The sequence below is a fragment of the Gymnodraco acuticeps genome, unplaced genomic scaffold (assembly GCF_902827175.1).
Source record: "Gymnodraco acuticeps unplaced genomic scaffold, fGymAcu1.1, whole genome shotgun sequence".
NCBI classification, from domain to species: Eukaryota; Metazoa; Chordata; class Actinopteri; order Perciformes; family Bathydraconidae; genus Gymnodraco; species Gymnodraco acuticeps.
Window position 1 is genome coordinate 253,451 of NW_022990856.1, and position 72,089 is coordinate 325,539.

The 72,089-nt window shown below is 41.8% G+C and overlaps 3 protein-coding genes across 3 annotated transcripts in view; all 3 read left to right on the plus strand.

Annotated features, from left to right (window-relative positions):
• si:ch211-11n16.2 (zinc finger FYVE domain-containing protein 1) overlaps positions 1–10,027 on the plus strand; it is a 10,893-nt gene extending 866 nt beyond the window's left edge. The window contains exons 2-12 of the mRNA XM_034233235.1: positions 700–981; positions 2,803–3,025; positions 3,699–3,916; positions 4,065–4,171; positions 5,086–5,194; positions 5,400–5,497; positions 5,571–5,688; positions 6,097–6,267; positions 6,482–6,674; positions 7,118–7,216; positions 8,486–10,027. Coding sequence (XP_034089126.1) covers positions 700–981; positions 2,803–3,025; positions 3,699–3,916; positions 4,065–4,171; positions 5,086–5,194; positions 5,400–5,497; positions 5,571–5,688; positions 6,097–6,267; positions 6,482–6,674; positions 7,118–7,216; positions 8,486–8,718 — 1,851 coding nt within the window. The 3' untranslated portion in view covers positions 8,719–10,027. The remainder of the gene's footprint in view (positions 1–699; positions 982–2,802; positions 3,026–3,698; positions 3,917–4,064; positions 4,172–5,085; positions 5,195–5,399; positions 5,498–5,570; positions 5,689–6,096; positions 6,268–6,481; positions 6,675–7,117; positions 7,217–8,485) is intronic.
• Positions 10,028–13,893: 3,866 nt separating this feature from the next.
• On the plus strand, positions 13,894–15,626 carry rnf7 (ring finger protein 7). The gene is given in 5 exon segments (XM_034233182.1): positions 13,894–14,091; positions 14,234–14,281; positions 15,086–15,147; positions 15,149–15,181; positions 15,183–15,626. Coding segments are annotated over 5 exon segments (333 nt in total). The 5' UTR covers positions 13,894–13,925; the 3' UTR covers positions 15,207–15,626.
• A 2,259-nt stretch (positions 15,627–17,885) lies between these two features.
• Positions 17,886–23,049, plus strand: grk7b (G protein-coupled receptor kinase 7b). The gene is made up of 4 exons (XM_034233222.1): positions 17,886–18,485; positions 18,655–19,092; positions 20,136–20,407; positions 22,066–23,049. The coding sequence occupies exons 1-4, from the start codon at positions 17,886–17,888 to the stop codon at positions 22,394–22,396; spliced, it is 1,641 nt and encodes a 546-aa protein (XP_034089113.1). The 3' UTR covers positions 22,397–23,049.
• Positions 23,050–72,089: the final 49,040 nt, after the last annotated feature.

Below are 72,089 nucleotides of genomic sequence, written 5' to 3' on the forward strand. Positions count from 1 at the left end.
GACTGGTACAATCACAAAAAGACAAAACAATTGAAGGCTTGTCAACAAAGTTCTCAGACAACATCAAGATTTGAGAATGAAGTACTTACAAATGCATGTCACCCAGCTAGAAATGATCTAATATAATGATCTCTGTGCTTGGTTAGTCAGCAAAGGTTGATAACAACTCAAATATCACCATAGAAAGTGTCTGACATTTCACTGAGGATTTCCCTTTCCACATGGATTAATAAAGGTGTATCTTATATTATCTACCACTCACAAAGCAGTGTCACACTTGTGGTTGTCGTCTTGCAATCTTGCTCGACATATTCCCAATGTTAGTACTCTAAGTGTGTTCTCACTAACTACAGACAGTGAAAATAATAGCCAATAAAGCAGAAAGTTGTAGAAATCTTCAGAAATAATCACATCACATTTGTTAGCCATACATCTTTTTGTAGAAAGAGCTGGAGAGACGATGCTCTCTTGCGCGCACCAATGTTGGTGACATTAGTGGAGAACACTGAAGTTATTGTTCTTGACGTGTCTTAGACTTCTTGTCATCCACCACGACTGAATTGTACAAATTGAATAACCATTTTCCATCTATTCAATGAAGTCAGCAGGGGAGCCTATGATATCATGTTAAGACCGCCCTGCAATCCATCCTCTGTTCTTAAATGACTTTTGTCGTTGTGCTCCCCCCCCTCCCTGCAGGTCCGTGATGAGACTGAGTTTGTGGACAGGCTGGGCTGTGGGGATGTGGCAGGAGTCAAGGTCCTCTCCATTTTTGGAAACACCGGCGATGGCAAGTCCCACACCCTTAACCACATCCTCTTCAGCGGGGAGAGTGTGTTCTACACCTCCAAGTCCCCCAGCTCCTGTACGGTGGGAGTGTGGGCTGCGTATGACCACACCCTCGGCCTGGTCGCCCTGGATACTGAAGGCCTGTTGGGGGCCGCGGCCAATCAGAACCAGAGAATGCGCCTGCTGCTAAAGGTGCGTTTAGTGATCACTGGTTGGTTTGTTGAAAATACTTAATAACTGAATGTATTTATAGCAACAACTAAAAAAAAAGTGTTGATCTCTGTATTATTCAATTAGAGCTAGGCAATATGCCTTACAGATAATGATTTGATATTTGAACATGCATATCGATATTTTATATGAAATTACGAAATTGTTTCATTATTTTAGTTTAATGCGTATGAAAATCACAAGCGTGAATATTCTAGTATTCAAATCTAAGCACTATTAGGTGCTGTTCTGTCATTTTAAAGTCAAATTAGTCTTTGCAGATGTATTCTTCATTTACAATTCTAACCGGCAGTGGCTCAGTCAGTAGGGGCTTCGACTGTGAGCCATAGGGTCGCCGGTTCAAGTCCCCGACCAGACCTAAAATATGGAGTGTGGACTTCTACTTGGAGAGGTCCCAGTTCACCTCCTGCCCTGCCGTGGTGCCCTTGAGCAAGGCACAGGACACCACTCCCATTGCTCCCCGGGCGCTGTACAATAGCTGCCCACTGCTCCTAGTACTAGACTCCTGGTACTAGGATGGGTTAAAAGTAGTGTTGTCACGATACCAACATTTTGGTTTCGATACCGATACCAAGTCAAGAATTGCGATTCCGATTCTTTTTTGATACTTTTCTTAAAAAAAGGGAAACAGTCTTAAATGTAATTATTGTGCTTTATTTCACACCATAACACCAACTTTTAAACAATGAGAACAATAAATAAAATAAATGACAAGAATTCGTATTAAATAAAATGAATACATTTCTTAAAGTACCGATACTAATGAAACGGAGGCCTCGTGGTGTCCGTAGGCTTGCCCTCACTGTCAGAGATATAGCTCAAATACATCAAAATTTCGCTTCTGGCATCTTTTTTGTCAACAAGCCGAGGCGCAGCGGCAGCTGCACTCCCACTTGCAGCCATGCTTCTCGTTTTCTCACATGCTCTGGCAGCTAGTGCGTGCACGAGAGAGGGGAGGGACTTAGAGCGTGCTTGAGAGGGGCGGGACTGCAGAGCAGGCACGGCTGCAGTGCAGGGAGTGGAAGCAGAGCGCTGAACACACACGGCTCTTATTAAAACGGCGCTTTCTCACCGGAGTACTTTCCCCCGTCATTCTTAAAGTACCGATACTAATGAAACGGAGGAATCGTAATGTTTTTAACGGCAGGGTATCGCGGTACCTTTCAAGTATCGGTACACCGTGCAACACTAGTTAAAAGCAGAGAACACATTTCACTGTGTGTGCTGTGTGCTCTGCATGTGCGACCATTAAAGCGGGTTTCATTCCTCCCAATTCTATCTATCTATTCTATCTAACCAATTATTCACACAATTGAAATGTATATGTCACTTTACATCAGTACATTGAGTATATTAAATGTATTGCTCACTCCTACACCCAATGTATGTAAGTTTTATTTATGCATTTGTTGGATATAAGGTGGAGAAAATGTGTGTTTAGCCATTTTTGTTGATATGGAGCTAATCATTTGCGAGCTCCTTTTATGTATTGACAGATCCCAAATTGCATTATAGCTTCTCCAGGTGCCCAGTTTGTTCTGGCCCAGCTCAGTGTTGCTACAGGGCGGTGCTGGTAGTATCACACAGATGGGAGAGTGCTTCTTGTTGTTGTGATAGCTGTATTCAAGAGAAGGATATGGAAACACATCAAGTGTGTGTCACTGTCAATGTAGTTGGCTGTTAAAAGAGGAGAATGTGAGGTTTATTTCCAATCTTTTTATTTTAATTATTTTCCTGGCACTATAAACAATATTTTAAACATCTACTACCTTTCTTTTCCAGGTGCTGGCAGTGTCTGATATAGTGGTCTATCGTACACGGGCAGAGCGCCTCCACAACGACATGTTCCAGTTCCTGAGCAACGCGTCGGGGGCCTACCTGAAGCACTTCACCCCGGAGCTCCGGGCCCTCTCCAGCCGCTGCGGTCTGGACGTGCCTCTGTCGTCTCTTGGGCCCGCTGTAATCGTCTTCCAGGAGACTACGCACACCCAGCTGCTCGCTCATGGTAGGGGAGGGAAATGTACTTGATGCAAATGCTGTATGTGATCAGATAACAACCCTTTTGCTCTTTAACAGGATATCTTTGGGGGGTTTTAAGCTCGTTGGTGTTCTGTTTACCTGCTGAGAACCCCGGCTGAGCAGTTTAAGTTCTTTGGAGGCACCATGTTATTATTTAAAAAACAACCTGCTGTTTAAGTAAAAAAAATCTAAAGTAAAAAATGAAGAGAGTAGTCAGAAATGATGGTATAACAATCAGTGAATACAATTTAAAATCTTGTGAATTACAGCAACCATGAGAGATCCTTGAGTATTGAGTCATAAATGAGCACCAAAACATTACACTGATGTTTGTAGTGAGGTCTGCGAGATTAGCCGGAGACAAAGACAGAGATGTCACACACGCATACACACACATACACATACACACACACACACACACACACACAAGACTAAACACATCTCCCTGGTAAAGAAAATAATTGGGTACAATTTAGTCGGGAATGCATCTGTTGTTAATTTGTTATCGTGCGGTTACGTTTTCCATGTAGCATCTTAACGTTATCCCCCCATTGTGTCACTGTGGGGGGGCTGCAGCCTCATCAGGGGATTGCAATTAACTTCTTAGCAATTATATAAGAAAGACTCTCAGTATTAATGCCTCATTGTTTCTGCTGCAGATGCTAAGTTGTCCGGCCATGCCGACACGCTGCTCCAGAAGCGTTTTCACGAACTGGGCCTGGGTACGGAGGCCTTCAGCTCCGTGCAGTATGTTGGCACCCAGACCATCACACCCCCTACTGACTACAGCCGGCTGCTGGAGGCCGTCAAGCAGCAAGTGAAGAACACTCACACACGCTCCCCCCGCCAGCCTGGGATAATGTTTCACGCTCTGGAGGTAAGTGGTGGACCATTACCTTTGTTGTATAGACATTTAACAGAGGGATGAAGATATGTTGTCTCATAGTCGTGACTCTTATCTTATTTTGCTTCCATCATTCCTCTCTCCTGTCCCTCTTCACCCTTTTTTTGTTGCTTTTCCTTAGGCCCTGAGTGAGCGTTTCTGTGGAGAACTGTCAGACGACAAGATGATCCCGTACTCCTTCTTCCCAGACGAGTACTTCACCTGCTCTGCTGTCTGCCTCAGCTGCAAGTGAGTCATCGAGTCATCAACAAACATTTCAAGAGATTAAACTGCGCCGGAACATTTGACTCAAACAAAATCTGGGAAGTATTTTGACTCAAAGCCTGGTTTAAATGAAGTCTTTGAGCTAATCTTCTAAACCTGAGCAAATGTAAAGTTGGCATCACTTTTCTTCCCTTGTTCAGTGTATAGTTATTTTGCAAATTCTGTGACCTTTTATCAAGCATTATTATAGATATTTAAGAATGAAAGGGATGGCTGTATCAGCTTGCTTACCCTCTGTTATTGATGAAGTCTGGCCCTTATGTTTGGTTTCAGACATCTGAGCATCGATCCTTTGCATCATTCCACCACATACACTTTTCAGTTCAACAGAATTGTTCCAATGTTTCGAATTGTACCAGTAAAACAAAGTCGATTTTAATCTGTACATTTAACTTCTTTCTGCAAAAACGATATCAGACAAATTGTATAATTCCGAGTATTTTCACGTAGTTATCAGTTCCAAATCTTTTTAAATGAATTATAAAACACACATCTTCCTCAGTATTTTCACACAGCCGGTTTACGGCTCTTATTACCAGATGGAAAAATAAACAGACACACAAACAGAAGTGTGTCAGGTGCTGCTGGCTTATTCACAGAATTGGAATGTTTTCCCTAAAAGCAGAAATCTGTTGTTGTTCTTGTGCATGCTAACTGACTTCCCAGTGGTACACATTACATGTAATGTCTTTCCCATCTTTTTTGGAAGAGAGAGAAAAAGTAATTGAGAGTACTACTCTTTGTGTTTCCTTCTTTATGGAAAGTTGAGTGTGAGATATGAGGTTTCAGTTCTGGACTATTGGACTTCCTCAAACCTGTTTGCACTGTTGATGTCTTTCATGTTGTTCTGAAACTATTGGTTTTCTGTTCCTCTCTAGCATTCGCTGTAAAAATGGAATGAACCATCTGAGAGACAGGGTCCCCCACTTGGCAGATGGACTGTGCCAGTATGTTCACCAGTACAACAACAAAGTCCTTATCTGCAAGGTAAGACTGACCAGGCACCAACTGGGACCTAGTTCTCTATGTGGTGTCAGCTATTTGGATTTTGTACTGGATGTTGCATGCTGCGCCAAATTCCAGGCCCCTTTTCAAATCATTTTTGATCCTATCTTACAAAAAACAACACACAATATAACTGTTTATATGTCTTCTATATTAATTTCAGTTTTTGATTGTCTTATGTCTCCAGAAGTGTTATGAGGGAGGCAGAGAGGTGATTGTTTTGCCCAAGACATCAGCTTCCTCTGATAACCCATGGTTTGGATTGGCCAAGTATGCGTGGTCAGGGTACGTAAATACACACAGCATTTTTATTGCCTCTTTTGCAATTATCTCATTGTATCTCCCTGCCTCCCATTAGCTATGTGTTGGAGTGTGCTAGCTGTGGTGTAATCTACCGCAGCAGACAGTACTGGGTGGGGAACCAGGACCCTGAGAGCGGCGTGGTGCGGTCGGAGGTCAAGCACGTCTGGGAGGGGGTGAGCACTCCAGCTTTCTTCTTTTGCTCCACTTTGACTCCGTTTCAATACAAATGAACTGCAGATTATTGATTAGGCATTTGATAGATGGGATCATTAATACTCACCATTCACCAAGGCCAGACCACAACATTAAGAAACGTAATCACATGATATTTGATTGTCTTGGTCGATCAATACACTTTATTTAAACGACATATAACATTTGCTATTATAACAACATTATAATGGCAACACCTTGCATGAAGTTTGCTGTTTTTGCTCAAAGAAAGATCCTGTAGGTGATACATTTGAAGCCCTTATCATTGTTTCAGTAGGGATGAATATATGTTGGTACCGTCATCATTCACCGACCTTTTCCGATCAATCTTCTTTTCTCCACCTTCATTTATCCCTCTCTTCTTTCAGTCGGACACTTTTCTGACGACCCACCAGAACGCTGCCCAGAGGGTCCTGGACGGGATGAACTACGTGATCCAGTCAGTGTCAGAGTACAGCACCGGGCCCACCAAAGCTGTGGCAGCCTGGGTCACTGACCAGGTGGCCCCCCCATACTGGAGACCCAACACAGAGATCACTGTGAGTGTGAACAGCTAGAGATGAGACACACACTGAATAACAATTCATATAACAAGGGATAAAGTTGTACGAAAAAAGTCCAGTTGTTATGAAATCTTTCCTTTATTATATTTCCTTTATTTCCTTTATTAACAGAAAGAAGAAATTGTTGAAGATATTTTTTATTATATCCCTGCAAATGTCTGTCCTCATTGAATCTTCCTCTGCCCCTCAGGCGTGTCATGGCTGCAGGAAGGTGTTTGAGGAGGCGGAGAGGAAGCACCACTGCCGATCGTGTGGCGAGGGTTTCTGCCATCCCTGCTCCAGCCAGAGGATGCCGGTGCCGGAGAGGGGCTGGGGCAGTGGGCCGGTCCGGGTCTGTAAGAAGTGCTACCAGCAGGGAGGGCCGGCTGACACCAACAGCCAGGGTAAGACAATGATCATGACTCAGCATTTAGTTTACCAGCATCTTTGTTCTGCTCATGGAGGTTAACTTCACCTTTATTTGTAAGTTGTGTTTAATTGATTTGCTGACAGCATATAGCAGATGAAGTCACACAATCACAATGTGTTTTATTATTAAATTATATTATTAAAGGGATTCAAAACAAAAATTCAAGCAATTCCAATAAAAATAAGCTTTTCACAAAGATTATTTCTTAAAAATGTATATATTTGTTGTTATACGTTGACTCTTGAAATGGATATTTGTTCATGATTTTCCATAAAAAGTACATTACATTCACCTTATATAATAAAATGTACTTTTTAGAATGTAATATTAAAGATATGCTTTGTATATGTGCTAGCTGCTTTCATAAATATTGTTATTGCTAGTTTTGTGTACTGTTCATACATGTCTTTCCTTCAGTGTGTAAGGTGGAGCCTCGTGGTCTGATCGCTCGCAGGGTGACGGAGGTGGCGCAGTCTACACTGGACATGGTCACCACAGCTGTGGACTACCCGATCTGTGAGTGCAGCTGCATTTCACAACTAAATTAAAAACAATCAACAATACATTGAAATTAAATCATGTTAGATAGATGAATATGGAAGTAAATTGCAATATATTTAAGGACTGGCAACTTAAGTATCCCAATTCTGGAAAGAAAGAGCTGTATGTATAACTACTGGGCCCTGGTCCTTGCAATGAATATTTTTGCATAAATACAAATATGATGGCCTAGAACAGTGGTTCTCAACTGGTGGGTCCCGACGCAAAAGTGGGTCGCGGAACCTTTTCGAGTGGGTCGCAGATGTGTGAGTGAGGATAAAAAAATAAAATAAATGTCTTTCAATTTATTTATTTTTAGGAAAAAAGTCAAACTGTTATTTTGAAGGCCCGATTTTCTAAAGCTGTGCATGCAGTCGGCATTGAACTGGAAGTACCGGAGACCATAAACGGTTTGGAAAACTTCTGTCACGTAGTGATCATCTTCTCAATAAAAGATCTTTGCTGATGTTTTTTCGAGTCTTCTGGCCAATCAGAATCAAGATTGTTGCCGGAAGTCCCCACGGAGAATAACTTTGTGGTAGAACTATTCTTTATACATCCATGGGTACAACTTCAGATAAAAATGAACACATAATGAAATATGACCCCGGTTTGATGATTGACAGGTCACAGAACAATGGGAGCTATCTACCCTTACCCACAATTTAAAGTAATTCACACAGACTCTCTCCTCTTTACTCTTCTCTCTGTGAGGAGCAGCAAGCTGTCAGAACAAAGTGAAAAACAAACAATGGCATAAAATATTATTAATATAGTAATAGTATTTATTTTCTTCTCAGAGTGTACCAGAATGCGTAGTTTATATGTTAGTATTTCAAAAAATTGCAGAGAATCCCCCCCAGGGATATAAGGGATATATGCACTGTACTTCACTTTAATTAATACTGTATGCTGAAAAGCGTATATATTACAGCACGATTTCTTGTTGAATAGATTTGAGTGGTTCAAAATGTTGGGTCGCGATTTATTGACAAAGGAAAAAAGTGGGTCCCGAGGCCTGATCAGTTGAGAACCACTGGTCTAGAAGCTATCCATACATCATAAGTTATTTGATAGCAGGTGGACATTCACTACATAAACATTATTCAAGCTCCATGAGTAATGTATCAGCCCTAGTGTATATAACAGTAGGCAGTTTTCACGAGTTGTCTGTTAAAATATGGATATTTATGCCATTATCAAAATCTTAAATTAAATATTTATTGTTCCATCCACTCCCCTTAGGTTTTATGAAAGATGTGGCTCGGCCGGACTACTGGGTGCCAGATGCGGACATCACCCAGTGCCACCAGTGCTCCAAACCCTTTACTCCGACAATATCAAAGCACCACTGCAGGGCCTGTGGGCAGGGTGTGTGCGGCCCGTGCTCCACACACATCAAGCCCGTGCCCTCCCGAGGCTGGGACCACCCGGTCAGAGTGTGTGAAGGCTGCCACGCCCGCAAGGACAGTCTGTGAGCTTTTCGAACCTGGAGACCTTCCTCAGATGATCCACGAAGAACACTGTGAATCGTGGCACTGCTGCTCCCAGAGAACAAGGAGGATTGAGTATGAAGCACTAAACGGCAGAACAGCAATAAGCCTTGTTTTAATGCGTGAAGAGAGACAAAGCTTAAAATGGTCCCCTTGTGTTTTATCAGTGCTGGCCCGGGATCAGCTTCCCATCTAATATGCCTTCCTCTATCTACTGATTCTGCAGCAGTCCAGAGGCACAACATAGATCAACTTCTCTATAGCCCTACTGCAGCAGTCTAGCTATCATTAAACCAACTGGACAAATGGAAAGCTGGACGTGTGATTCTTGGAAATGTAGGATATAAGGACATACAACTCTTCTCCATTCTGCAGAGCTAGAACTCTTTGCTGTGTAGTCTTCCTTCATTTATTTGTTTTTTGCACAGCCCTGCAGCACACAACCCATTCTCAATTTGACCAATTTGTAAACAAGTAAATAAGATGCTCTGGGATTTTAAGAGACCTTTTTTTTTATTTAGAGGGATTCTTAACCTGTCTACAGCCTCATCTCAATATATTGTATCACCCCTGCAAAGCCCTCAGAAAGGTAGAGAAAGTGTGGGGGGTTTTATCCTCCTGCTGATCCTTCTCTTCTCATCTCTTTCTCTCTTTGGGGTATAAAAGAGAACAAGACTGTTGGAAAAAGAGAGCCCTGTGTATGCCGGTAACGCTCTGGACAGAAAGAGAGAAAGCATAGAGAGAACACAAGCTACAGCAGTGTGTGCCTTCATGGGAAGCTTGATTCCCATTTCTATAGCCCCTAATGTCTGTTTTAGGGGTTTCCTTCATATGTGCTAGGTGTAATGAGATTATGTGTGCCTAATTGCAGGGCAATGTAATCCAGAGCCTCGCTCATCTGACTCAATTGTATTTACGATATGGTGAAATTGATAGGAAAATAAACTTTGTAGCACATTAAAGACATTCCAATGTATGGACATACCTGTTTACTGATAGATTGGCTTTTCTGAGGTCTTTATAAAAATGACCGCACTCTTTTGAGCTAATAACGCTTCAGAAAGTAATATTTAATGAATGCACCTGCACTAGACTGAACAATTATTGTTAATGGAATTATACACTTTCTGTCAAAGGGACTGAGGGACTCTGTTTTAACATTCTGAATGAATGCTATTTCTCATTGTCCAGAAATAATCAATCAATTTGAAAAATGTTTTTTCAGTGAAATTGACAATCTTGATTTTCTTTCTTCTTAAATCAGGCTTGTTCAAATAAAAAGAACAAAGGAAAACTTTGACTCTATAAATGTATTCCCTCCATGACTGGCTTTCTCTCTAATCACTCCATATTAGTGATGCTTTATTTCTTTGAATGGGTATTACACGTTTTTGCAAAAGCGAATGGATGTCAAAACATAGACAATGTAGCAATAACAAAAACCCTTATGTTGTAAAAAAAATCATAGTGGTGTAAAACTAAATGTCACATATTCAGGACATGCTAAACACACAGTGGGCCTAGAATGTGTAGATGTGTATGCTAATAAAGGAAATGGCATAGTATGTGATAACAACATATCAAAGTAAAGTAAGTCATAAAAGTATTTAATAAAGAAGGTAATATCAAAGGTTATTTGGTATGTCATATAGAATCTGTAGTATATTTACTTGGAGTAATTTTTACCCTATAGTCTATGGTGCTGTCTAAGCTTTTTTCTTTCAAATTCATAATTCTCAAGCAATGTTAGAGTAAGTGATGTACTGTCTCAAAAACCATCCTTATACCTTAACCTATGTTGCTAACTCTACCTAATGAACAGTGAAGCTGCTATGCACAGTATAGCAAGTAATAGCCGGTTCATACAGATGTCCACATATCTTATTTTTCTCTCCAACAACCTCCAGTTCAATGTTATCTGAAGTTCATGGTGTTAGGGAAATAATTGTCCTAGACTCCTAGATATGACGTGCATGACCAACTCTGACGTCTGTTATCTCCTTTAAGGAGATAGGCTGCTTCAGCCATAATGTTGTTGTTCCCATTCTATGATCGGGCAACTCGGTCACAGATGGTTTATTGTTGTGGGTACACTGGGACACTTCCTTCTCGGTGTTTGTGGACTCCAAGGTGTGAAATCTTCGAGGCCATAAGTGTCAGACTCAAGTAACTCAGTGTTCCCAACTGTTTAGGCTATCTTCTCAAATATGTTGATTACTCTCTGCGAAACCAGTTAAATGGGCTAACGAGAGAGAGGCGCTCCAGATTTGACGTGGCAACTCTACCGTGAAGTCAGAACCTCTGGCTCTTGGACTTGTGATGTGAATTCTCCGGCCGACGCTCCAAATAAACCATCAGTGTTTGACATCAAAGCTCCTGCTCTTCCCGTGTCTCTTTCCTGAGTCGGTGACTCCCACTGCATTGCTACACAGAAGTTTCCCTTACACATGGTGCCTAATGTCCAGTGCTCTAATGAATCGCTGACTAATGCCCATGAAGTAGCCCTCATTTCCAGCACAAACCTATTATGTAAGCCTAATATGACTTGAGCCTGACATAGTGTGGACAGAACAGACAGTGGAGGGCCAGTAGAATCTGCATAAAGATGCTTCTTATCCAGAATATAGCATACTTCAGAGTAAATCACTTTTGAATGAAGGACATAGCGGTAAAGGTAACAATGAAAATATAACTTCCTTTTATTGGTAGTTGGCTTTGAGGTAGCTCATATGCTTCTTTACTCCAGCACATATCCACTCAGTGCTCATTGTTTCACTGTAGAACAGCCACACTTTAAAATGTAGCATGCTGTAAAACGGATTGAGCGTGAAACTGTTGTTGTACTAGAGAGCGTGCATATTGAAAGTTAACAAAGTGGTATGGTGCTGGTGAAGACAAGCAGAGTTTTTGACTGAGTGACTCTTGTGCTGCTAAGGTAAAAATGTTGCTCCACATGTCAGCACTGTGAGAGGTTTCCTACCTCGCTGTAGGAAAAATTCATCATGAAGCGTTAGTTTGAACAACACACTTTTAAACAGTGATGACAAAACCACCAGTTTTCTCTACAGGCATCTGTACAAAGACTGGGATGTGAGGGAGTGGAAGTAGAAACAAGAACATGGTGTTACTGCTTGTTGCATGCTCCCTTTCTGTCACAGTCCTGGGGGAGGTTTTGTCTTTTTATGGTTATGACAGCTCTTTTTATCTAGAATAAATGGATGCTGCAAGACACTTACCGTTTTTAATCACTGATTAAAAAAGGATTGATTATATTTGCTTAAATAGTCATATATTGTTATATTAACATATGCTTAAAGTAAACTGGAGTGATGCTTTTGTTAAAAGCTTGTCAATTGTCAGATATTTTAATAACAACATTTAAGCGTGTGTTTATTGTTTAAAACTACTTTTCTATAGCTATACTGATTTATGTTTTTATTTTTACAAATCTTGAAGCCTTTTATGTTCAATAAATACTTTGGAGTATTATGATGCATGAGCCATTCACATATAATACATTACATTACATTACATTGCATTTAGCTGACGCTTTTATCCAAAGCGACTTACAATAATAAGTACATTCGACCAGGAAGACACAACCTTGAAGAAAACAGAATCATATAAGTACATCAGGTTTCATAGAGCCAAACATTTCAAGTGCTACTCAACTGGCTTTAGGTAAGCCAGTCCTTTATTAGTATAAAAGTGCTTCGTTAATAGTTCTAACGCTCGAAGTGGAGTCGAAAGAGATGAGTTTTCAATATACACATTATGTACATGCATGCATTGCAGTATATTGTATATTAGTAAATTGTATATTGTATATTAGTAAATTATGTGCATTTATTACAATGAAATACAAAACAATTCAGGATATAGGCTACGGCTAGTTGTAGTAGCATGAAAAGGTTGGGTCGATGCTGCAGTGCCCTGTTTATACACAGGGTGGCGCTAGACAAGCAAAAACATTGTAGCCGAGCCATAGTAAATTATTCATGAGACCATCTACTGTTACTGTCCTAGTCCCAGCAGAGGATTTGACTATCAAGTTTATTTGGAAGTCGGAAATATGCACCCTTTGCCATTAAGTTATTCATGTTACAAGAAGCTCAAACCGCTCTTCATCAGCAGAGCTGATTTGACCAATATGGTAAGTATTCAACTATAGTTGTAAATAATCCAGAGTGGTTTACACAGAAGTTGCATGCAAAGCCAGAAGAGGTTATTGGAGGTTATCACCACTGTATACTTGGAGAAGCTTTATTACTGTATAAACAGTTGTCTTAATGTGGTTTAGTCAAAGCCCTACTGCATTATAAAAGAGATGTCATTGACACTCGGTCATCCTTATAACACCAAAAGAAGCTTCTGACGAGAAACTTTAATAACCTTTACATCTCCATCTCCTTTAGTTTTTTAAGTTAAAGTAAACAACATTCCCTCATTCTCTGTCATTTTTACTAACTGAAATGAGAAGAAACTAAGTGTGTGTGTGGGAAACACATTTGATCACTATTTATAAACTGAGTTCATATGGGCATTTGTCAACTAACAATGCTTTTGTTCACCTTTTTTGTATGAACTGCATTAAAAAACAATAATTGGTTACTGTAATTTAATGAGACAAAATGTTAATTAGTCAATGCTATTTTAAACATTAATACATGCTATTTACACTGCACAGAGTGATACTTTTTTGATTAAATTAATTGCTATTTATTATAAGAGCCATTAAATCCAGTAAAGCTGTGTTTAAATTTGCATAAGGCTAATGTTTATTACAGTAAATGATTCTTTGTTGTATGAGAGACTATAGTAAAAAGTTTACTACAGTAGGCTTTCATACTTCCAAACATATTAAATCATCAACTATTAAACAATGTAACATAGGCTATGTAAAGCAAATTCACTGTAATATTGAAGTTACGATAGGCTACTGTAAATAGGTAGGCTGAAAATAATAATAATGTCTAACAGTGTGGATAAAACAAAAAAGGCTACACATTCAAAATATCCCCAATACCTGCAGTGTGTTGACTAAGAAGCTGTCAATAAATCCATGTAATTCACACACTGGAAGAACAGCGCCATCTTTTGTTTCTATGGAGACAAGACCAGCTAGCATTAGCATTGCTTATAACTGTTACGGTCCATTTTGTTTAGCTAGCCTGGCTAACTGTGCAGCAGAGATGGATGACGGTGACGAGCCGCCGATTGTCCTCTCTCACAACACTTCTTTAAGCTCTAAGTCGGGAGGGGACAAAATGTTTTCCCTAAAGAAGTGGAATGCTGTGGCGATGTGGAGCTGGGACGTTGAGTGTGATACGTGTGCCATTTGCCGGGTACAAGTGATGGGTGAGTACGAGGAACCGACGCTGTTGCTCGGCTAGCCTAGCCTCGAACACCGGGCTGGTGGAGCTAACGTGGCTAATATCAGCATTAGTGCCTGAAGTAACAGGACCAGCGTCTCTGTAAACATGTTTTTCTTTGTTTGCAGACGCTTGTCTCCGATGCCAGGCGGAAAACAAACAAGAGGACTGTGTTGGTAAGACTATATTGGCTTTACAATATGTTACAGCTGTGTTTTAATCACCAAACAAACCCATAGATGGCAGGTCGATCCAACAAGCTAGCATTAGCTAATTGGTCGGAGCTGTCAAAAATAACATACTAAAGCAGCTGGTCATAGAGAGGGGTTGTGTTGGTCGTTTCATGTCATTTCAATGATTGACGTTACACTGAATTTGCATATTTATCATTGTTTTGTTTGGGTGACGCACATTATATAGTTAATAATAGTAGGCAATGGCATATTGCCAACAGATATTTAACTCAAGATCTATATGTATGATACACACACATTACAAAAGCATTTGCTGACAAGTTAATATAATTGTAATTTAGAATTATAATAATTGAATATGTTAATAAGAAGAGGACACAAAGATCTAAACATTTGAAAATAAACAGTACAAGTTAAATTAAGGTATAAACTAAAGATGTAAACAAAAGTAAAATTAGCGTTATTGCAAATGAATAAACTATATCTACACATGAATGCAGTTAATGTGCTTTCTTATTGACTAGTGTAAATCTATATTAATACACCATTTATATACCATTAATTAGTGTCATGTTCCTTTGTTTGATTGTACTGAAGAATCACCTAGATACCAAAGATTGTGCCTTTTTATGAAGAGATTGAGATAAAACACAAATGTAAGCACCTGCACTTTGAAAGGAAGTTAGTTTTCACCATTCACTAAATAAAAAAGTTGTACTTTTATATTCTGTGTGACAAACTCATTCATTGTCTTTCCCAATTTCTTCTATGTTCTTCATCTCTCAGTTGTATGGGGAGAGTGCAACCACTCCTTCCATAACTGTTGCATGTCCCTTTGGGTGAAGCAGAAACAATCGCTGTCCCCTCTGCCAGCAGGACTGGGGTGGTTCAGAGAATCGGCAAATAACTCCAGGCGGTCTGGATCTTCAGGAGACACCTGTGTGCACCTAAAAGTGGTTTGAGACTTGACAATGATCACTGCAGCGTCCTGTGCAGAGAGCCACTGACCCTGGCGACTGTCCCTCCTACCTATCAATGCATGTTCCAGTTGTCCCAGTGTCAGGAGGACGATGGACAAAATAAAATGGTGCAGACTCTTTGGTCACTGATTGGTGGATGTGGCTGGAGGAATCATGAAGAGGTGGATGAACCTTGTTTCAGTGTTTGGTCACATGTTAGCTTTATGTTATTGTCTGTGGTGGTGTCGAGCACATCCTGAACATGTGACTTTAAAAAAATAAAAGAACTGTGTATAGCTGTAAACATGTATTTGTTCATCCAGTAATTCAGGATTGCTAAATAATTCCTATAAACAAGTGGAAACATGGTAAATAGTAGTTTACATTTATTATTATTGATAATTTAACACTGCTTGTCTTTAGAAATCATTTTAGATGTTTTGCCTCTTATTGAAAACATATTTATATTCTTGAATGAAATATTAGACTCAGCTGATGTGCTGGAGCTATAGACCCATCAGACCTAGATTTAAATGTGCCGATGCTATAAAACAATCGGCCTTTAAAAGTATGAATATCTTAAACATTATCTTTGGAGTTCACAATGATTTAGCATTCCCCAAACAGTAATGTCTAGTTAAAGAATGGATTATACAATCCTTAAGTAACCCTTTATTGCTATAAGTACCTTGGTAGTCTGAGTGAACTACCTGGAAGGCGGCCATGCTAACTAACACTTGTTAAACATGTATAAGGAGGTTGGCCTTGTTACAGTCAGGCTCAACTCCCGTGGACAAAGTCAAGTACTTTTCTGCTTAGATGGTGATGAATCAGCAATACAAATGATAATAGTAACACTTTGAGTGGAGTCAGTTACCACATTTCTTCGATCAAGCACAATTTACCTCAAGTGATAGCATTTATATAAGTACGTATTTGAATGGCCAACTTGTAACATATTTTGTCATGCTTTTAAAAAAAAACGTTGTCCTTGAGTAATATATATGAATACCTCTTCCATCACTACAAACACAAAGCAGTTGTCCAGCAGGATGTTACACATTTATTTTTCTAATATTTTTTTTAGCAAAAACACATGATAAACAAACATGATAAAATGTTTTATTTTCTGCAGTCACACTCATACGGAACATATCAGTGTTACCCTTTGCAGTTGCAGCGTCATGGAACATTGTTAGTCAGGAAGACTGAACAGGATAATTCACTTAAACATGAGCCTAATGAGGGGAAGGTCATTGCCTCAAACAACCATCATTCGAGGAAGTGAAAAATAAGCACTCCCTTCGCTTTCATCTTCTGTCAAAATGCCACATAAAGGACCCTTATTGTGATTTGACAAAAAGTATTATGGCTGCAACTAATGATTATTTTCATTATATATTCTGCCATTTATTATATAATGTCTCAGTCTATTAAACTTAGGAAAACCATTTATTAAAGCCCAAGGGGGTGTACCTAAAAACCTCTGCTAATATATATGATTACCTATAATGTTAGACAAGGAGACATATTTATTATCTTTCTGACAATTGACCAATCAATTATTCACTAAATGCTGTAATTAGTATTGACACATTGCTTTAATAGAACAGAAATACAGTACTCAGCCATAGTCGCTTGATTATGCAATAAACACTACATAACTACTTTCCTAAAGTGCATAATATAAAATAATACTAAATCTGTGAGGTGTGGATTTAATTATTGATCAGAAGAATGCATGCAGAGGTATTTGACCATATAATGCATTATTTGACACAACCTTAGAAAACCTTGAAAAATGTCAGCTTTTCAATTGTAATGTCTAACCATTTGTGCAGGTGTTCATGTTATTTTTGTCCAAATCCTCTGTAGACGGTAGTGTTAGAAACAGAAAGAATAGTGTCATTTGTAATTATCTTAAACATAAAATGACTACAATAAATCTTGATGAGTGCATATAATTCAATTGCGTTGCCAGTGATGTGGCTGAATGCGGAGGGAAAATAAAAAGGTGTACCTTTCATGCTGCTGATGCTGAAAAGATTTGTTATTTTGAGCATCAGAGCTGTACAACTTTCACTCCCATGAGAGCTACATTAAAAGTCTGTGAGGAAAATTAATATCTTAGGCTGCTTACTTAACTAATTAGGACTAATTCAGTATCTGTAATCCCCCACCCTTTCTCCTATAATAAGCAAAGAAGTGAGCATACTTCACATATTATACTCATCTCAGTGGCTTCTTTATCTCATAACAAGCTAAAATCACTCATTATTTGTTACGGTCAGGATCTGCCACATCATCGTGTCATGCTGGCAGCCCAATTACTGCACACACAGTTACTTTGTATCTCCTAAAAATAGACAGGCCTAAAGCCTCTTAAGTTTAGACCAGATAAGTTGCTTTCTCTTAGTGGCGTCTACAAATACGCATGCAAAGACACTCAGCTGATGGCAAATCCCCAATAATAGTACTACTTTTAATGCTACAAGAGGATAGGCACAAGCGGTAGAGGACGTTCAGCATGCAGGTGCTTCAGGTGCTTAGTTGTGCCTGGAACCTGCAGATGATTGAGCTGCATGTGTAGTTGATCATGTAGGCTATGTGACAGCATACAATCCAAAATGGATACCCTGCCTGGACTGGACAACTTGGTGGCCAACACGGCCTACCTGAAGGCTCAGAATATCAATCGCAATAAGCTCAGAGATCAGTGGATATCTCTTTCGCTGCCCAAACCAAGGATGTCCTCCGATCTCCAGGCTTCAGTGGGGAGGAATTACGAGTCACTGTGTGAGCAACAGCCCATTGGGAAGAAGTTGTTTCAGCAGTTTCTCCTGGCCTCTAACTCTCAGTACATGGTCGCCACTGAGTTCCTGCTGGAGCTTAGTGACTGGAGCTTTGCTGAAAAAGAAGCCAGAGAGAAGGCCAAACAGGGAATCCTTGCTAAGTTTTTTCAGCCCGGGTCCAGGAGTTTTGTCTCATACTTTACAGGAGAGGCAGCTGGAATATGCATGGTATTATCAATCCAAAGATTTGATGAGGAGATGTTGGACGAGTTACGAGAAGCCACAAGAGACTTGCTGAGGGACAAACCGTTCGTGGAGTATCTAGATAGCCCTTATTTTTACAAGTTCTTGCAGTGGAAGGAGTACGAGAAGCAGAAAATCAATGACAGATACTTTTATGAGTTTAGGACTTTGGGAAAAGGTGGTTTTGGTGAGGTAAGTTCAACAAATCCCAGCATCTTATTGTTGAACATGTATGCAGAATGGCCATTGTTAAGTAAAAGTTGCATTGTCTTACTTTTTAAAATCCCAGTAAAATTATTAGAAACAAATGTAAGGATGCCACAGCAACAGTTATAACATTGAATGTTCCTCTGTCTTGCAGGTGTGTGCAGTGCAGGTCAAACACACAGGCCAGATGTACGCCTGCAAGAAACTGGATAAGAGGTGCTTGAAGAAGAAAGGTTGCGAGAGGCTTGCCCTTCTGGAGAAGCGGATCCTGGAACAGGTCAACAGCCTCTTCATTGTGAACCTAGCTTATGCCTACGACAACAAGAACCACCTGTGCCTGGTCATGGACCTTATGAATGGAGGAGACCTACATTTCCACATATACGAACTTGGGGAGCGAGGTATGTGTGTGGAGCGTGTTGTTTACTACGCCGCCCAGATAACCACTGGGATTCTTCACCTGCACACTTTGGACATAGTGTACCGGGACATGAAGCCTGAGAACGTGCTTCTGGATGCCAAAGGACAGTGTCGGCTGTCAGACCTGGGATTGGCTATGGAGCTGCCAAAGAACAAAAAGGTTTGCCAGATGGTAGGTGTGGTGACATGTCCCAGATTAACCTGCAGTGCTCGCCATCATACATTGACACTGCAGTGCCCTGTACAAAGCCTTGATTAGATTTGTGCGACACAACATAACCTCCATCCTAATCAAACTGTTAATATATCGAATATTTGCTTGGTTTTCTCATTCGTTTATCAATATTTGCTATGTGTTATACTACTTCACTGCATAATTGTTCCCCCACCAATACAAGCAGTTTACCGGAAATAGAAATGATTATTCCTATTTCTGCTCTGACGTCTGACAGACAACATAAGACAGCATGACCTTGTTGGACTCAACCTAATCTGATTAAAAGGGGCCTGACCTTCTCCCCAGTTGGACGCTACACTGGCTGATCACAGCAATGTATGGAGGACTGAGAGAGCCTGTTAGCATTAGCCGGTTAATCTGTGCTCTACTAGTACCAGATATGGCTTCCACGTGTCTGTCTAAGGAGATGAGTCAGGAGATTCTCAGCAGGCTTCACTCACAACAGAGGAGATACAGAGTGAACAATAATGCCCACTGATCTGATTGATGCTGTTATGCAGCATTTTTTTAATGCAACAGTGTCTTATTGTTTCACATTGTATTATTCTATCTGTATGTTTTGTTTCCAAACTAAAACTCTACACAGAATAATAACAAAAATGTCTTTGTAGGAGAGTGATACATATTTTAAAGTCACTAAAACAGATGTAAATATTACCGTCTGATGTGTTGGATTGCAGTTAGCTTTAAAGCAAATTTTCATCTGCACACCGCACTTGTGTAACCTGTTGTTAAATATTTCTCTTTCAGTGTGCATACAATGCTACAGGTCATAGCAGTTGTTCCTCAGTTTGCCTGAGACTCCTCATCACCAGTTTTATCTTCCAATAATATTTAAGGTTTGAATAAAAATGCAAAGATGACATAAAAGTCCAAGTAGAAATATGTTCTGTAGGCCCCAGTGCCCCGAAAACAAAGGTTTATGTTTATGAGATCTCCCTCATCCTTCTTTCTCTCCACCCTGTTTGTGTTTTCAGGCTGGTACGACTGGTTACATGGCCCCTGAGATCCTAAAGAGGGAGGCCTATCGCACATCTGTGGACTGGTGGTCTCTGGGCTGCACCATCTATGAGATGCTGGCTGCTCGTTTGCCTTTTAAAGACTTCAGGGAAAAGGTGCAGAATTATGAGGTGACTCGTCGCACTCTTGAGGATGACTGCAAGTTCAAACACAAAAACTTTAATGATTCCTCCAAAGATCTCATCAGATGCTTTCTTAAGAAGAAGTCGGTGCATCGCCTTGGGTGCCGGTCAGTGAAAGCTTCACATTTCTAAAGCCCTAGTTTATTATCATATTATGGATAAGGCGCCATGGAACAAATCATCAGTCAAGGAAATGAAAAATGTCACTTCTTCGGTAGCAGTAAAAATATACGCTGTTGGTTCAATACAGTCTTTGAATAAATAAGAGTAGCCTATTGCTAGTAATAACCTCCAAATTACAACCCTGGATGAATTCAGAAGGGAACAAAATAAACCACTGCAGCCAGAGCACAGACAACAACAAGACCCATATCCCCTTCTCTACATTTAAGGAGAATTTTGTTTTCAAAATGACATCAAAAAATTAAGTTGTACAGTTCAGAAAGCTTAAGTGTTAAGTTTGCTTGGAAATGCTTTTGTGCTTTTGACTATACAAATGATATTTTTTACAGACTGAAAAAGCTTGAAAAAAGAGAAAATGATTGTATTGTTGAGGTTCATAAAAACAACTGGCTTCCAGGCACCAAAAGGTGATTCGTAGCAGCCAATGCACTTCTATAATGTTGGACGTTTAAGTAAAACATGAAAAAGTTATTGACTATTAATCGTCTTTTATTAATTTTCTGTGTAAACTTTTTTTTCGTTAAATAAAGCAATTTGCAATACAAACACAGAAAGTGTATGCTACATAAAAACAAGCTCATAGTTTCCAAAAATCCTCATTATTTTTTTATTTGCTAACAAATCCGAATTTCCACCAATCGTGAAGCTATTGCTTGCCTTCAGGCTTTACTAAGTATACTTCCCTAGTGTGTAAATCAGGCACATATGTGTGGCACATGTCAATTTCCATGTACCACTGGTTCTTCAGTAATTATGTGTATTCATCAACGTTAAATCGAACTGCCTTTAATTTAAGAAGATATTATTTTGTTATACTTACGTAGTTTCATCTTGTAGTTTTCCCCTTCTTGCAGGATGTTGTTTTGCCCTTTGGCCACCCAGTCTGACTGAGGGCTGCCTGTATAAGGTTGTCCTAATCCAACAGGTGCAACAAATAAACAAATTAAACTAACAGTAGACTAGAGTGAGGGTCTAATCAAGCAAGTTAAGTAAAAACACCTGAGGGGTTGTAACTTGGGTGGTAAGGATTCAAAGGCTATATTGTCATATGCACAGATGCAACAGTAGAAATGGCAATTCAAATCTTAAATCCCGAGCTCCTCCAACAATGCAACATAACATATATATAGGACATACAACAATAAAACTAATTTAAAAAATAAAAATATTAGAATAGATTAGAATAAAATAGTGCAGATTATGTTGCAAGAAATGCAGATGATGTAAACTATGTACATGTCAGAAATAAATAAAGCAATAGGCTTAATAGTGCAGAGAATGTCGTATTCGACCAAGTAAATGCTTCTCTTTTAGAATCTGTATTCTATTGTTCTTTTCTAGTTTGTTTTTAAGCGGATTTGTCTGTCCTGCAACTCTGTTAAGAATGGAAATGTATAAATAAATTAAAAGAGACATGTACAGTATATTAAGCTGTATGTTATCGTTCTATAATGCAGTTTTGTTCACTTTAAATGAACTATCCAAACACTTTTATTGCCCAGGTTAATACCTTCGCCTTCCTACTGCTTTTATAACCTTCTTTCCCCACTCTAATCATTAAATGTCTTTTGTTTCTTTTAAGCAATGTCAATGACGATCCACGGGACCATGTGTTTTTCAAGAGCATCAATTTCCGCCGTCTGGAGGCCGGGCTGGTTGATCCGCCATGGGTGCCCAAATCCAACGTGGTCTACGCGAAGGACACAAATCCTTTAATGGAATCCTCCATCGTCGAAGACATTCAGTTTGAGCAAAGGGATGAGGAATTCTACAAGAAGTTCAGCACAGGAGCAGTCTCCATCCAATGGCAGAAGGAAATGATCAACAGTGGTGTGTTTGATCATCTGAACGACAAAGAAAATAACTGTAATGGCTACAACAACAACGAGTCCAGCATGTGCAATATCTTGTGAGAATTTGATCAACTGAGCATATTTATAAAACACAAATGTCCTTTACTTGTATTTATTTAAAAAATCCAAAGTGCCTGGTTTAATACCAAATGAAGTAGCTCAGGTATAACAGACACTTGCCTTTTTCACAAATCTGTGTTCTTCTTCCTAAAGAGGAGTTCTTTTGAAGCCACAGCCAAACCTGATGGGACCTCTGTTGTATGGGTCAAATAAAACCACAGTTCTTGTGTTCATGCCCAGATGCAAACACACGCTGACATTGTACTGCTGCTTTATAATTTGCGCTCTATTTTGATGAGTCAGCAGTGCATGCATAGTTTCCATTACATCACTCAGCCATTTTGGCAGGTCCTAAGTGTTTACATGTGTCTGTAAACAAGCGTTATAGTGGTTGTTGGTCACTGAATAGCAGTAGGATTATTATCAGTATTTGCAGTAATGTGCCAGATATATTACACGGACATAAATTCCATGAATGCCTTTTTGCTCATGTGAGTGGACCGTGTAATGCAACCTCAGTGAAGTCTCTCCGTTGCAGAAGTTCACCACTAAGAGCCGCTAGACACCCATCAAGTGGGACTGTTCATCATCCCCATTATTCTGCCTGTGCTGCTGAGGTATTTACAAGCACTGCATGACTTGTTCAGCTTTTACAAGGGGATGCAGGGAGATAAATTGTCGTTGTTTTCCTCCAGAGAAATACACTGAATTTGTGGTATTTTACAAGGCAATACCAACCTCCGTTATTACCCCCCAAACCCAGCCTGTGTTTACAAGCTACACACAACCTAAGAAAAAGAGATGTTTACACGTACTTCATAAAGCATAGCAACAACATCTATTTAGCTTTTACACATGCTAAGTTCTTGTAGGTGATGTGGACTGTTTTTCCAACTACATGGCGAGCTTCTCGTTCCATGTTGATGTTAATTGTTAAAGTATTAATCCCTTAATGATTACATGAGAAACTCAGGATATTACTTTTAGGTGTTTTTTCAGGTATGTTTGCCTTTATTTGATATCGAGCGTAGAGAGGAAATAAAGGGTGACTAAATCCCCTGGCAATCCTCAATATGCGGCACATGTTCAATCATGTCCTAGACCTTCTGCTACCAGGATGCCCAAGGTGTCTTTTTCTGAATTACAGTATATTTGACATTTTACCTCTGTTTTACTTCGTTCTGGTTCTTGAGTCTTATATGAAGTGTCAGTGCATAACAGTGCCAATTGTAGTTTGTAATAGTTAGTTGTGATTTTAAAATGATGACTTGAAATGTTCTAATATTCTGTGACCTTTTGGCAAATAATGATTATACCTTTTAAAGCCATGCGTGTGTTTTTCTACCAATGTTTCATGCTTAATTTGGTTAGACATTCAAGCAGGTTGACAGCAATGTTCATGATTTGTGATGATAAAAAAACTAAGCAAATGTCTTTCTAATTTTTTTTTTTTACTTATGTTGCAAATAAGTCTTTTAAAGGATGACATTTTCAAAGATATGCAGTTATTTTGATCCTCTTGTTGCTTATCTCAAGGCACACATCTCTCATCATGTATCCAAACAGTCTCTTATAGTAACCATTACATTTATATTTACAACATAATGCCACCTCAATATTTGATTCAGAGTGTATCTTTCGTCACTCAGTGTATCCAAAACCTCAGACACATTGAAGTAATGAGGGACACATAAACATGTGTTGTGCTAATTCGAGGGGTGACCTTACAGGGCTGAGAAGTGGTTCCGTTCACGCTCAACTGTCATGAGATTAGAGGGTGGTTCAGATGGAAATCCAAGACGCAACCTGATCATCGGCGGCTGCGAAAGGCAGAGTGGGGAGTCCACTGCGGACGACGTGACGACAAGACAAACTCGGGAGAAGGTCTCCAGGAACATGTTTTTACCAGGTGCCTACAAGCCTCTTCCAGGGATTAGTTTCCCCAAGAGTCAACGCTGTAACTGCCCTCCAATTCACTGAGTGCATAAGCTACTATGCAACACACACACACACACACACACACACACACATCCATACAGCCGGTAACATCGCACAAGGTTGCATATGCATCTTCACAAACTTGTGTTAATGCTGATCATGCAGGCAAAAATAAAATGACATCTTAATGTATACTCACTTACACACACACACACACACACATACACACACACACACACACACACACACATACAATCACACACTCACAAATGCACACAGTCCATCTTATCACACAGTTGCACTCATGCATGCACGTACACACACATGCATCCATCCCATACTTGCGTAATGCTGATCGTGCAGGCATAGACATACACACACATCAAAATAATAAGCCTCACAACACCCACACATATTCTAAAAGAAAACCCAAAAACACACACACACACACATACACACACACAAACACACACACACATCTTATGTAGAAGCAGGCGCTTTAGAGATCAAAGCAGGACAGGGTGTACATTGATATCTGCGTTTGTTACATGCCCATGCTCTGGATTCACATCAAAGGCATGTGCCACACTTCAGCACAGCCCTGGCATCCTCAGGATGGTATCACACCAGCAATATCGCTGCTTCTCCCCTTTTTTGGCTGTGAATGTGTGTCTGTATTTGCAAGTAGGGGAACATGTGTGTGGCTGATAGGGATCTAAACATGAACATTGATTTGTGTCTATTTGTGTGTGCACAAGGGTGTGTCTGTGAGAGTGTGAGCATTTAGGATAGGTGAGAAAGTGGTTAAACAGTCGGAACAGAGAGGCCATTGTGTGCTGAGGGAAAGTGCGAGCCAGCCATGTGGGAGAGAGATTGAAGGAGGAAGAGGAAGGTTGTTCCACGCTGTCTCATACCCACTGCTAATGTGTTTTCTTTGTGTTTATAATACGTTTTTAAATTATTTAAATAGTGTTCCATTTGTATGCCATTTTATGACACAAAAATGTAGATATATTAGAAGTAAGAAGAGCAATGTTTTACCGAGCTACCAGCGTGACCCCGACCGCTCAGGAAGTGTTTAGTTTTTGGTTAACATTCAGTTTTTAAGCTTCATTGCTTGAATTCTTAACATTTCCACAAATAAGTGAATTCCTGCAGAGCCATCCAACAGAAACAGAGTGTGTGTGTGTGTGTGTGTGTGTGTGTGTGTGTGTGTGTGTGTGTGTGTGTGTGTGTGTGTGTGTGTGTGTGTGTGTGTGTGTGTGTGTGTGTGTGTGTGTGTGTGTGTGTGTGTGTGTGTGTGTGTGTGTGTGTGTGATGTTCTTCCCCACCGTGGCCCAATGGGCAGTTTCCATGGCAGTCAGACCTCAGACCATTTCCACTGCCAGGGGCTGGACAACGTCATGGATAGAGCCTGATCTCTCACACACACACACACACACACACACACACACACACACACCACACACACACCCAACACCCACCACACCACACACACCACACACACACACACACACACAACACACAACACACACACACACACACATTCATACCTACGTACACAGTACCACAATCTTCGCCCTTGTCGTATCACTGAACCATGTTTTGGTCGCTGCAAAAGTAATTTGTCTATGTCATTCAATCGCATGTTCAGACTTTAATATTTATTTTCTTTCAACTAAGGAAAGCTGCCAATGGGCCCAAATAGGGAATATAGCTTCCTGTATACTGTGTAAACCAATGTTTTGGGTTTAGGGCTACAAAGCAAAACTGGAACTCCATAAAAAATAGTACAATATCAACTAGGACAGTCTTATTGCCTTTGTGTTTTAGAGAGAAACTTTAGAAAGAAAGAAGATTTGAAAGAAAATCTAAATGATATCACTTTATGTTAATTCCATACACGTTTCTACAACTGTTCAATGTGCTGTACCAAAATGACACAGAAAAACTAGGGGCAGGTACAATTATTACAGCATACTGAACCCATCATAAGAAATGATAAGTCACCACGTGGAGGTAAATAGAGGCACAGAGATATATTTTGGTGTCAATTTCAGCCATTTGTCCATTATTTGTTGGCTAGACTGAGTTACTCACTGGACTATTACATTACATTACATTACATGTTACTTGTTAGACGCTTTTATCCAAAGCGACTTACATACTCAATACTGTGGGCAATCCCCACAGGAGCAATTTGGGGTGAAGTGTCTTGCCCAGGGACACAACGACATGCTGACTGCAGTGGGGTTTGAACCTGTGCTGCCCTGATCCGAACGCACTAGTCCACTGCGCCACACGCCTACCTTTTTTAAATGAGTTAAATCACTTTAAGATCTTTCCACATAACCCCTGGCAACTATGGTATACACATTGGGACTACACCAAACTTTTAAAACTACCATCCTACTTCCTAACTTTCAGTTTAGCCATTTCCGTGATCAGCACTCTGTCACATCTCTCCGGTCACCTGTCACAAGAAATAAGATTCTCCCCCACAAGTTGAAAATCCCATGGAAACAGCTTAAAGTTCAAAAAGTTACAGCATCCTGAAACCCGAGCTTGCCGGAGTGTAAAGCTTTCTGATGTTCCTCACCCCTCCACTGCAGGGTGATTGAAGATCAGCACATCAAACGAAGGGAGAGGGATATAATGATACAGAATACTCTATGAGGGAAACTCTTTAAAACCTCTCATCCCGAAGGGAAAAAACCTGTTGTGGTGCACGTGTTAATGTACTTTAATTACAGTACAACATGTTGCCTTTGAGGTGACTGACCGAGCGGGTTTTGGCATCTGTGATTGTGTGGACATCTGCGTGCGTGTGTGTTTGTGTGTCAGAGAATGAGAGAAGTGCTTTAGAAGTCAGTACTAAAGAAAATTATTCCACAGTGTGACACGAAAACTGAAATATAAGCTGTGGGGTGGTGTTAGTTTCTAAGAGTGTACCCAGTTTGATTTAATTAGCTATTACTTATTGCATTCTTTGTTAGCGGTGTAATATGGCTGACAGTTGGCACGGCAGCCCGTCTGGACTGAATCCAAGTCCATATCTGCTCCAAGACTCTGTAACCTGTCCCTTATAGTCTGTCAGTACTTTCAAACTCTTGATCTGACCATAAGTGTGTGTGTGTGTGTGTGTGTGTGTGTGTGTGTGTGTGTGTGTGTGTGTGTGTGTGTGTGTGTGTGTGTGTGTGTGTGTGTGTGTGTGTGTGTGTCCCAAATCCAAACCCAAACCGTCCCTGGATATCTGGGGTGTTTCTATACAGCTGCTAATGGATGAAATATTACAGACAAATCTGTTATTGAGTAAAGCTGGGTTTGAAGTAGGCAACGAGAAAATAAAACTTCTCTTCACACTCTGACCAAACTATGTGGTATTTCTTCACAGGTACTCCGCACACCAATGACTCATATGGCAAAAAGTACACACCTTGCCCCCTTTTACATTTATTATGGACCAAATATCAGTTTTTAGCAGAAGGTCTGGAGAGTTAAGCCGGAAAATGTGCCCCACTTGAGGCGAGAAGCCGCTGCCCCAAGTATCAAAATGTAGGTACAGTACCTCACATTTTGTTAAGTAAAATATCTCCAGACATTATGGTGTGCTCCACAGAAGAAAACAAGAAGATAATCCTGGTAGAACTCACAAGGCCATTGCTGGGATCTAGTATCAACGTCTAGGGCTGGTTTGCAGAAATGCAAACCATGTATGTTATAGGTATAAAAACAAGTATACTTGTTGCAATGGGTTGGCTCACAAATTAAAAGATTTTAGATTTGGAGATATTTATAGAATGTATTTATGTAGCACAATTCAGAGACAAGGCCATTCAAAATGATTTACAAAAGCAATGACGCATAAAACTGTTAAAAACAAAAGTTAGGGAACATTTTATAATCTCTTTGCAAATTATAAACCCCAACAAGAAAGTTTGGTTCTCAATTTGTTTTATTCGAGTGTCTGTTTGACAGTGGAAAGTCTTCAAGTTTGATTTTTATGAAACTTGGTGCAGGGTGTATCTGTAGCATGAGCCAGGAAGAACCAATTAAAATCAGGAGCGGATCCTAATCTCAGGGTGGATTCACACTCATATTTTAGGCAGGTATAGAGAACTCATCCCCTGAAGTTTTGAGCCTGTGAGCTACAAAAAGGAAAACATGCATTTTCCCCGATTAGGTCAGTTGCACTTCCCCTGCAGTATCAGTACTGCTGTTCCCAAAGGCTCTGGACACTGACGGGAAGGGAAAGATTGATGTATCTCTGTAAATGGAGCAGAGAGGAGAGTCAGATGAGCGTCATTTAAACTCCTTTGCTGCAACTGGAGGGTGTCATCCAATAAGTGTTACATGGCTAAAATCAAACAATGTGTTGCCACCAACAATAAATGAATTGAAGAATATTGATAATGTTATCAGGTCCAAATGACAATGATCCAATGCTCTGCAGTGCTACACATACTTAGCAGTCTAATTAAATACTGGGTAAAACTTGTATCTAATAAGAAACTTAAAAACTATGTGTGTTTGTGAGAAAATATTTAAAATGTTGGTTCCAAGATAGATAATACGGTTTAAACACTCTGGACGCGGCTTCCTCAGCGATACTACGTCTTATTTTGACAGGCAGTACTACTTCTGGCTGTTTCTCGTTGCAGGCCATCTCTTGGCATTTAAAACCCAACCGAGCTCAAGTAACGGCGGCCATAACTTAACTGTTGAGAATGCTTTCAGGGGTAACACGCCTAAAATCTATAAACTCCACACTGTAACCTTATATTTCTTATTTGTATCTCTAGCGAATGACGTTTAATACTCACGATGGATTAATGGGCTTTATCTTGTGATGATCATGAGGATGTGGTGGCGCACACACACATTTTCCAGCATAAACATTCACACACTGCCACCAGATGTTTCTTGACATGGTCCACTGTGACGCCAGGACATTTGTTTATCTCTGCATGCGTAGTTAACTCTCCATCCCCTGAACAACAGAGCGATGCACGTTTCCACTGCAACTCTTTTCCACTCACTCTTTTACTCCAGTCCACCACAATAACACAATGGATAGAAATATGAATCAGTGCACCTTTATTGCCAGTAATCACTCCTTTTTCTTGCAAGCAATGATACAAAATTATAATTGGAAAACATATAATCAGACTGAAATCACAATACTTTGCTAAAGGGTGACATCTGCTCTCTGGCCTGAAACACCACCAGGGAACGCATTTCTAAATGACTGCTTTAACAGACGTGCTGTGTGTTGTGTACTTGGTATTTATTATACTCTATGTGTATGTTTATTCCTCATTCTCACAGGTGTGTTTTTTGTATTACTTACTTCACTAGTCCTACAATAAAGTATATATATTCAAATTAGATTAAAAAAAGCATTACAACTGTCCTGCATCTCATGACTCTATCAATCACATCTACCACTGAATAACAATTATTCATCACAAATCAATTTGACCTTAAAGTGTACTCAATTTAATATGTTGGATATTTTCAAGGTTTTGTCTTCATTTTTGTTGAAAATAAGTATTATTAATCCAGTGTACATCTGTTCCTTCTTGCTTACTCAAAATCCACATACTATGCAAATTAAATTGCGATACAACTCAGACATGTGTAATTAGTTTGCTGTCAGATTAGTGTGGTTTATTATAACTTGGGTTTTATTTTTGGGGCACCTGTTCTATTGGTAACGTTAGAATTACAATTGTACAATAAAATTACATCTGTTACACCTTTTATTTTTTAAAAGGTGGGCCTGCACAATCGTCTGTTTATGACCCTGACTGACATGCTTTAACCATTTTTGCAAAATGTTCTAATGTTGTATGTCCTGCAGTAGATTTAATTGTATCTCCAAAAGAAGGTTCTCTTACTCAGCAAAGTCTCCAGATTGACTATAGCCCCACTCTGGCATCATGGTAAGGTGAATTAACAATGGGGTCTAACATACAGACTTAAAAGACCTATACCTTCAGAAATGTATTTTGCTATTAAAATAATATAAATAACAACTTCTCTCCACGTGTTTCTTTGTTAATCTCCCCTGTTTGAAATTCACTTCCTTGCTCCAAAGGTGAGAGTTCTACAAACAGCTGCTCTGGGTCACATGCTTTGTTAACACATAATAAGCGCACACACTCTTGTAAACATCAAAGTGTGACGCTTTTATTCTTTTCCCCTGTCGATGCAATGTCCCCTCGTTGCTTTGAACACATATACCATTATTACTCTGCTGGTGTGAGGAAAATGTCTTAGAAGATGTGGGTACACACACACATAACACTCGTACGCACTTAAAACACACACACACACACACACACACATATATACAGCCCAAGCATGTCTGAAAAGAGCCCTTTGATGGTGCGGCCCTCACTCCTCATTTGCCGTTTGAGTTGGCATTGGCAGAGTTCTCCTGAGGTCCAAACACACACACACACACACACACACACACACACACACACACACACACACACACACACACACATCCCTGAAAGCTTCATGGAGCCTGCAGGGAGTCAAACTGCTCTCACCTGTTGTCTCTGGCAGCCTAAGAGGGGACGATTAGCGCCCAGCACTGACAATATGCTCTTTGTTCCCCTCTTTCACTCACTCTCCCTCTCTGCCATCTCATACTCACAGTCTGTCACTTCTGCCACTTCTCATTTCTCCCTCTGCCCGGCCTTCTGTCTTCCTCTGTTTCTACCTCTCAATGTCTCTCTGTCACTCTTTGTCTCTGCATCCATCTAGCTCGCTTACTATTTCTGTCTCCCTCCCCTCTTTTCCCTCACGCTCTCTGTCTCTATCCGCCTCCAATGCCCTTGTGGCCATGCGAGCAGTCTGTGGAAAACAGTTGAGCACTTTATCACAGATCATCGAGGTAATCCGTGTTGGCACTGCGCACATGTGCTGCAGAGGTCTCGTCACTTGACCAGTCACAGCGACCAAGGCCAGATTTAACTCTTTTTGTTTTGCACCAATATCAAGACTTGGAGGTCAAATGTTTTAAACATTAGTATCGATGTACAGGATGAATCCAGCTTCAGAAAAATTTACGGTTGGCAGCACATGTTCCATTCTGAATGCATTAGCATGTATTAGTGAGGCCCGGTCATCCTTGACTGGTATGTGGGTGAGAGGGTGTAACAGCAGTGAGTGTGTCCCAGCACAGAGGTCGCACACAGCCCAATGTGACATTTCCACAGGCTGGGTCACAGATGTACAGCTGTATAAGTGGCCTTTATGACTGGAAGGGAAGTCCTCTGTGAGATGTACGGAAGCCAAACTATAGTTCCTCCTTACATTGGAAACATAGTGGACAGTGTTGGGGGAGGAGGGGCGAGGAGCAGAGAGGAAATACCTGTTTGTATTACATTACATTACATTACATGTCACTTGTTAGACGCTTTTATCCAAAGCGACTTAAATACTCAATACTGTGGACAATCCCCACAGGAGCAATTTAGAGTGAAGTGTCTTGCCCAGGGACACAACGACATGCTTTTGAACCTGTGACCCCCTGATCCGAACACCTACACACAACCCACTGCGCTACACGCCTCCGTATTAAAGAGAGCGACACTTACCCTAAATTACAGTTATATTAAAGAGGACCTATACCGTTTTTTTTGTTTTTTTCCTGAATTGTTATACAGGTTTTTGTGCATGTTAATGGTCTGCAAAGGCTAAAATCCAAAAGTTCCCTCCAGACACACACACCCACACACTCCCCCACTGCCTGAAACTTCTTCATTGGACTCCTTTGTTTACTTACATGACATAGTGACATCACTATGCAACTCTTCTTTTGGCTAGCACTCCTACAAATTGTGCGTGGCGGGGCATCTCTTAGCAATTAACTAATCACATCAGAGGCGGCCAGCTAACCAATCAGAGCAGACTGGGCTCTGGTTTCAGACAGAGGGTGAAAAGAGGAGCTGCAGAACAGGCTGTTACAGAAAAATAAAGACCTTTTTGAACATTAAAGCATCTAAACACATCATAGTAGAGGAACAAAATACTAGATGAACCTGAAAATGAGCAGAATATTTCCTGTTTTTTATCATTCATAATTACAGTTTACATTCCATGTGATGTTTCTGAAGCAAATACATTTAAAGTAAACATCATGAAAATCAGTTTTCTGACAATTTAAGGAAAAATTCAAATGAACTTGGTTTCACCTTCACTTAAAAACGAAGATAACATTTATATCGATCTGTTTCAGTTTGTGTTAGAGGTGAAAGAAAACAGTAGAGCACAGTTATATTATTGGGAGCAAACCATTGTTAATTTATATTTTTAAAATTCCTAACAGCTGGTCGAATCCAATGCGATATATAGCAGAAATCTTAACATCAATTTAGAAATGTTTTTTCACTTCAACTTCTTTCAGTGTTTCACTTGAATGAGTTGAAATACAGAAAGAAGTTGAAGTGGAGGTTTGAAAGAAGGGGAAGTGTTCCTTAAGGTGTCTGGGTGAAGTTTGAGAGTCAATTACAGACCTGAGTGAAGTACTGAAGATTTAGATGAACTTCAAGCACTGAAAGCAGTTTTAATGTCAGTCGGATTATAGGTGAGATTTGACCTGGATGTGTCAGTTAAGCTGGAGGTCCTGTAAATAAATGAGTGCCAGTTCAGCTGTACATATAAACCAAAATAAAGGTTGAGAAAGCAGCTGGAGTGAGTTTTCTATGGTGTATATAACATAAACATAGAAAGATTAACTGACAAACCAAGGAACACTTGAGCTAACACATTTTGGGGTCTAATTACCTTGCTTTGCATTATAAAAAATCCCAACAGCAACATTGGTAGAATTACAATATAAAGAAGAAGCAGGAATGACAAATGTATATAAATTAGCATTATATAATGTACACTAAATTGTACTGAATTACAAGTTGTTCGGCTCACAGTCCACAGCAGACAATGTGTACAAAGTGAGGAGCATAAACCTCATGGGTTGTTTATCTGACTGTTACACAAGTCCCTTATCACACCTGCTGATACTGTGTGTCCGTTTACCGGAACAGTGAGCAAACACACGTTTTATATGTACAATGTACACACAATCAAACAATGACTCAGTGTGATCAGAAAGGGAAAGGTAAATCAACTCTGGCCACATCTAGCATTTAATTTCAGACTGATTAATAGTCAAGTGACTTTATTTATATTACATTTAAAAAATATACATCTTAAACAATAGGTTTCAGAGAGAAATTAAAAACACATTGAGATAATTAAAAGCTGAAGAAGATAAATGCATCTGATAAAGCAACCATTAGTCAGGAAAAACAGTCTCTCACCTCACTTTCTATTTGTTTCTGTTGGCTACTTCAAATTGCAGCACAGTGACCTGTTTGGGTTGGCACTGGTGAGCAGCTGGAGCACAAACACTACCTGTCAGCTCCTGGAGGCTTTATCGTGGTGCCATTTCCCGTAAAAAGCAGTGCCAGCCTGTGTCTGTTTTTCTACTGGGCTGCAGGTCATGCATTCATATGAACCGTCCCTGACAACAAGCTAGGAAATGTGAAGCAGGGTGTAATTTTTTTGGGGATCAAGATGCCTTTTTCAAACCAGAGCTGTAGTGACGACCCTAGAAAACCCTGGCAGAGAAAACAAAAATCACATCTGAGCCAAACTCTCTCTGTAGTTCTTCTTACACCATCCATTGAAGTCAAAGCTCATTAGGAGATGACAGAAGAGACTTGGCTGCTTCAGCTGGCTGCAGAGAACATTGTTAAGTAGTGTGGAATATACAGACCTGCTACCGCTAAGACATATAAAGAGGTTCAAATCAGTCAAGTGGTCGTTTAAAGTAAGCTTCTCAGTGCTGCAAAGCTATCAGACTGTTGTAGGTGTTGGGACATATGGCTTCTGATTATTGAAACACAACAGCAGTGTGCATTCAAGTTGCCGCTTAAATCACCTGTTGAGTTTGGTTTTCACACTAAATGATCTAAAGGCTGAGGCTGAACATTAAAATCCTTCAGGAGATTGAGGACTGACCAACCTCAAGAGCAGAAACAATTTGTTATTAGTCATTCAATATTTTGTTTAAGTCAAGATGCTAAAACAATTGTTTGTTACAGCTTTTAAGAATGTGTTTTATTTTTTTTCATTTTGTGAAGTAAACATTCATATTAATGAGACACGTTATTGCACTATGACATGTAACTTCACTGAGGTTAAAATACACACTGTAGTTTATTTTGACTCAAATAGGCACCATCAAATAGCCTATGTCCTCCGGGTTGGGACATATTGATTTCCAGCTGTTTTAGAATTTATTGAATTATTGAGCCTTTCCCATAAAAAGTCTTGATAGGAGAATTAGCATGAAGTATAAAGAGGGGACTTTAAATGGTATTTGTTGACATTATAAAACTTTTATATTTTGATTGCCTTATCCTTTAAAGGTAAGGTAAGAATGGAGAAACCAGCTAGAGTAAGCTAGAAATTGAAAGTACACAACCGAAAAAAATCTGCCCCTTCCTTCAGACTTCCTTACAGAGCCCCTCCTCCTACATACACGAACGTGCACATGACCAATGAGGGCACGAGATACATTTGTGCACGAGATGGAAGGCTGACAGGCAGGTAGGCCCATAGATATATATAAACTAGGGCTGTCAAACGATTAACATTTTTAATCAGATTAATCACAGTTTAAAAATTAATTAATCATGATTAATCACCATTCGAACTATGTCCAAAATATGCCATTTCTGTATATTGTTGTGGGAATGGAAAGATAAATGAAAGAAGGCGGATATATCCATTTAACACAGTAGCCTATATGTTTATTATAACATTTTTCTGTGTGTCAAAATGAAAGGCAGCCCACACACCTATCAATCATCAAACCGTGGGGTCTTATTTCATTACGTGTTGATTTCTATCAACAGGGGGGCGGCTAGTGGAGTACTTCGTGACCACAGAGTGTGAACGTTGTGATCGTCTGTTTTAGCGCAGTTCTCCAGTGAAGGGGGGGAGTCTCCCTCCGCAGCCGGTTGGCGTAGTTTTGGCACAATTCCGTTGTACAGACCGACGTTAACAGCAGCCCTGTCTGTGCACACGGAGACCGACTCTGTCGTCCGGTGATCTAACCGCCTTCTGGAAAAGCTTCACAAGTACGTCGGTACGCAAATGCACTTTGTGACACAAGTGACGGTACACATTTCAGATTACGCACATAACCTGCGTACCAGTTATGTGCACCCCTGGGTTGCGTTCCGATAATCCAAAAATTAGCTCCTAAATTCTAACCCTATCTCCTATTCCTTGACCTCTGAGTGAAACGTCACGGGGTTAAGGGATAGTGGATAGGAGAATTCAAAAGGATTTAGGAGAAGAGACTGCAGGGTTGCGTTCCGATAATCCAAAAATCAGCTCCTAAATTCTAACCCTATCTCCTATTCCTTGACCTCTGAGTGAAACGTCACGGGGTTAAGGGATAGTGGATAGGAGAATTCAAAAGGATTTAGGAGAAGAGACTGCGGTGCTTATGGCGCATTTCCACTGCAGCGGGTAGCCCCGTTTAAGCATCCTTAACCGTCCTCAAGCGGCCAGGCCAGTTTTTGGTGGCCTTTCCATATAGCCTAGTACCGGCTAGCGGGTACTTTTTCCCTCTTTTTCCGGCCCCATAAAATCGTGGTTCTATCAGACCAGGGCCAGGGCTGAACTAGTGACGTCAACACTCTCGACTGCTGATTGGTCAGAGAGAATCGTCACAAGATCGCGCGCAAGTTCATCCCTAGCGTCGCATATATATTTAGAAGCAAGCTTGCAGCATTTTTATAAACAGCATTTTGTAAACGGATGAGCTACAAAAATGGCTACGTCTAATAAGAAAAGCACACCGTGGTCGACCGAGGAGGTGACGACGTTCCTACATCTCATTGGGGATGATTAAATCCAGCGGGAGCTCGACGGAACAACTCGAAATGTGAACAAAAACAAAGCCGATCGCCCCGCCTACACTGCGTTGCTACCCCAGGTCCTAAACTGTAATGGAAATGCGCCACGGCCTGGGCCGGCCAGCGAGGCAGCCCGAGGCCTGAGCGAGGACGCTTAGGGACGCTTAAACGGGGCTACCCCGTTGCAGTGGAAATGCGCCATAGAGAATCCGAATGCACTTTCACTATCAGACGTGTTTATGATGCGCCAGCGGACGTCATTGTGTGCGTCTGCTGCTGTGGGGAAACTACAGTTTTCTATACAGCGGACTACAACATGGATGTTTAATAAGAACGAGGGACTACTGTAAACTCATCTAGAGACTCTGCACCGTGCTCTGATGCTGTTGCTTTATGCTTTATGAACGTGGACAACAGAGAAACATATTCTTCATGACCAAAGTTGGAATTGAAATAAAAAAGGAAAGTGAAACTTATGCTCGTCACCCTCTCCCGCCGGTCCACATTTATACAAATGGTCCCAATACGTATGATTGTATGAACTATGAAAAGATCTTAAAATAAATACAAATGTATTTATTATAAACGTTAGTCCTTAACATCTATCACTGTGTATATCACCATTCAAACATCTTTTAAAAGTTGAACAAACTCCACACAGCTCAGTAAAGACTGTGAAATGTTGACTTTATTTGATAATTTCAGTAAAAACTAACGTTCATATTTCTCTTTTTGATTATAATACTGATGAACGTTCAAAACAAAGCACTTTGGCAACTTACCACATACGTTTTAAAATGCTTAATAAGCACCGTAACTTTCATGATATAATTTCTCCGTCATAATCGGTTGTTTTCCTGAACGGCCGACTGTTGAGTGACGGCAAATGCTGCGGCTGCAATGCATTGTGGGGCAGCATTTTCTCCTCTCCTTTCGTCAAGGGAGGTCCAGTGGTTCCTAAGCTAAAGGAGGTTATAAAGGAAGTTTGAAACCTCCTTTCCTTTCATTTGGAGAATTGGAACGGCACTTAACATGGCTGCCACTGACGTACTTCCGGGTCATTTCACTTGGTTAGGAAGGTTCCTAAGCTAAATGGACTATTGGAATGCAACCCTGTACTACAGCAAAAGTATTCTCCGTCGGGACTTCCTGCAACAACACCACGCCGTTATCTTGATTCTGATTGGCTAGAAGACATTATCAAAGATGTTCTATTGAGAAGACGATCACTACGTGACAAACGTTTTCAAAACCGTTTCTGGTCTTCGGTATTTCCAGACAAGAGGCTACTGAAATCAATCTTACTAACTCCGCGCGAGTTGGCGGACTTTATTTTGCTTACTTTAACATCATTTTTCATGGTGGGGCTAAGCCATTTCTTGGTATGGCTGTAGCCTACCCCAGCCATACCCTGGCGCTGCCACTGGTGGGATGTATGGGGCGGGCCATTCTGCACATGCGATGCGTTAAATATTTTAACGCAATTAATTCAAAAAATTAATTACCGCCGTTAACGCGATAATTTTGACTGCATTAATATAAACATTTTATATATACGTTTATATCTATCTATGGGTAGGCCATCCAATAGGCTCTGTGCACAAGATGGCGTCTATCAACTTCCGGCGGCTGGGTGTGCGGCTGAGTACTTCCGGTTTGAGTACAGAGTTTTGACAGCTTGACAGTTTGTTATGTCACACCGAGAGCAAGAATGAGCGGATTTCGGGGTAAAGAAAAGACTTCCAGCGTGTAAGAAAGTCGGCACTACATTGCTGTGTGCCCCTTTGTACAAATGTGTCCCGTTATCAGAATCAGAATACCTTTAGTCCCACAGAGGGGCAGTGGCGGTTCTACAGGGTGGCACGGGGTGGCAGCTGCCACCTTAGAAAAATGCCTTGCCACCCCAGCTGCCACCCCAGTTGGCAGCTTTGTTTTGAAAAAAAAAGTTGTGGCTCATCAGACATTTATGAGAGAAAATCTCTAATGTCCGAGTGCTAGTGAATGCAGCACAAGACGCGAGCCTTGCAACCCCTCCCCCAGCCCTGAAACGAGGGTGGAAATATGATTGGCGGCGATTTCATTTGAACGGGGGACAGCGCAAAACGAGAAGCATTTCGGATCCAAGTAGACGGAAGGAATGAGGTATTTGCGGTCAGTGGCGGCGCCAGGGTATGGCTGGGGTAGGCTACAGCCATACCAAGAAATGGCTTAGCCCCACCATGAAAAATGATGTTAAGGTAAGCAAAATAAAGTCCGCCAACTCGCGCGGAGTAAATTGCACAGACAGCAGTTAGTAAGATTGATTTCAGTAGCCACTTGTCTGGAAATACCGAAGACTAGAAACGGTTTTGAAAACTGTTGTCACGTAGTGATCGTCTTCTCAATAGAACATATTTGATAATGTCTTCTGGCCAATCAGAATCACGATAACGGCGTGGTGTTGTTGCAGGAAGTCCCGATACATCGATACAACATTACGTGTTGATAGAAATCAACACGTAATGAAATAAGACCCCACGGTTTGATGATTGATAGGTGTGTGGGCTGTCTTTCATTTTGACACACAGAACAATGGGGGCTATCCACCCTTATCCACAATGTAAAGTAATTCACACAGCCTCTTCCCTCTTCTCTCTGTGAGGAGCTGCAGGTTCAGCTTTCAGAACAAAGTAACAACAAATTAAATACCATTCATTTTTTTAAATATGTGGTGTAGTAATAGATTTATTTATTTTTCTTCTCAAGAGAGTACCAGAATGTGTATTTTATGTTAGTATTTCAAAAAATCTCCTGGGAGAGAATCCCCCCAGACCCCCCTGCAGGGGTTGGGTTTTCAGCATGTCAACTCTTTCACTTGTGGGGAAATTGCAGGATTGGCTCCAGGTCGCCCTTTTTATTTACTACAAGACAAATGTGCCTTTTTATTTCATACAGTTCAATTTGGGTTGAGACAGGGAAATAATCTAAACCTCACGCGTGGCGTTTCACTGTCAAGGGGAGCGTGTATGTAATTACATTGCAAATACTGACTTGAGCCCCACCACTGTATGGGTTAGCCCTACCATAGATTACACAACACAAATACTCTGGAGCCGCCACTGTTTGCGGTCTACAATGACAGAGAAGAGCCTGTCAAGTTTGGCTGTACTCAGCATTGAATCAAAACGCACCATAGCTTTAAATCTTAAGTTTGTGAGGCGTTTTGCTGATCAAGATGGTAATCGCCACATTCAGCTGTTATAGGCATGCCAACTTGATGCTCTGCTCACGGATGAGTCGATAATAAACTGTTAAGATGATGACCTTACGTGTGTATAATATTTTTCTTCTTTGTGGGGTTCTGCCCCCAAAAAACTGTTTTAAGTCTTGAGAAAGTCAAATAAGACGGTGTGTAAAACTACACTGCCCAGCCAAAAGAAAGTAACCACTTTGATGTAACTAGGCCAGTAGGTAAGGACTTTCCACTGGATCATAACTGCAGCAATGTATATGTTTTAGCTGAATACACGTTTTTTAACCCTAACTGATTTTTAGTCACTTCTTTAATGTTTGTTCTTTCTGATGTAAAGTCAAGGTTGTAACTGTTTGCAATTAAGTTGTGGGGCGCTGAACTGTTCTTTTGATTCTTTTGATATATGATAGTAATTACTTGTCTTTCAAATTTGAAGGAGGGTGAGCAAGCATCTTGAGGAACTAAATTATCTCCTCCAAAAAATATAGTTTATTTAATAATAACACTGAATATGTTAATCATAACAGTGATTGACAGCTGATAGGAATAATATGATTGTTAATATTATCATATTCATACAGACAAACATCGATGAGACAGTTAATTAATGTACTTATTGCAGCAGTCTGCATATATTTGGTACCCCTGCTGGTCTAAGAGTGAGATAAACTCATTCAGTTATTGTTCAGTTAAAATTCATTAAATGATGTGTGCCACCTTATATTTATATATAAGGCTTTACTGATGTTGATGTAGAAGAGACATGAAGAAGAGGGGACACATGTTGATGTAGAAGAGACATGAAGAAGAGGGGACAAATGTTGATGTAGAAGAGACATGAAGAAGAGGGGACACATGTTGATGTAGAAGAGACATGAAGAAGAGGGGACACATGTTGATGTAGGAGAGACATGAAGAAGAGGGGACACAAGTTGATGTAGGAGAGACATGAAGAAGAGGGGACACATGTTGATGTAGAAGAGACATGAAGAAGAGGGGACACATGTTGATGTAGAAGAGACATGAAGAAGAGGGGACACATGTTGATGTAGAAGAGACATGAAGAAGAGGGGACACATGTTGATGTAGAAGTGACATGAAGAAGAGGGGACACATGTTGATGTAGAAGAGACATGAAGAAGAGGGGACACATGTTGATGTAGAAGAGACATGAAGAAGTGGATTTAGCATGATATGTCCCCTTTAACACTAGAACCGCCAGAGGTCGCTGTATACCTAAAACCGCCAACGGGTAAAATGTACCCGCTATTAATTTTCAAGGTACAATGTTCTTTTATTTATCATACAGAACAGTGAGTTTTGATCGCACAGGGATGACATTTATACCAATATAATCTGTGGACTCTCAGCTCTTCATTTGATATCGTTTGTGCAGATAGCATGAAGTATAACATATCGCTAAGAGTGCTGATTTAAACGCTTGGTGTTAGACTTGTGTTTTGTTTAGGTACAAATCTCTCTATCTCTCTATCTATCTATAACTATCTATCGATCCATCTGTAATGTTCTGTTCTATGGACATATAATTGTTTACATAAACAGAAGACACGGACTACTTCTCTCATTCCGAGTGTCCATCTTTATTCAACTGGCACGTAACCTGCACACATGCATTACGTCCTCAACGTGAGCTCAGTCATCCAAGATCTTGTATTCTCCAAGATGTTACACTATCTATAACTATCTATCTGTCTATTTCTCTCTCTATTCATCTATCAATATATCTATCTATCTATCTATCTATCTCTCAATCTATCTCTCTATCTATAAGGAACCGCAGTAGATAAAAGGTGTTGCTATAGCAACACGTTATGTTTACGCTGCATTTTCTATGAGGTAAATATTACCCGCTGGCGGATATAGGTATAAATATATAATGGCATTTTTTTTGGCGATTTTTTCAATCTGACTTCATATTGACAATTGTTAACAACTGAGGGTGCTACATAACGCACTTTCAGGAAAAGTCACGGACTGGGAGACTTTAATATGTTATTGAAAAAAAGTTACATACAATCTAAAAACAGCTGCGGGTAAAATGTACCCATTGGCGGTTCTAGTGTTAAGTAGAGTGCCCGCCGGCTGTGAGAGCTTTGTTCCGCCTCTGTGTTGTTGACAGAACCCCGGGGTGGATTTCGGAGATGTCTCAGAGCGCGTGGCCCTGAGGAAGAGGCTCCAGTGTCGGAGTTCTCATTCATAACACTCCGTTCGATGTCTCACTATGGGATGCGCCTCATCGCGGAGCAAACAGAAGCATCAATCTCATTACGCCAATCCTGATTGGCTGGAGATCTTGACGTCAGCGTCAGGGAAATCACCCCCTATAAGTAGCTTGCGCCACAACGCATGCGCCATTCAAACACCTCTTCTCGCTTCAGAGCACATCTCTATGGTAGCCGGACAAGCTTCACGGTCCACAGACTGAACCCAAATATCCATTTCGGTCGAAGGGCGCTTGCCGGCTACTCCTTCTGCTTCGCAGGAAGACGGTAATTACTAACGCTAGTTATTGTTGAAATCGACCTCGCCGCTCTCTTTCCCCGGAAAGTAAGCTAGGTCTGACTTTTTCAAGCTAGCGTTAGCTTGCTCCCTCACTACCGACACCACGGTAGCGAGGAAGTCTTTTATTTTCTCTTCCCCACGGAGGAGGAAAGGATTAAAAGGAGCATACTGCCACACCAGTCAGTATTCTCCGGGAATAAAAGACCCACACCGTCCTTTTCTCCGGATTAAGGACAGGGTGGTTACCTCTTTTTCTCCCAACCTACCTGTTGAGAGCGGGTCCTCTCCACGCCACGAGGCGAACAAGATGGACGCCCCTCTCCCTCACACCAGAGGAGTCAGGGACTCGGTGGCTCGACTCTGCGGCTGCGGGTTGAAGATCTCGGGCACAGACACACACCAGGTCTGCTCGTCCTGCCTCGGGCTGGAACACGCCCGAGGCGCTATCGACAACCCCGGCTCGTGCGGACATTGTGTCCGCTTCACCGTAAAGAGCCTCCGCCGACGGCTAGCACGCCAAGCTAGCCTGTCGGAGCAGGAACCCCCCATGTCCTCTGACCTGCCGCCGGCAGTCAAGACACGGGGGCATTTGCCACAGAGAGTGAACCCCTCTCCATGTCGGTCTGGGGCTCAGTATCTGCGATGGCCGCAGAACCAGATTCCCGCGCCCTGGCAGGCCGGGACCCGGTGGCGGCAAGACACGCGGGAACGGGACCCCACGCTTTACCGAGCTGGGGCTCCCAGTTAGACCTCACCATGGTCTCACCCGCGGAGGATGTCCTCGAGCTGAATTACGACGAGGACGAAGAGGACGCCTCGGTGTTCCTCCTGTCCGAGTTGGATGAACATGAAGAGGACATCTTCATGTCATCGGCTCAGGCTGCAAAGCCTGGAGCGAGGGCTGCTCTCCCAGACGATAGCATACCAGCTTCGCCCTGTCTGAGTATGGACCTGCAGGCCGTGTGCAAACGCGCTGCGGCCAGACTCGACATCCCGTGGCCTGAAATGGCCAAGGAGACCTCCAGGTCCCGCTACGAAGGGAAACATTTTCCCCAAGCAGCGCGGACAAAGAGACAACTCCTTCCGGTCTTCCCGGAGATGTTGGATGAGGTGTCGGTCTCGTGGAGAGACCGGCCCTTCAGCAACAAGGTCCCAATCCAGGGTGCCTCCTCCCTAGACTGTGACGGAATGGAGAAGCTCGGCCTGCTCTGCATACCGCCCATGGAACCGCTGGTAGCAGCCCACCTCCTACCGAGGATGGGCCCGTCACCAAGCAGGAACCCCACGCTGCCGGCAAAGTCGGACCGATTTCAGTCGACAATGACTGAACGGTCCTACAAAGCCGCAGCGTTGTCCGCCAGGGCCCTGAATGTGGCCTCGCTGCTAACCGCTTACCAAGCGGAGCTCTGCGAGGACCTGTCGGGTAACCCGGGTGCAGCCACTCTGGACGAGATGGCGGCGGTCACAGACATCTGTCTCCGTGTCCAACGCTGCGCCGTCCAGGCCACGGGTAAGGCAATGGGGATCATGGTGGTGCAGGAAAGAGCGAGATGGCTCAACCTCACCAACCTCCCAGACCGGGAAAAGGAGGATGTGCTGGATATGCCCATCGTTCCCGAGGGAATTTTCGGCTCCGCTCTTGCTTCCATGCAAAGGAGGTGTGAGTCGAAAAAGAGGGAGGACGAGGCACTCCACCTCTGCCTCCCTCGAAGGGTCCAGCCGCTGCCTTCGCAGCAGCAGTCCTTCGCAGCAGCAGTCCTTCGCCCAAGCTGCCTTGAACCCTGCTCGGTTTAAAACACCGAAAACGCAGAGGTCGCAGCCCGCCCCGAGTCCCCAGCACAGGCTGGAGACGAGGGCGAGCTGGCCCAGAAAATCTCCGGTTCCGGCTGCAGCTCAGGCGCAGCCAACCCAGAATGTCGGCCAGCAGGCGAGGAAGAAGAAGCGAGCGGCGTGACAGCCCCTCCTTCTCCCCTCCGTGACAGAGCTGGAAGTCCACGGTTCCCCAGCTCTAAATGTGTTCCCGCCGCCTCGAGAGATGCCTCAACACCATCCTCAAGTCCGCAAAAACACATGTCACAAATCTGTTTGTTCCTCTGTCATTAAACATTTGCCGCTGACGCATCCAGGCTTCAAGCCGAGGGCGCAGCTAAAAAAAAGGATAAGAAAAACAATAAAACCAATAAACAGCCCGTCAACTGTTCCCATTCTGAGAGCAGCTTCGGCATCTCTCAAAAGGCGGATTACAGGCGGGTCTGTGAAGGCACCACCGTCACGCGCATGCGCAGTGCCGGCTGGGGTTTTAAAAGCACCACCGCCACGCGCATGCGCAGTGCCGGCTGGGGTTGTGAAGGCACCACCGTCATGCGCATGCGCAGTGTCGGTGGGGATTGTCGAAAGGGGGCACCACTGTGTTCAGACACTAGAGGGCCCCATAACACAACAAATAGAGACTCAGAGGGGAAGAGATGTGACATCTCCACTGGCTCTAAGGAGCATGCAGTGGAAGATGCTCACATCATCTGCTTGGGTTTTCAAGACAGTAACACAGGGCTACAGACTCCAATTCGCTGTCACCCCCCCTCGCTTCTCGGGCATTCTGCATTCGCAGGCCCGAGGAGAGTCAGCCCATATTCTGGAGAAAGAGATTCTCTCTCTCCTAGAAAAGAGGGCTATATCTATTGTACCCGCCGAGCAGAGTCAGGGCGGCTTCTATTCCAAGTACTTCCTCGTTCCCAAACGGGGAGGGAACGGAATTCGGCCAATACTTGATTTGAGGGCTCTGAACAAATATCTAAGAAGATATAAGTTCAGAATGCTCACTCACACATCTCTGCTGCGGCTCGTGCGACAAGACGACTGGTTCACATCAGTCGACCTGAAAGATGCGTATTTTCACATCCCAGTATATTACCCACACAGGAAATATCTGAGATTCGCATTTCAGGGGATCTGTTATGAATACAGAGTACTCCCCTTCGGTCTGTCTCTCAGTCCAAGGGTGTTTGTACGATGTACGGAAGCCGCGATAGCAACGTTAAGACAACAGGGTATTCGCCTGGCGACCTACCTGGACGACTGGCTGCTTCTCGCACAGTCGGAGCAGGAGGCTGTTACGCAGACAAATGTCCTCGTAAAGCACCTGCTCAACCTGGGTTTCATAATAAACACAGAGAAGAGCATGTTGTGCCCCGCGCAGACTATACTCTTCCTGGGTTTACACCTGAACTCGGTGCCCTTTTCAGCTCGCTTGTCAGCGGATAGAGTGAAAGCTTTCAGAGCTTGTCTCGCTCTTTTCCAGCTGCGCAAACATGTTCTCTTCAGATCATGCCTGCGATTGCTGGGGCTCATGGCGTCAGCCATCCTGGTCGTACGACTGGGACGCTTACACATGAGGGAGTTTCAGCGCTGGGTGGCCGCCCTAAAACTAAACCCCGCGCGAGTGATGGTTACTGTGAAATGCGTAATGGCACTGCGCCACTGGCTGCACCCGACTTTTCTAGTACGAGGTGTGCCTATGGGTGCTGTCCTTTCACGGAAAGTGGTCACCACGGACGCATGTCTGACAGGTTGGGGAGGTATTTATGAAGGTCGCCCGGTGAGGGGTCTCTGGAGCAGAGACCTCCAGCGGGTGCACATAAATTACCTGGAGCTTTTAGCGGTGTTTCTCACCCTAAAACGCTTTCTGCCTTTCCTCAGGAGACATCACGTCCTCGTGAGGACAGACAATACGACCACAATATCGTATATTAACCGCCAAGGGGGTTTGCGTTCTCTCCAGTTACACACACTGGCGCGCAAACTTATCCTATGGAGCGGTAGGCGTCTCCTCTCTCTGAGAGCGACGCACGTACCGGGAGTGAGGAACCTCGGGGCAGATCTACTGTCCAGAGGTATACCACTTTATGCAGACTGGACTCTACATCCAAGGATTGTGAGCCAGCTGTGGGTGCGTTACGGCAGAGCCGCGGTGGATCTGTTCGCATCGAAAGACAACGCTCAGTGTCAGCTGTTCTTTTCGATGCGCGATCTAAATGCACCGTTAGGCGTGGATGCACTCACGCACAATTGGCCCCCGGGCCTTCTGTACGCGTTCCCACCCCTGGCTCTGATACCCCCAACTCTGGCCAGAGTGAGAGAGCAACGCCACACACTTATCCTGATAGCTCCGCACTGGCCAGCTATGTACTGGCTAGCTGAGATATATCAGCTGCTGTGCGGGCAGCCATGGCAGCTCCCACTACGCAGGGACATACTGTCCCAAGCGGGGGGGGCGATCTTTCACCCACACCCAGAGCGCTTGGCTCTATGGGCCTGGCCCGTGAGTGGTACAATCTAAATACAGTGTGACATGACGCTGACCCTGGCAGCTGCCAAGCGAGCCAGTGGCACTCATGCACTATCTGTACAGTTTTTCATGCACTCAGTTTGCCCCAGGGCAAACAGAGTGTGGTTGAAGCCTGACCCTGCCTTTATCTTAAGGCGGTCGGTTCGGGTACCACATTTGACATTAAGGCATCCTCCCCGCCACTGTATTCCTCCGGGGAACAGCGGCCGGATTTGCCGTGTCCAGCCCGTGCTTCACGCACGTACAGGGACAGATCAAGGGTGCTTTGTCATAATGACCAACCCCTTGTGTCCTGGGCTAACCCTTATAAGGGCAAGCCTGTTACTAAGCAACGGCTCTCCCACTGGTCTGTGGAAGCAATTGCTTTGGGGCTCATACGAGTCAGAGTTCGCAGGCACCCTCGGGTCCGCGAGCTCTTTCGACTCAGAGTCTGGCTGCATTCTGGACTCTGTCCAGGATGTCTCCCATCAAAGACATTGGTGCAGCGGCGAGCTGGTCCTCGCCGCTCACTTTTGTCTGCCTCCTAACAGGCTGGACGTTCTGCTCCCAGTGTGACTCAAGCAGTGCTGGGCACCTGGTTGAGTCAGAGCTCTACCTGTTAAGTTCTGGTTGGTTTGGTGATTTTCGAGATAAGCTCGTCTGGCAATACGGGAGCTACAATTTCCCATAGTGAGACATCGAACGGAGTGTTATGAATGAGAACTATAGGTTACTTACGTAACCCCAGTTCTCAGAGTAACATGAAGTGAGATGTCTCACCAGACGGCCCTCCTTGCTATGGTGAAGCGAGAAGAGGTGCTTATTTTGAATGGCGCATGCGTTGTGGCGCAAGCTACTTATAGGGGGTGATTTCCCTGACGCTGACGTCAAGATCTCCAGCCAATCAGGATTGGCGTAATAAGATTGATGCTTCTGTTTGCTCCGCGATGAGGCGCATCCCATAGTGAGACATCTCACTTCATGTTACTCTGAGAACTGGGGTTACGAGAACACGTCTACCCCGAGATGCGGATCTACAACAACACCATCACATACGGAGAGGTGAGACGCTTATTGGACATTTTCTGCATGTTAGTTTGGCTTTATCCTCATCATCATCATGTGTTGTTTATTTCTACTCTTTTCATTTCTATTTGCTGCTGCTGCAATGCCAACATTTCCCAAATTGGGATCAATAAAGTACATCTTATGTTATCTTGAATCTATCACAGAGGATGTGGTTTAAAGAGGAGTATCAGTGAGGAATTTTTCAGCGTTGCAGTACCAGGATTTCTTTGGTCTTTCCGAGAAAAAATGCCCTGAAACACGAATGTTGGCACCGAGTTGATATCTGTTGTAGTTTGCATTGTTGGAACGTAACTATATCTACTCAAGTATTGTACTTATGTAAAATTTGGAAGTACTTGTATTTTATGCTAATTTCTACTTCCTTCATTTTGGAGGCAAATCATGTTTTACTACACTACCTATATTTGACAATATTCAGCAATATAAGGTACTACTTCCTTTGCAAGTTTATATCATTAATACAAAATATGAATCAACTATTCAATTATGATGTTCTGTTATGAATTAACGAAGTGTACATGGCAGTATGGAAAGGTCATTGTTCTCCAGCGTGTCCAGAACGCAGCCGCCAGACTCCTCACCCACACCAAATCATGCATCACATCACCCTAGTCCTCAAAGAACTCCACTGGCTCCCCGTTTCACACCGCATCCACTACAAACTCCTGGTCCTCACTTTCAAAGCCCTCCACCATCTGGCCCCCCCGCTACCTCACTAACCTCCTCATCCTCTACCGACCCCCCCGGTCCCTCAGATCCACCTCAGCCGGTTTGCTTTCCATCCCCAAGGCCAAACTCCGGAGCTTCGGGGACAGCGCCTTCTCTGTGGCAGCCCCGAAGCTCTGGAACTCCCTCCCCCAAGACCTCCGTGAGTCTGAGTCCCTCACCCTGTTCCAGTCCCGCCTCAAAACCCACCTCTTCAACTCTGTATCCATAAGCCCCCCCCCCCCCTCTCAACCAACTTCCTCCTGACTGCTTTTCTGTTTTGTTTCTTTGTTTCTTTTTGGCTTTGTTTTTGTTTTGTTTGTCTACCCTCCCTCCCAAATGTAAAGCCACAATAATGTCACCTAATGTTATTGAGTTAAAATATCAATATTGTGGCTTTCCAAGTTAACATTGATTGATATGACTGCGATTAAATCAGCATATACTTCTGCCAGGGGATGCCACCCCTGAAATTCTCCTGCCACCCCATGAATATTTTTCTAGATCCGCCCCTGCAGAGGGGAAATGTGCAGCGTTACAGCAGGAAAGAGACACAGACAGCTTAGTGTTGAATATCTTACATGCGTTAAAAAGTACTAAGTTATAATATAATAAACAATATGCTAAAAAAGTACTAAGTTATGATATAATAAACAATAAGCTAAAAAAAAGATAAAAAGTTACATCATTTTCAAAAATACAGATAAAAAACAAATCAAATCTACAAATCAAATCCTGTAGCAGTTCTTAGGATTTAGCAGCCCAGTTATTAAAGATGGCATGTGTATATAAAGTATATATTGCACATAAAGCACATATTGCACATAGTTTGACGGTATTTAACAGCAGCAAGTTACACAATGTTATAATCGGGAGATAAGTTTCCATTTATTTCGGCAAGCCTGGGCAACAACGATTAAAAGATTTCTTGCTCCCAAACCAATTGTGTATTTCATTACAAAAAGCAGTTATACCATACTATGTTTAGGTACTAATGAATTATATCCTCAAAACAAACGCACACATAAATAACAAAGGAAAATACATAATTTAATAAATCCACAATATGATAACATTTTACAGATTAATTTAATAAACTTTTACAAAACATAGGTTGATGTTATATCGGGGGGGAAAATACATATTTAAACATTTCAATTAGTCTCTGCATATTTAAGTAATGCTAGTTTATATAACAGCTGAACAGATGTACAATATCCAGAAAGTAGATGCAAAAAATATATATAATGTGTGCATTTCCAACAAATCCTCTGAAAGAGTGTTAGTCGTTGAGTTGAGTAGTGAGCCATTCGTTTTTTTTTCGTGGTGCGATGTCTGCTGAGAAGTCCTTGTATGCCTCGCTGACTTTGAGGACATCTGGGTCTGGCAGCTCCCCCCGCACGGCCTTGTAACGTGTACTCCTTTGAACATGTTTATATGATAATTAGGACTTTAAGAACAATTTTACACTCAGACAACAATCACAAAGTTGTAGCAGGCTACATACAATTACTTAGGACAATAGATATTACCTTACACCGTCAGCAACTGTAAACTGCTTTGGCTTAGTGGAAGTGAACACCATGTCACTCACTCTGCCTGGTTTCACACCCTATTAATTACACAAAATAATTGTCAAATTAATTGAAAAGGTTGTTGATGCAACATAAATAAATCAGCTCTTGGCACAAAGGAAATACTCATTAAACCGTGGATTGGTTGTGAACACATACTGTACTTACCATGGTTCTTGGCTTATGCCATCGCTGCTCTGTTTCAGTGCAGCTGAGGACAGGGGGGACAGCAGCCAGGTTGAGTGTGGAGTAGTGTGCGGTCTGGAACAGCAGTGCAACATTGTGGTTACAGAGTGCTGTTCCAGCTACACAGGAACACTTTGCCACTGCAATCTTCACAGGTGAACAGTTCTTAAAACAAAATGTCAGTCATTTTACATTTAGGACACTGCTTCAATACAACACAGACAAATGAGAAAGCTGAGATGCAGGCTGATCAGGCAAGTAATAGGTGTGGGAAAAGGCTAAACCATGTCAGGTTGTCAGTCACATCACATACACAGAAGTTCTGCTGTTTGGAATACTGTAATTTAAGGACATTCAAACAGATACGCTTGTATAGCCTGTCACAGCTCTCTCAATGTATTATCTTATATTATAACTACATAAAATAGTGTTAGTAGAACATTGAACAGCTTAAAGAGCCTGTGACAGCATCCCAACAACTGTTGTGCAATGAAATATTGGGCTACTAGTAATCTCGAACCGTCAGTTTAAAAAAGAAAAAGCGATACCGTTCCGTTAAATATCAATAATTTCGAACATCGCGGGGAAATTCCTTCGACTCATTTTGAAGTTTTGGGGGAAGCCGGAAGTGACGTCAATGCGGGAACGCTTCACTGTGTTGTCATGCGTAGAAATGGTGAATTACTGAGTTTAGTCACGTTAATAACGTTTTAATGAAGTTGACAACAGTATATTCATATTTGTCAGTGCTTTCATGTCAATTCGGCGAACATAAACATAAATGATCGTGGTGAAGATGATGATTACATTAGGATTAAAAATCGGTAGTGAGAGCTACTGAATTTCCTCCCGTAGGATGTGATATAAAAACAAATCGATTATTTTTGTAGTTGTAAACTCAAGTGGATGAAACTACATTTTATTAGTGCTTTCATGTCAATTCGGCGAACATATGATAGATTAAATGATCGTGAGGATGATGATTAAAAATCGTTTGTTTGTGCCGGTCTGCAAAACAAACCGATGCTTTTTGTAGTTGTAGTACACCAACATGGATTAAACGTGTGGTTTTTTCACCACAATGTTGGGGAAATTAATGGATAAAATGCACGGATTATTATTATTATTATTCCCACTCCGATCGGGACACTAGGTCCACCGTTTCCCCGCAGCGAGGCTCCCCCCGTTGACAGTTTACGTGGGCTGGGTGCAGTGGCGGACTGGCCATCCGGACGAATCCCGATGGGCCGGTACCGAAGTGGGCCGGTCGGATAAGTCACTAGCACATCCCCCATAGGCGGCGCGTGAGGCTCAGGTTTGGGAAGGCTAAATAACTTTTTTTACGCCTCCGGCGTCTATAGAAAAGAGATCAACTCAGTGTGCGGAGTTTAAATCTCTCAAGTCATATTACAGGATAAAGGAAATACAGTTTAAACTGCCGTATGCAGAGAAGACGCCGACGTGTCGCACTTATCATTCATATTACATCATCAATCAGATCATCGATCATATAATATCATAATATATCATATCTTTCCTTATCTGAGTCAGCTTCTCCAGCCGTATCTGGCCGTGCAACACTTACAGTGTTACATACTGTATGCAGAAGTATTATTTTAAGCAACACATTATGTTGACGAAACACTCGAGTCAAATGTAATTAAAGTCAGATCCACTCATGTCTTAGACGTGAACGCGCTCTCAGCTGGTGAGAGAAGCCCTGGCTTGATTTACCGAGTTGATAACCAGCGTCGTAGGACCGCTTAGCGAGATCTCGTTTGTTAGTTTGTTGTTGTTAGTTTGTTACTCAAACATATCCAGGGTATGTTGAACTGGCTTCGTACAGGGCACAGGTGGCTAGCAGCGCTAATGTCAAAGACACAGACATTATACATTATATTTGTATTTTACCAGGATGCAGTGACATAAATATTTACATATTTACATTTACTATCTACAGCACCCGCCGCCCCTGACATCCCCCACTCCCCCCGTTGACAATTTACTAGCGGTACCGAAGTGGGCCGGTCGAGAGTCCCGGGATGATTTTTAGTCCCAGTCCACCACTGGCTACATGACCGTATGATCGCCCATATTGACGCACCTAATTCCTAAACTTCTAATAGATACAACATAAACCGATCCTTCAGCCTCATATGAGCTCTCAGACACGCTCAACATTAAACTGTCATCGCTGTCTGAGCTTGCTGCTGTGTGCGCCATCGTGCGTTTACATGCAGATGCTGGGATCCTGAACGGTGCAGCTGGAGCGCTGTGCCCGCAATGACGTCACACATAATTTGGCGGGACTTGAAGAATCCCAGAGAAGATCCAGAAAATGGTCAACATTGAAGGGCAGATTAATGGTTATCAAAGTACAAATATCCAAAATCAGTTCAGTAACGGTTTTCAAGGGGACAATATTTACTCAAATTGATGGGTTTGGATGATGGGGGAAACTCGTGTCACAGGCTCTTTAACATAGATGTAGGGTACAAAACCAGCACTTACCAAACACTGGCCAATACAAATAATTGGACCCTACATGGATTATACTAACCATTCAGTAAAGAACAGCAGTCGTCACAACCAGTTTCTGGGGTTTCCATGAAAGCAGAGACGGTTTTCAACCTCTCATTAAGAATCTTTGATGAAAGCTAAGTTTGGGTTTAGCTAATGTATTTATCATTTTACCCGAGAGGGTTACAAAACGAAAATAAATCTGTAGCCCCTTCATTCTACACACACATAGCTAGCTACCAGTTGATGTGAGCACATGTATTGTCACTATGTAATCTGTTGCAACACGTCAGCTAGCTGGGCTTATTTGAATCCTAAATCACAGGTTACCTACTCTTGCCACATCAAAACCCCAGAACATGAACCTGATTGAGGCTTTGAACCGATTCACACTTTTTATTTTCCTCCCTACTCTGAGATCGTGAGGCTTTTCATGCTTTCTCATGGACCTGTAACAGCTAGCCCTGATGCTCACTCTCCCTGAAGGTAGTTCTTTGTTTGAAACTGTGGGGAATTGGATATCATTCATGTTATCCAAAAAAACGTAATAGTACATCATTAAAACGCTTTACACTGTATCAAGACTGTCAATTTGTCAAAGTTAGCCAGTAACTACAGCTTTGTTTGTCACTTACCTTCATAATTGTCGACGTAGCTGGATATGTATCTACATCTTGAACCCCTTTTCTCTTTTGCTCCTCGGGGCTGAGCCTGCCGCTTGTACCAGCCGATGTACATCACTGATGTTAACCTTCGGTAGGTCTTGGAGACATCGAGTGTAAAATAGTGCCTATATAATATCTATACGCTATCTCTCTCGCTATCTATACGCTATCTATCGCTCTTCCCTCTACCGCTCTACTGTAGACCGGAAGTTTACAACCGCACACCCAGCCGCCGGAAGTTGATAGACGCCATCTTGTGCAACTAGCCCATTATCTGCTGCGGGCCGAGGCAGATAATTGGATTTGCCTTTACAGCGCCACGGCTTCCACAGATGAAATATTTGTATATATTTATTCATTGCCATCAGGATGTTAAGAGCATTCCATGGAATATAACAAAAAGTGTTTCTGAAGTGAATTACCTACCTTTAAGTCATCATTTTTCAATAACATTATGTTCGTGTGAAATGTATTGTTCTACTGTACAGTATGTGCTACTTTCTGCTGCTGCCAAGCTTGCGCTGCAATGCACAGTATTTGTCTGTCAACATCAGTTGTCTCATACAATTTGAGGCTAAGCCATGTCAGCCGTCACATAGCAGGCGTATTGGTCTTTATACTGCATCTATATATGTGGGATGGGCTGTGGAGACAGCAGCAGAGGCAGTAGCAGCTCAGACCTGCCCTAGTGAGTTGTTAGGAATACAGACATTGCTTTAGGGCTTCACTGATGGGCCATGACAGATTGAGTCCCCCCTATGGATTGGGGCCTCTCCTCTCAGACACGCTGGAGCTTTATTAGACTTCAGTATGCTTCCCCGTGGAACCATGTCGCCCAGCGTGAAGCGGACCTCTCTAACCTCTGATTGGCCGAGAGACCTCCAGTTATGGGCCAGGTCGCACTCAGACACGTGCTGTAAATCTGCAAGCCAAACCATTTAGACACGTGCTGTAAATCAACAGGCCAGAACAACAGCATAGCAGAGGAACTAAAACTCTCCTGTCGGTTAACATGCATCATAACTCATGTCTGCTTAACCTGCGGAGAAACACTTTATCTGAAGGAGAGCGCTCAACTCAGGGTGAGCCAAACTTAAAAGTTACATCACCTTATATGCACTTACTCAACATTTCTCCTCCCTGCCATTTGAAATATGTTGCTTTAAGATTACATGACAATGCTTTATATCAACATACAATATTATCGTTTTTCTCAATCCAGGAGACAGAAATTATTCTCTGTCCAACTGCTGCAATAGACAAAGCTTTGTTGTTAACAGGATTTATGCGGAGAAGTGAGAAAAATCGATATCCTAGGTCTTCCTTTATTCAACCGTTGAGGCTGAGAGAGTTTGCTATGCTGGCTGGAGCTTTATAGGATCAGGAACACAGGGAGGTACATTATTGAATGTTGACAGGTTAAGCTCTGGCTGATTAATGCCCTGCACAGTGGCAGTTTTCCCAAAATCATATCGCTACACTCACTGACATGCTGAGAAAATATATGTGGAGAGAGGATATATTCCCCCATACACTTCAGAGAGTGCAAATATTGTATTGCTCTGGCCTGAATTAACCCATTTTGTGAATATTAACAACTTTGTCCTACATTCAGACAGCCAATAAAATAAACTGCAAGTTCATCCTGCACGATTTATAGAGATAAGAAGAGTTGCAGAACACAGGGAAGCCTTCCAGCAAGACAAGCCTCAAGATATTGATTATGTTGCCACATCCAGAATAGAAAGCTAAATGTGTCACATTCTTTGTTTCTCTAGCTTTTGCAACTTAATGCAACCTCTCATTCAGCAGGTCTTTCATCTGTCTTTTGATTAAAAATGAAGCGTGTTTGTCGGGTTAACTTTCAATATCATAGGGCAAATCAGCATCCACTACAGCAGGTGCTCTAACAAGTTCAAACCTTGGTGATTTGGACAGCTCATTTGACCAAATGTAAACATTACTTTGTCAGTGCAGAACAACATTTCAGTTTGATGTTTTATGGTACAATGGTTACTTCCATATCTATAAAGGTATTTAAATGTAAGCTTCTGCTGTCTAATTCGTGGAGTAGAGCTGTACCTGAGCTAGCTTTGACCCCTCAAAACATGGACGCTTTCTTTCTCTTTGGGAAATAGTCTTTTTTGTTTTAAATACTGTTATTCACTAGACATGTGAAGTGAGCCAAACACTGTACTGTTGCATAGGTCTTGTTCCAAGGCTGTATCTTGAGTTATTTCCAAATGATTTATCTGTCTACATCCCTCTGTAGGTATAAACCAATTTGATATTTTTCAGACAACAGTGAAATGCAAACGACAAAGCAAGCCAGAAATCTGACATTTGGTTAAAACATTTCGCTTGGAACAAAGCATGTAGATTAGGAAAACACATTTTTTAAGTCTTCAGTGATTTAGTTTTAACATAGTTTTAAAAGGGACTTATATTTCTTTGTCATGTATTTATTTATGCACAAAACAGACACATTTAATATCTCACTGGAAGAAAAAACCTTTTGCCTTATCCACTGACCATATCTCCTCCGCTACATGTCAAAACAAAACAAGGTTTCTCTTTCATGCCTGCTGCTCTGAGGAGGTTGTTATGAGTCAGAGTTACAACTGGAAACCTGAACATCAGTGATTTAGATCTTTATTATCTCAGAGATCAGTTTTCTGATGTACAGTTTGGCATAGGGGTGCTTTATCTCACATCATCCTCCCTACAGTGCCTCAGTGTTGATGAAGGCACGAGGTGACCCAACACACACACACACACACGTTCATATAGTTGAGTTAAAATGTATAAACTGACGTAATTATCACCAGATTAAATGTGAATGAATTCAAAATGCTACAAAGGGTCACTGCTCAGAGAAGCCGCCCTAGATAAAGACCTGTGATGTTTCTGCTACTTTGGACACATTTACAAAATAAAAGGCTCTCAGTGTAGCGGTACTGTTTGTAATCTGTGTCACATTCTTCTCTGATGTTTGGTGTTATTTGTTCCACCAGCATGAAAGACGAAACGTAACAAGGTCACTGGCAGATAGTGAGCTTTTTTACACTGTGTGTAAAAATCAACAGTCGAGACTCAGTAAATGGAAATGCCTGCTCTGATGAATAAAAGGTTTCTGGAGTTAAATCTGGATGGAAATATTGTGCAAGAATCCAACTATAGCTGTGATTGTCAATGGTTCCCTTTTAAAAACGGGATTAAGTAATTATAGGCCATTTGATTTTTTACTTTTTCCAAAAAAAATAATAACATTCTCATTGGAAAAAGTAAAAATGGAAAAGAGTTTAGCCAAATGTATATTTAATGTGTTATTTCTTTCTAGATTGTTGGAAGTTATTATTTTTGAGAGACGGGGGAAAGGTGAGATTAAAGTACCAAATAGGCTTTTGGGACGATTACAAAAGAAACAGGACTTTTATACATACTTTTTAGAGTAGGTTGTGTCCGTTGGCCGCTGGTGAATGTGCGCTCTATGTCCTGACAGACAGAAGAATGAACTGCTTTATTACCTCTGCACAGGGCTGCCAATCATTACAGGTATCCCTCACACTGCGGCAAAAACCCAGAATTTATTAAGATATATAGTTCCATTTGCACATGTACTCCACGTGTTCCACAATAAAGTCCCTGTACAGAGAGGATTGTGTCACGTTATCATGCACTGCTGTCATGTTATCTCTCTGCAATAATCCACACCTCCCATCTTTTTCACCTCTTTATTGGTTCAACCATCTCCACACTCCACCTATTCCCAGTGTCCCACGCCCCAGCTGATCCCATTTTATCATCAGGATCGCAGCAGAAAGAATCCTGGAGCCAGCTCCTATCTGATGGTTTTGGTCGATGAACTTCCTTTAACTTTAATTTCCAGTGTTGATATGACACAAATACTTTATCGACGTCATAGCTACACAGCAGAATTTAGTGTATTTTTATTGACATTCCAAATGACCCAAGCATATCTCAGTGTCTTTCGAAGCAGAGAGCCTTTTGCTCAGTTGTGAGAGATGGATCTGATGACTTGTGAACTCAGTAGCTTTTATGATTTTGCACTTTTAGGACTAGATTTATTTAAAAGAAGCTCCTTAAATCACAGCAAAACTATATCACAGAACTCGTGTAGAATCTAAGTCTATTCAATTCAGTTAAATGCTCGATGCTAAATCCTTAGGCCGACTTATCATCTGTGCAAATCTGGAAGAAACTGGAGTGTATTACATAAGGTTCAATGTGTTTGAGAAGGAGTAAAAATATGACTGCATACATGAGATTAGATTCAACTTTATTGTCATTATACGTGAACAACGAAATGCAGCTTGCATCCAACAAGAAAGTGCAAAGAGTAGTTGCTGTGTAGTTGATGTGTTTACCGACAATGATTATAGCATGACCTGAATGAGAGTACCCATCTTCTCCTAGTTTTGCTGTTGTTAAAAGCAGCCCCCATTTACTTAAATTGATCAAGACTTTTTTCTGTTTTTGAATTTTTTTGTTTTAACAATTCAAGGTTACACAGGGTGAGTTATTGAGAGGCAAATAGTCATTACACAAGCTTTGTATGTTCTATAACTGGAAGCTGTTGCAGCCTCTGAAGCACCCATGGAGGGAATCACCCCTCTCCTCAGAAGCCTGTGCTGCTGTTGGCACGGGGGGAGTAAGGTGATCTGCAGGCTATCAGCAGGCCATCTGTATCATCCTGGGTATCTGTGTCATCTCCGGCATGTTCCAACCCAGGAGCCAGATTCTGCCTCCCTTTCCATTACTCCATCGCAAAATCAAAGATGAAAGATAGCAGACAGGACATCGGAGAGGGGAAGTGATCCCCTTCATTTGAGTTCTCCAATTAAGACTTTGTTTGTGTGTGTTCACATGCCACCCAAATTACAAAACAGAGCTGCATTATGCTGCAACATACCCTGCCAGCACTTATCATATCATCACATACGACTGGCAGGAGTTTGTTAAAGCTCACATTTTCAGGCACGCTCAAACACAAACTGCTGCTCAGTCACGCACTCTGTGTCAGATGGCATTGGTCTGGTCTTGCATAAAACAAAAAACCTCGAAATCTTAGACAAGTATCAGAACAAGGCAGAACTCTGTCTAGCCTGCTCCACCCCCTCTCTTATACACACACACCCCCCACCCGCTGACCCCCACCACCATATGCCAAAAATTATCATACAAGTTTCTCTTTGTATCCATATTTAAACATGATGGAGAAGAATTGAGCCTTTATACGAGGGGGAGGTTGTATTTATCCAGCAGCGCCAGCACCAGGAAACAAGAGAAAGCCCCCATTGCTGCTGGTGGAGGCAGGAAAGGGTCGGAGACTGCGGGACTGGCGGGAAGAGAGGTGAATTGAGACGGGAGAGTGAGAAGAGGAGAAAGAAACTCTTTGAGTGACAGTAATTTAGGAACCTGGAGTTTTTCATGATTTTTCTGCTTTTGGGAAAACATACAGACTTTTGGGTACAGCACTTGGGACCAAATCAAAGACGTCTTTTATGATCAAAAGAGGTGTGTGTGTGTGTGTGTGTGTGTGTGTGTGTGTGTGTGTGTGTGTGTGTGTGTGTGTGTGTGTGTGTGTGTGTGTGTGTGTGTGTGTGTGTGTGTGGTGTGTGTGTGTGTGTGTGTGTGTGTGTGTGTGTGTGTGTGTGTGTGTGTGTGTGTGTGTGTGTGTGTGTGTGTGTGTGTGTGTGTGTGTGTGTGTGTGTGTGTGTGTGTGGCCTAGCATTACTATACTTGTGGGGACCTAAATCTGTTTACACAGTCACGTGTGGGGACTCGCCTCCCTTATGGGGACAAATTGGAGGTCCCCATGAGGGGAATCATTCATTTTAGGGTGAAGACTTGGTAAGGTTTAGGGTTAGGGTAAGGTTAAGGGTAAGGGTTAGGGTTACCCCCTGATCCCACCGGAAGCGTCTGCGCTGCATCTGCGCCGCGCTGCGACCTCCTCCTGCGTCATAACCCACCAGGCGTGTTTCAAAACGTTGCGGAAGCGGAGCGTCGTGTGTGCAGCCTCGCAGTTGTTGGATGAACGTTACACTTCCTCGCTGCGTCAAAAATAGGATTCATCCTATATTTTAGAAATTCCTTGCGGCGAGGAGCTTCTGGGACGCTTCGAGCCGCGGCGCAGCGGGTCTGGTGGAATAGCACCCATTGACTAGAGTGGCCGCGATCGCTAAAAACGCCGCAGCCGCAGCGCAGCGCAGACGCTCCTGGTGGGATTAGGGGGTTAGGGTTAGGCATGTGTTAGTTATGGTTAAGGTTAGGATAAGTCTCCAGGAAATGCATGTAAGTCAATGTAATGTCCCCTGAAGTTGTGTGTGTGTGTGTGTGTGTGTGTGTGTGTGTGTGTGTGTGTGTGTGTGTGTGTGTGTGTGTGTGTGTGTGTGTGTGTGTGTGTGTGTGTGTGTGTGTGTGTGTGTGTGTGTGTGTGTGTGTGTGTGTGTGTGTGTGTGTGTGTGTGTGTGTGTGTGTGTGTGTGTGTAACCTGCACACACACACACACACACACACACACACACACACACACACACACACACACACACAATAATAAACAATTCAGTGAACCTAATATTTGTTCCTGTAAGGAAACTAAAATAATGCTACAGGTGCTACAGTATCATATTATTTTAAAGAGAATTTAATATTTTGAATACTGTGCCTTGGCCTACGGCAACAATTACATTCTAGAATGGTGTTGCCAGGAGATGGACTGATAAGTTCTGTAGTTCTTTGTTATGACCTGGCTCAAAAGGCCACAACAAAGAGAGGACACACCATATCAATGGTTAACAAAATGTGTTTATTTAAGCAAGTAAATCAAATTAACCAAATTAATTCAGTGCAAAGTAAGTAAAGCATGAGGTGTGTACGTCAGTGGTATCACTAGTGTAAATGCAGGGTGAGGGTTGCATGGACATGTATGTGAGGGTGTTGAGGTGCACAAAGTGAAGCAACTGAAATAACTAATAGCATACTCAACAGAACTGGGTGCCTGCAGGAAAAAGCAGAGGGAAGACAGAGAGGAGCAAAGAGGCTGCAAGGCACCAGACCCAGGTGCCCTGAGTTACTGCAATCAAGGCGGCTGGATGCAGCATAGCCACACCCTCTCCAGATGAACCCACAGGAGCATCACATTCTTACTGCAGCGTGTTGTAGTCCTGTGTGTGTCTCCTTTAGGATACTTACCCTGGTACACTGCCATATGTCATGTACAATGATATGCGGGGAGTGGATTTGTCTGTTTAGTGTTGTCTCATCCGCTTGTTTACGTTCGGGCATCATTAAGCATGTGATGACATGTCATCAGCATGTGACTGCAACTTGTTCCTGTTCGCGGACGACTCAGCCCTGCTGGTCTCTGACAGGAGCAGATTGCAGGTTGAAAAAACCCTCAGCTCCGAGCTCGGCAGAATCTGAACCTGGCTCGCCGATAATAAATTATCATTACACCTGGGTAAAACAGAGTCCATTCTCTTCGGTTCGAAACATAATCTCAGCAAATCCGACGACTTCTCAGTTGCAGTGGGCGACATTATTGTCACAAGTAAGAAGGAAATTACATACCTAGGATCTATTCTTGAGAAAAGTCAATCAAAGAACTAGATTCCTATACCGGATCTCCTCTCTGGTAAACAAAAACACCCTGAAAACTCTGGCAGGAGCACTCATTCAAGGGTACTATGACTATGCTTGCACATCATGGTACCATAGCACCTCCAAGGCGCTAAAAATAAAACTTCAAACATCGCAAAATAAACTGGTCAGACTACTGCTTGACCTTTCATCTAGAACCCACCTCACCTCTGCCCACTTTGACAACCTAGGATGGCTTAGAGTAGACGACAGAGTACAGCTACTTGCAATGGGCCTGGTCTACAAGATCCACTACACCTCTATGGTACCCATGTACATGTCAAAATTCTTCCCAAAGGTCAAGGAATACCATGATCATAACACCAGAGGGAGCTCCACAAATCATGTGAAACCCAGATTTGGCACAAAAAAGGGGGAATACACGTTTCGCAATTATGCCACATCAAGGTGGAACGCTCTTCCCACAACTGTAAAGGAAAGTAAAACTATACTTACCTTCAAAACCTCTCTTAAAGAGCACCTTCGGGGGAGAGCATTGCAAAACTGGCCCCGGTAATGGTACAAATCTCAACCTGTCGTTCAATGGACAGCTTCCCCCCCCCCCCCCCCATCTATGTATATACTCGCATTTTAGACTCTGTTACTAACTGTATATCTGTAGACTTGGTATGTCTTAAAGGTCCGGTTAGGATGTATTAGAACGAAATCTAAAATGAAAATTGTAAATAAGCAATCTGTATGTAAAAAAACCACCTGTATGTAAATTGTAAATAAGCCATCTGTATGTCAAATATGTCTTATATGTCTTAAATGATATGATGAATTGGAAATGGGGGACCCTGATGTAAACAAGACGAAAGTCTTTCTCTGGTCTGCATCCCCTTAACAATTGTATGTTTTGAGCTGTACTGTACTGTACCCAATATACAAGCTGTTAATAAACTTTTCAATCAATCAATCAATCAAGCTGGCCAGCTGTAATTGTAAGCACATGTTAGCTAGGTTAGCTAGCTAGCATAAAGCAGATCTGTAATAATTGGAAATAATCATGTGATCGTGAAAATAATCCAAATTTACATTTTGGGTAGGTTTCCAGTGACAGTTGGCCTACTTTATAATCCCTTAACATCAACAAGTGCTCATGTCCCAGCTGTGTGCATCACTTTTTAGTGTCCACGTTTTTTGTTGTATTTGAGCTTCTTGCAGTGTTTTTCATTTGCAGCATTTTTTATTTGAAGCGGTTTTTTTATGCAGCAGTTGAGTAAGCACTCTGCATGTTACTTCAACTTCATTAATGTTTTTCCTAAATTGTGCGCATGTGTTCTTAAATTGGTGGAGATGTTGTTCTGAAGATGCAGCACATTTCTTATAAGTGTTGTTGCGGTTTGCGGTTTGCACCTGTCGGCCACCATAGATATTGACTTGAGGGAACAAAGAACGAGCTTCCAGTCTGAAAGCTTGCTGATGTTAGTACTGATTACTATAAGATGTTACTTTTGGTTGAAGAGTCAACACAGAGTTGCTAGCGGACGTAGAAACCTACAGTCTATGGTAGAAACGTAGTAAGTGGTCAAACAACAATAATAGTTGCATGAACATTGTTTGAAGTGAAATAACATACAATATTTTTGAATTCAGTTCTAATACCAGAACTGACAAACCAAAATATGAATGCCCATGTTAAAACTTAAATTCCTTTCAGTTTAAGTTACTGATGTCGGAAAAATGTAACATTTGATTGTACACTTAATTGCATTTGGCTGAACACAAACAATCTGTTGCTTCAAAACTTTGTACCACATGAGGCTCACACCCTTGTAAACATTGTGTTTTATGACCCTTTCCTCAGGCGCCGCAAGCTTTTGAGCCCAAATAAAAGTTGAGTGTCACGAGTTTCAGTGAAGAAGCTTTTGATATGTCATCCTAAAAAATATCCTTGGGAATATACTTTATTTCCCATCTTGCTGTGTTGAAGAAAATGAAAGATCTTCAAGATGTTTTTAGTGTCCTAGCCTCTTTAAAGCCTTGAAACTGAAGTATTCTGAAATTACAGTACAGCAAATTATTAAGCAGGGGAAAAAAGTGCAGGAATGCGAGGGTTTATTAATGGTGCTACTGATGGATCTGTGTTTTTGCCCATGTCAAAACAGAGCCAGGACTGAATGGGCCTCCTCATGACCCCCTGGCCTCGTCTCCATGTTCTTGCCGCTCAGGAAGGCCTGAGGTTTGGAGGTTTCTAACCACAACGACCTTCTCGCTCATTTTCGCTTCATTTTTGGAGCTTTTTTATTCTGAAATGAGACACTGGATGAATTACATTGACTATAAAGGGCCCCCTTGTTCACTTAGAATAATAAAGAAAGGATACCCGTGGTGGAGAACTTTGCAGTAATATTGCCTGTAAGTATGTCTCGGCTCAGGAGTTGGCTGAGCGAAGGGGAGAGAGGAGAGAGTGCGGGGCAGAGCCTGTCTCATTTCCTCCATGATGGATGAGCCTATTAGCTCCCGAGTGTTAGCTCAGGTTTAGCCTTACACCTCTGCCTTGGGACACACACACGCGCTCATTTTGGTGTGAGGACCATCTAAGGAGGAAATGAGGAGATCAAATTTTGGACATCAAATCAAATGAACACAAAGTAGCTCCTGCACCTACAAACCTGCTTTTAATCTGTATACAAATAGTCAAAGAAGAAACAATCAAATTCATTGGAAGAGATCAAATCGCTTCCACACTTGTTTCCATTTACCTGTTTGTAGAAGTTGTTAATTTTGAATGAACTTGAGGATTATCAGTGCTGTATTTATGTTTCTCGGTTGGCTTTGGCTACATTACCTGGATTCAACCTTTTACCTCAACAAAGTAAAAAACATTAGCATCACATGCGTTTAAAGTGTAGAAAGACATATATAAATGACTATATGAATAGTAACCAAATGCCGCAACCACCAACATCCATCTTACCTGATTAGATGCCCACCCAACATCCAACCTATCCAAGGGAGCAATTTAAGGGTCAACATGAAATTGTTGCATGAGCGATTGGGATGAGAGTTTCTGAACTTTTGTGGCATCTAAAAGTGTAAAGCTGTGGCTACCTTGAGACACAGTGTTTTTTTGCAGAAACACGAGGTAAAAAAAACAGTGCTAGTATGGTCAGCAGGAAATGAGGTTCAACCCCTGACCCAAAGCACACATGAAAAAATGTTGATCTATGCTTTTTCGTATTGTCCTGTAGTTAGACAAAACATAGATTAAGATGGTTGGTCTTTACAAAATTCCTGCAACCAAAATTGGAACACATAATGTGCTAAACTAAGCAGACCACCCAAGGTTCCTCTAAAACAAAGACTGACCAGCCAACAAGTTGTCCCAAGACACACATCAGAAAGCTCTCACCAACCAAAACAAACAGCTGCAGATTTTATAACCAAACTAGCAGGCACGCTACCAATGTCCAGACAGCAACAAAACAAATGCAACTTCCCTGCTACTATTATCTATGTTCCTCACATACCAAATCTACTGTCAATCTATACATCTTCAGACATGTTGACTTGATTTTATTTACTGTCTTCTGAATCCATTTTGACTTTTGATAGTGTGTATTACCTCTGGGAATGTCTCAGCTCAAAACATATCGGCACTGAAAACAGAAATTGGTAGATGATGTTCACTGCATTGATTAATATAAAAACACCTTCTTGTTATCCTAGGAAAAAAGACACAGATAAGGGATGCCACTGCAACAAATCAATAAAAAGGAAGACTTAATTTTTTTAGAAATTAATACAGTTCTGTGCTCACTAATTGAGATGGATACACACACCGACCCTTGAGATATGGACATAAGGGATCCTACTGCAACAAACCAATCAAAAAGAAGAAAACAAATTCTTAAAATTAGACCCCGACAACATATATTAGCACATTTCTTTGCTCACTAATTGAGATAAATACACATTATGCTAACCTCCTACCCCTTTACACGCACACATCGCTACATTTTCACACCTATATACACTCACACACACAGCGACCCTTCAAATGTGTACTGTTTTCAGATAGGAGTCCACCTGATTCCCTCATCCATCCACAGGTTATAAATAGGACTTGTTTGACGTACCAGTGCGGAGACTTACAGGGTGGGCAGATGGAGGGGGGGTGGGGTTCTCTGGAAGGTGATGGAGGGTCAAAGATAGTTGATATCCCTGTGCTTGTCCTCTAACCGCTCTCTCTTTCTCTGTATATAACCCCCCTTCTCTCTGCTGCCAGCTTTCTCTCACATGCAACTCAGCCCTCACTGTCTTTTCTTTCTCTCCCTCCCTATCTCGCCATGTGTCCCCCCTCACTCAGTCTGTGTAACATGTGTCACTCGCACTCTCTCTGGCATGCACTCTGTCCCTCATGCACTTTCTCTCTGTCTCCTTCTCTCTGCCTCTCCAGCTGACAGCATGTAATTGAAATGGTCAACCACATGAAAACATGACAAATGGCAAGCGGTATTTGTGCTTCATCATCAGGGTTGCAGACTTCTCTCTCTCTCACTTTGGGCTGACAGCTTGTAATCTAACTGCTCAGACACATGGCAAATGGTCTGAGATATTTCTGCTTCATCATCATAATTATAGTGGACCCCTAACCCCTCCCCCCTGAACATATATTCACACTTGGCTGGAGAGGAGAATGTGTTAATAGGTTAATATATGAACTATGATTTTTATTTCTGGCCTGCACATTTCCCAACAGAGGGTCCCTGAGAAACGGGATATCCAGATTAACAAGATTAAAGAAGATCAGATGGATTAAATACAGAGTCTAAGTGAGGGGAGAACAACAAATTGATTTTAAACCCTGTCTTATATAAGCGTATACTTTTTGGCTGACATTGTGTGATCACTGTTGATCCACCTCTGAAGTGCTCTAAAACCAAACAAGCCTGGAGGATTACACTTCCTGGTGCCATGTCGGATGCTTCTTCTGGTAAGAAAACAGAGATAAAACAGTAATGGAGATAAGAGGACCCATGCTGGGCTGCTGACCTGGGTTTGATCTCCCACAGCCAGTCCTGACAGTTAGCACAACACACTGATAAACATGTGCTTCCTCGGGTCATCTGGTGGCACTCAGATCATTGACAAACCCTAAAAGACATGATACATATTTACAGACAAGTCACAGTTACAATACCTTCAAAGGACATGTGTTAATAATTATTTCTTATTCATTATTATTTTTGTTATTTTGTGAAATTAGTATTCTTAAGGTGAAATGCAAACCCATGCTCAACATAAAAAAATGCTTCAGTAATTTTTAAAGGTTTTTGTTTTGCTGCAGCATCTACTTCAAAAGCCTTCCATTTTTCTTTATTATTTTTGGGTGATAAAGTGACAAGTACAGGGACGCATTAACAGCTTAAAGAGATTAGACTCATTATACAAAAATCATTTTTGTTTGTTCATTGGTGTTGGTGTTGTTGTTCTTGTGTAAAGCTCACAGAAAAACTGTTTTGTTATAATAAGAAAATGAAACATGAGAACAAAGTTACACATATTTCTGTCTTTATAGCTTATTGTTTTGTTGTTATTTGTTATTGAAATGTTATCTTGATATAACATGATTGTGACACAAAGTCTAAATTGACTTGACTTTTACACCTGAATGGTTGGACAAAATAACAGAATATGTTACAGTATAATAATCCAATACATCTGCCCAAACCAGTGGCGTAACAAGGTTACGCCCCCCCCCCATCGCCCCAAACATAAGCACACGCTGATGCGCTCACACACTACACGGACATACACAACCACTCAGAAGCGCCACATGTATAGGCTATCAACAACAGCCTGCCCTGACCTCAAACCACCACAGCCTGACAACGGCACAGTGAACTAAGAAGAGGATTAAACCTGTTTCCTTGATGTTTGTCTCTGGGGAATGGGCCGGTAGGCCTACATAGACCGGTTGTTATAATATAGCTTTTGATCTTGGCGTCGGGGGTCTCAATAGCGCCATAGAGTCCCCTATCAGTTGGGGCCCTTGGGAGAACTGTTGGACCACCGCCGGGCACAGCCAAATCCAGCCTCTCCTCCTGGCTGGCTGGAGAAGAAGGTTGCACAGCCACGGCCACGGATACACGGATACTTGTGGAGCTAGATGACAATGATGGAGGTGAGCTATCGTTAGCCTCCGGCTCCGGCTGCCGCTGCACGTCAACATTGCTAACGTTAACGCTCGATTTCGAGGACGATGTCTAAATGACTAAAAGAAACGGTCTAATTTAGTCAGTTTAGCTGTTACATCTCCTTGTTCTCTCTTGTCCTTTCTCTTTTGAGCGCCGCTCTTGTGCTTTGGTTGGCTGTACATTATAAATGCAAGCTATTACATTTTTTATAATGCTGCCGAACTTGCTGCTGCTAGCTACAGTACAGTACAGGTTCGCTCGTCACGCAAGGTATCACATGACATGAAAGGGAGCAAGGTCATTGGACAGACAACTTACAAATTAATTTAGGTTGCTTGGTTACTTTGAAGACTGCGTGAACCGGTCAATGCCATTGGGGCCCCAAAAGAATATATATAAAAAAAGAATATTAAAAAAATATATATACATTTCTTTTTTTCTTTTTCTTTTTTTTGCACGGGCCCCTTGCCGGCTCGGGGCCCCGGTGCGTTGCACCGGCTGCACCGTCGATAGTTACGCCACTGGCCCAAACACAGCCATAACAAAAACGATTACATTAAATGTATTGCAGAAATATTGCTGTTAATTGAACAGCAACATACTGTGAGGTGTTCCTGATATGTTGCACATCACATGTTCATCACGTTGCTCGTCTATTTGTGCCGTGAAGTAGGGCTGCACGATTTGGGGATATAATCTAATTGCGATTTTTCTGACAGATATTGAGATTGCGATTCGATTTGCGATATTTGTTTTTTAGCGACCCAACGGAAGTTTATTGTAAAATGCGGCCATATCTCCGGCTAGGAAGGTTGTATCAACGACGCGTGCTCCCATCTCTAGCACCCCCACAGCCCGAGCTACGAGTGAAAGAACTAAACTTACATTAAACTTCCGTTGGGTTGCTTTAAAGTCAAGCTTCAGTTTAAGATTCGCCCTGTAATAGATGTAAAACATGTGATGGAGCATTACAAACCTGACTCAGATGGTTTGTTTCACCAAACCATCTAGGAAAGCTCCATTGGAAGCCATTTGGAAAAGGGCAGGTACTTTCAAAAATACTTGACAGGTGATTGGATCAATCTGTCAATCACCTTCTATCATGGGCCACTTCTGACTGACACACAAGAACAATTAAAAAAATAAAAATAAAATAAAATAATCGCAGGCTTTGCGATTTGATAATCGCATAATTTCAAATCGCGATTTCGATTTTAAATCGATTAATTGTTCAGCCCTTCGTGAAGTCTTTTTTTGATCGAGGTATCAGTTGGATCCAAATAAAGAACAGGTTGAAGAATCATTTGTGCCTTTTTATTTCCCAGTGCAGCATGAAGCACCGCAGGCAGAGTTGAATCATGCCGTCCCGCTGTTTTATTCAAGCTAACGCATGTTCATAATGACTTGATATCACGACACTGCAGACAATTACACACGCAGGAATGCCTGCAGGGAATGCATCGTCTTGGATATCAACAACTGCTCCCCGCTGCCAAACACATAATCAAGTTGTTTTGGTATCTCCAGCTATCTAAAGCAGCCATCTTTCAGCTATCCTGAGCAGCTATCTTGTGTCTCTAACCCCCGGAATCAGACAGGGACAGAACAGTGAGAGGCAGACAACACTGGGTACACTGATAGAGCAAGGGTCTTATTTTCCCATGTGTGTTGCCAGGATGTGATTTATAAATAGGCCCCGAGCTGTTTGTGTGTGAGTGCCGGCTTAAGTTATGTGGCTATAGCTTGATAGAGGCTGTGCGTGGCTGCGAGGCCGCGGCGGGGCGGGCAACTCTGATGGGTTGGTATCTTCTCATGTACCGAGATCTAAGAGGCGTCTCCCTGGAGGTGGTGACGGGCGGCAGAAGGGCACGGATTCAGAGTATTTTGGTGTTAATTGAGCTTATTGGCCTGCTATTCACAGCCTTGACATGTGATTGATTTAAGGGCCAGGGTGAGACCCCTTAGGTGGCGGCTCCTTGGATATGTCCTCGGACTGCACAGCTGTGAGGAATAGCCCTCTCTCTTCGTTTTTTTGATAGAAGAGCAAGCGATCCGCCCTCCTTCAGTTTTTTATTAGTTTTCCGACGGTACGGAGAAGAAGCAGAGGGCCTGCAGGGGGCTGAACTTGAACCTGTACCTCCGGATGGTTTACCAAAACGGAGCACTAGTTTGACCAACATCTATTACAAAACGTGCAGGGCCTGCTCATTATAACATTTTATGTAACTAGCTTTTGTCTCTTATTAGACTTTTACCCTTTGATATTTTGTTACTTTTGATCTGATTTCCTTAAAAAGGCTATGCACAATGCAGAGTATGCAAACAATTTCCTTGTTTATGTGCAAGGATTTAAAACATGTAAGAAACTGATTGACATTTTGGGAAATACTCTTAGTCGTTCTCTTGCCATTTGCACATTAAATACTACAGCCAGCAACCTGTCAGCTTTGTTAAGCTGAAAGAAAGGAAAAGGAGGAAAAAAGCTAACCTAGCCTTGTCCAAAGATATCAACAAACCCTATACCAGCACCTCTGAATTTACAGATTGACATGTTATATCTATAGTTAATTTGATAAGAACATAAAAAAAGAGTAGAAAAAGACAATTTGTGGTTTTACACCCATAACTCTGATATAACGTGTTTTTAGATTTTTTTTGTTGGATTAAAAAGTGAGCTATAACCTGTTAACTACAGCTTTAGCAGTGGCAGATGTTATGACCCTTTGATAGACTGTTTTCCCACTAGCCTTTATGAAAAAACGTTCAGCAAGAAAGCAAAACTCTAAATTGATTCTAAAGTATGAATACTTTCTCACACAATGGTTTGAAATGCAGATGAAGTTAGAATGTAACCATATTTGAAATTCAACCTTGCTTTATGTGTTTTCATTCTGTAAGTATAGTTTCTAAAGCTGATTGACAAACCCTTGACAAAATAAACGGCAACTGCAAGTGTTATTTCAAGTCAGATATTCTACTTGTTCCTTTAACCTTGCTCGGCCCACCACCCCCACCCCTTGGTCCATTTTTAGTCCTTTCAGGCCGGCCTGGCTGCCAGTCTAAAGTCGTTCACTAGCTGCACTCCGACCCATAGTGAAATACAATCAATCCAACCACTTACCAGAGCGGGACGTTTGAGGAGAATTCATATTCTTGGAAGGAAGAATAAGACATCTTCTCCAGTTATACAACCTTTGCAAACAGGCATTGTCAATTCTTATACCCTACCACAAAAATTCAAACCATTTAAACAACCAAATATCATTGTTTAGGCTTCTCTCTCCCCTAAAAACTATATCTTTAGATAACTCTAAATCCTCTGACCCCACTTTCCCTCTGTGCAAAGCCTCAGCCATTCAAAACACCCCCACTGCTCTCCACTACGGCTGTATGACCGCGATGTAGTATTGCTTTCAACTGCATTGCTCCCCAAGGACATCCCAGAGTGGACCTGAGTGTGCCTGGAAACTTCAGCCTTTAAAAACAAAGCAGACACATTTAACTGTTGCAAATTGAGCTGCTCAGCATTAGTCTTCCAGTGCAAACACCCACACATATATAAACAGATACATCTATTTCAATTTAGATGTTTATCTTTCTCAGCATTATCTGCTGATTCAAACGTTAAGGACATTGTGGACACATTCATGAAATTCCCTCAAAGGAAGAGACCATGTTTATTTTAGAACATCCTTTCAAATGTGACTGTAATGTAAGCGCTGACTTCATGATCTCTTAAAAGTATGGATAAACATCAAATTAAAAGACATTCTTTTAAATGGTTACGTTATAGTGTTGTCTGAGGGTGCTGTGAGAAAAACACCATCACAAAATCATCACCTTTTTACTCGCATGAAGGAGGCTCTTTAATCTCTTAAACTCTTCAGTGCTGTTGTAAACATCTGTAACTCTTTTTTGCATGTTTCCCGGATGGCTTTTTTTAGTTGATAATTCAGCTGCAGGACTGGAACCCTATAGACCTCTTTCCCACAGGAGCCATTTTAAACTTATGTCACAGTCAGGGTGGGATGGTTCAGAGAGAGGACAGCTGTTGTATAGCAACTGTTTCTATATAATTATTATTCTCTTAAAATAGATGTATTGATCTGCACTCATTAATCCATGTTAAAGTCATTATTTATAGATACTTCCAGCTTTTGAATGTATGTAAATATAGTAAGGAAGTATGTCAAATAGTTTCAGAGCCCATTTTCCGAAGTATTTTTAGCTTTGTGATATTTGAGATGCAGATTTATAGCTAAAGGTGATGCCCCTCAATATCAGAAATAGTCCACCTAAAACTCACTTTTATTTTAATATATGGGTCATTTTATCAATAAGAATCCAATGTTTCCAACTAAGCATGAATAGTTTTTGCACTTCTTAAGTTTGTTGACTTATTAAGAAAAACAATTAGTCTTACATATTTACTTATATTCAAAGATGGAAGAAGTACTCAGATTTTTACTTAAATACAAGTAGCAATACTACAGTGTAAACTCAGGTACAAGTAGCCTATAAGTCCTGCATTCAAAATTGTACTTAAGTAAAATTGTAAATTTAAAGTACCAACAGTTAAAGTAGTCGTTTTGCAGAATGGGCCATTTAAGCGCCATTATTTTTAAATAATTGTATTGTGATTATTAATTAATTAATGTATTCATTATTTCAGTGTTGCACTTGGTTAAGGTGGGGTCTATTTGGATTTATCTTTATATTTTTTGGGTTAGGAAAACCCTTTATTCCAGTCAATGTAACCAGTTAAGTATACCTAAAACTCAAAACACTGATTGGACTGCTTTGATCTGCTGTGCAACCCTTCACTTCTAAACTGTAGAAAATAAATTATCCTATTTATACAAACCCTCTACTGGCAACTTGTTGAAACCTTTTTAGCCACAAGTAGCCACTGTCCTTGAAAGAAGGGCTGGCAACACTGCCAAAATGTTTCCTGTAGCCAGCTGGTAGCTAAGACAGTTTACTCCAGATATATAACTGAGACTGTGCCATTATTCTAAAATAAATATTTGTATGATAAAGTATACACTGTATATTCACACTAGGTTGACAGATAACTGTTCAAGTACAATATGACTGTAGTAAACCTATTCAAAACCTTAACTTCCCTGTCAAAAATGCTTCCAAGGATTTATTACTTTAATTTCTGTGTTTTGAGCT

Coding starts and splice junctions, on each gene's coding strand:
- grk7b (XM_034233222.1), top strand. CDS start 17,886: ATGGATACCCTGCCTGGACTGGACAACTTGGTGGCCAACACGGCCTAC. Junction 19,093..20,135: donor ACAAAAAGGTTTGCCAGATG/GTAGGTGTGGTG, acceptor TTGTGTTTTCAG/GCTGGTACGACTGGTTACAT. Junction 20,408..22,065: donor GTGCATCGCCTTGGGTGCCG/GTCAGTGAAAGC, acceptor GTTTCTTTTAAG/CAATGTCAATGACGATCCAC.